Source organism: Alnus glutinosa, chromosome 8 (genome assembly GCF_958979055.1).
Source record: "Alnus glutinosa chromosome 8, dhAlnGlut1.1, whole genome shotgun sequence".
Lineage (NCBI taxonomy): Eukaryota > Viridiplantae > Streptophyta > Magnoliopsida > Fagales > Betulaceae > Alnus > Alnus glutinosa.
The window spans coordinates 5988957-6045914 of NC_084893.1; the positions used below are offsets into that span (position 1 = coordinate 5988957).

General features: G+C 40.1%; 1 protein-coding gene and 1 pseudogene across 1 annotated transcript; one reads left to right on the forward strand and one right to left on the reverse strand.

Annotated features, from left to right (window-relative positions):
- Positions 1 to 4454: 4454 nt before the first annotated feature.
- Positions 4455 to 56575, forward strand: LOC133876512 (protein MICRORCHIDIA 6-like). Its single transcript, XM_062314800.1, has 20 exons — positions 4455 to 4759; positions 30080 to 30451; positions 30766 to 30840; positions 30954 to 30988; positions 32419 to 32497; positions 32633 to 32722; positions 32802 to 32877; positions 33830 to 33908; positions 34355 to 34483; positions 34962 to 35060; positions 35150 to 35251; positions 35337 to 35483; positions 36004 to 36096; positions 37162 to 37213; positions 37321 to 37432; positions 54792 to 54997; positions 55080 to 55192; positions 55412 to 55491; positions 55956 to 55998; positions 56299 to 56575. The coding sequence occupies exons 2-20, from the start codon at positions 30088 to 30090 to the stop codon at positions 56407 to 56409; spliced, it is 2085 nt and encodes a 694-aa protein (XP_062170784.1). The 5' UTR covers positions 4455 to 4759; positions 30080 to 30087; the 3' UTR covers positions 56410 to 56575.
- On the reverse strand, positions 24146 to 24276 carry LOC133876601 (small nucleolar RNA Z247; annotated as a pseudogene).
- Positions 56576 to 56958: the final 383 nt, after the last annotated feature.

Consider the following 56958-nt stretch of genomic DNA (forward strand, 5'->3'; position numbering starts at 1 on the left):
CTTTAGAAATCCTAATACAAGTCAGGAACGGATTTCTAGGCAGCGGTGTCCGGACAGGTGATTACCGTGTCCAGACACAAAGCAGAAATAAAACTTTATGTAACTACGGTCCGGAAAGGGAAGCTATCTATCCAGTCACAATAAGAAAGTTTGTTCAGTAGAAGGGAAAATAGGAAATTTAGGAAAAATTTATTATGCAAAATATCTTCCAAATCATAATATGTCAATAGTCTCTTATTTCATTCTTGAACGGCATCTAGTAGTTGACCTTTTCTTTTCTTGATTAATATTCTGCAATAATCTCTTCACTCAGCTCTTTCCTTTTTTAATTAATATTCTGCAATAATCTCATCGCTTGGCTCTTTCCTTTATTGATAAATATTATGCAATAATCTCCTTACATAGTTTTTTCCTTTCTTGATAAAACTAAATAAGTTTTGACACCGAATTTGCCAACAGTAAAACATAACATTCTATGTGGTTGTTCATTTTGCTTTTTAAGCAGTATAGGAAACATGTTACAAGGAAACAAAATTCAACAGGGGTTTGCTTTCCAACAACAAGCTCGAACAAAAATACAGTACTTGAAAATAAAACAAATAAGAGTTGGGAAATTTGTCTTCAATATTTTGGGCAAAAAGTCAAGAACTGGGTCGTATGATGCGGTCTTTGAAGTTGGCCAAGAAGCTAGCCTACTTGATGTCTTTACAATAACAACCATAGGCAGCCATTAAAGGAGGAGGAGCATTGCACGTCGGTTTGGAATTGTCGAAGAGAAGAAACAAAACCCTTGAATAAAAAGGTCTCCACTTCAAGATATATGCACTAAACGACAGGGAGATAAAAGCCCAAGGAACTACGCAACAAAGCCACAAAAACAAGAACACAAAACCACAAGATAGCAGCTCCGGTGGAGAGGGGGGAAGATGTGAAGGTGTTGTGTCCCATGTGCGGGAAGAGCTACCCATTTCTCTTTCCACGGTTGGCACGTGGGATAGATTTGGGCAAATCCGAGCCAAATTTGGACAGATCTAGGCTAGATTCGGACATATCTGAGGTGGAGTGGCGAGGGCAACAAATTCAATGGAGATGACATAATGGCTAAGAGAGAAGATTGGATATGGAGGCAGGTCGAGCTTGAGCTGTTGATGTGGTAGAGAAACCAACAAACAACTAAAAGAGAAATATTGAGATGGGCGGAGAGAAAGGGCTAAAGACAAGAGTGGGGGGAAGGGAGGAGGGAGGGGAAAAGAACCATCGCTCTTCCCCTGGAGCACACACTGATGGCAGTGGAAGGCATTGATGTGGTTGTTTTGTGTACGGAAATATCAATAATAAAATTATCAATCGCAATAGTACGAATTCTTGTAGGACAGGGCTATATTGAGGGTGTCGAACCTCAATGACTGCGTATGTGTTATTATCAAGCTTTTCTAGATTAAATATAACTTAATTAAAAAGATGTTTGATTTGATTTTTGTTTTCTAAAATTAAATATATAAAAGTAAAAGACATAAATATAAAGAAAGTAGTGATGAGAGAAATAATAGGGAGTTGATTTCACCACTAACTGCAAAACAATGGCCAATCATAAATGAACAAGGAAAATTTATAAGTATAATCCATCTTCGGTTGGTACGGACCGTCCACCTAACTACTAAGATGCGATACGGCCCGTCTTCCTTAGGTATGGATTTGTTTCGTCTTTAATAGGATACACATAATTAATGGAATAGTATAACTCATCTTCGGTTGGTACGAAATGTCTACTTAAATTACACTAAACTAGGGTGTAGTACAATTTGTCTTCTATAGGTATGGCCTATTTAACTCTCTTGATCATATATCAATTAAAACCGTTGTACAACAATCATTCATATAATTACAAAAAATATGAAGGATAGAGTTCAATCAATATAAAAGACTTTCTAAGACAAGATAAGAAATTCATAATGATTGAATATAAATATTAAGATAAATTCTCACAGTTATACAACCATCATGCGTATAGAAAATTCGAAATTAAAATACATTTAAACAATTATTACTTGGAAAGGACTACATCAACACCCCATTACAAATTTAGCCGTTCATCGTGGTGCTGGAATGGCTTTCTGCCATGTTCTTATTTTCTTCTACTTGTCAAGCCTCCAAGAAGAATTTTCTGTTTAAAGCTCAGCACACATTCTCTTGAAGCTTATGAGTTTATTTATAGGGAGCAAACAAGCCCGAGAAGCCTTAGGAATTCCAGAAAAATCGTACTTGAGTCTTCTAATCAAATTAGGAAGCAATCCTAGTACAAATCGAAGTAGGATTCGTCCAAATTTGCGGTTATTTATTGCGGGGAGATTTTGGCATAGTAAATGTTCGAATTAGGAAAAACCTATTTCAGACCTATTTGTTTCATTTTTTATTAGCTTTCTAAAGCCATAAATTTAATTGCAATCCGAGATTTGAGCAGAAAGTTATGATCAAATCATTGAGAGGTGTGCATAATTCAGATTTGAATCCAATACGATTTTGACTCTTATTAGAGAATTTTTGATTTAATCATTTTCTTGATTTGATTAAACTTAACCACATCTTCTACGTTTTCTATTATGATTGGTTAAGCTTAACCATATCTTCTAGGTCTTATCAAAGTGTGCTTTAAGCTTAAAATCAATAGAATTAATTGCATGTTTATTTAAAACCTGAAAAAAAAAAATACAAAATCAAACAAATAGCAATGCTAATAAATTGACATATGCAAGTTAAAAGGCTTGAGTGTGCAACATTCAGCGCTTATCAGGCCTCACATGGAGGAGGAAAATCTAAGTGAGAGGTGAGACGTTCTCTCTCTAAAATAAAGAGAGAAGGTCGTTAAAAAAAAATAAAAATAAAGAGAGAAGCGGGCAACTTTCATGATTTTGTGGTTCATTTTGTTAATCCATGTACTTTGTAGCTTGGAATTATGATCTAATGACTAGTGTATTGGAGTTGTGAAGAGTTCTATGGATGCATTAAATGCCTTGTACTTATGACTGACTTGGCCTACATATCTCTTTTATTACGCATATGACAAGACTAAGGTTGAAAAACAAGAAATCATAAAAAAGAAGAGAAAAATCATAGGAATGAAACCAACAAAAAAAAAGCATGTGTGTTCTGCTCCATAAGTAGAAGTTACAACCTCGTGAGTATTGGTAGTAATAAAAAGTTGTTAGTATTATATAAAAAATTAAAAAAGTTAAGGGCTAGTTTGGCAACCCATTGTCATCTCCTTCTTAATTTTTTTTTTTACTTCTTTCAAAAATATCAAATAAAAAATATTCTAATTTTTTTACACTTTTTATATCACATCAATCATTTATTATTATTATTCAAATAAAAAAATTCACTACAAAATAAAATTTTTTCACTTTTCTATAAAACATTCCCAAATTTTATATCACATCAATTACTTTTTACTACACAACATACAAATACTCCACAACCCAATCACTTACCAAACAAGCCCTAAAATGTTTCGAAGTTAATATATTTTTTAGAGAAGCGAAAATAAGAGAATAAGAAGGAATGGGGTTGCCAAACGGAGACTATACCTTGATTTCCATTCAGGGAAAATGCAGGTGTAACAAGTGGAGGTATCAGAGTAGCAATTAGAAATGAGAAATGATTCTTACACTTATTTCTCACAACAGCCCCACAACAAGCTGATGTGGCTGGTAATATTTTATTATTTTTTTACAAAAAGAAAAGAAAACAAAACAAAAAAAATATTAAAATATTACCAGCCACATCAGCTTGTTGTGAGGTTATTGTGAGAAATGAGTGTAGGAATCATTTTTCATTAGAAATTTTTTCAACTGGCGGTTAAAGCTGCTTCAACATTTCAATAGAGATTTAATTTGAAAAATATGGTTGAGATTTGATGAGATTTAATTTGAAAAATATGGTTGAGATTTGATGAGATATATAGGGTTAAGATTCCATAATTCCTAGAATATTCTACATAATAAAGTTACTCATATCTCATTAAATTGTAGAGATTTTACAGATAAGCATTTATCATTTTATTATTTATAATATTTGATTTAAAAATAATAATTATTTTTTTAAAAAAATTATTGGATAAAATACGGTATAAATTTTTAATCAAAGTTCGTTGTACAAAATATCTTAAAAATTTTAGAGTGCACTAACAAAAATATCTAATTTCTTAATGGTTTTTATTTCTCTTTTAAATTCACGTATTGGGAAGCCTTTTCAACTCCAATTTCCCACACAACGTGTACTGTTGAGAGACATTTGATTTCACAGCTGTCCGAAATCAGTATACGGCTGTCATTTTCATTAAATGTGCCTTTTAATTCCAAATATAGATTACTTGTTCATAATCAGGCTCCTAGTTCACTCTTTTTACTCTTTTTGCACCTATATAAGTTGCCTAGGGTTTGTCCTTTATAAATTGCCTAAAGATTTTTGGCATGTCCTTAACACCCATTTCAAAAATAGAAAGAAAAAGAAGAAAAAAAAAAGAGGAAGTGGAGGAGGTGAAAGAGGAAGAGGAAGAGGAAGAGGAAGAGCAAGGGAGGAAGAGGAGAAGAAAGGTAGAAAAATCAAGAGATCTGAGCTGGTTTGAACATTTTGTGATAGTTTTGAAGATTTTGGGAAGATTTATATGCTTTCTAAGGCTTAAGTAGCTTTGATTTGAGTTGGGTGTGGAATCTGTTTACCATAAATAGGATTTGGTAACCTTGGGACCTGACTTGAAAAGGTAAAGCCCTGCATTTTCTTACTGTTCTCTAATTTTTTTCTCTGCTAGTGTGTTTTTTTGTATCTTCTTCACCAGCTTGTTTTCTCTGGGGCTTTCTCTCTGTCCAGTTCACTTGCTTTTGAGCGTCGTCTTTCTATTTCTGCTTTTTACTTTTGTTGCTTTGGATGTATCGGTGTCCAATTAAGCGATATGGCATGAAGCTGCATTGGGTGATAGTGGAAACTTAAGTTAACGCCATTTTGCTCACTGTCTGCTGATCTTAGCGACGCCATTGAAAGAAGTAATGGAAAGTGAAATAAATAAAGTTTCGATTGTTTCAAGAGAAAATATTTTATTTATTTTCTCTTTTTGGTCAAGACCCTTAAAAATATTTGGATTTGTGTTCATCAAAATTCTGAAAATAGATTCTACTTTTCAAGTGCTGAAAACTCTTTTCAAATATTAGTTATCCAAATGGATTTTTAGATATGCTTCACCACTATCATACTTTTTCAAAACAAACCATGGCTCTTTAAAAATGCAAGACGTTTTTCATAAAACACAACACAAAGCACTTTTTAAAAAAATAATGCTAAAAACTACATTTTTATTCCACAATTATCCTACAATGTTGACGTGTCAGTTTCAACTAACATTGGAATTAGTCATTGTTAAAAAAAAAACATAAATATTCGTGGTTGGTTGGGACTGCTGCATAAAAACATTGTAGGATAAAAATGTGATATATAATATTTCTCTTTAAAAAATAACTAATACATTTAGGGCTGTGCAGAACTTGCAAGACCCGACCCGACGAAACCGCACCAACCCGCCCCGCAAAAACATTTAACCCGCACATTATAACTGGTTTTCATTCCTAAATCCCGCAAACCGTGCGGTGCGGTGCAATTTGCGGGCCGGGATGTTAAAAAATACAGGGGACCCGACCCGCCCCGCCCGCCCCGCATCGCATGAAAAGAAAAGAAAAGAATAAAAATACCCTTAACCGGTTAACCACTTAACCCTAGCGTTCCCTTAACCCATCTTCATTTTTTCCTTTCTTTTCTTCTAGCGCCGCACTCCCCCTCTTCTCTTCATTTTTCATTTTTTCTTCCGGTAGTACTCCTTCCTCTGAATCGTCACGAACCTCTCAAGATCTCCGAGTCCATGGCGAGCATTGCGAACGTTGCGAGGTGGTCAAGGTTGCTGGAGGTCCACAGGTTCGCGAGGTGGTCAAGGTTTGAGTCAAACCGTCTCCTGCTTCCCTCAAATCTACTGCATTTCGCTTGAAAACAGTTGCTTATATTACTCTCACTCCCTCAGATCTACTTCAATTCAGTTCTTGTCAATCTTTGCTTTTTTCTTATTGCTCTCAGATCTGAAGATATTCAATCTCATTCTTGGTTTTCGTTGCTAATGGCAAACCCGCCCCGCCCCGCAAACCCGCGCCTCCCCGCCCTGCACGTCCCCTCCCCGCACATACCCGCACCACACGGGTATCACATATAAAATGAGGGTCACGGGTCCAATTTACACAACCTGCAGGAGTGTAGGGCAGGCCCAAAAAGGGCGAAAACCGCCCCGTGCCCACCCGTAAACACATTGACATTGAATTTTAGGTGTGGACTTTTGATGTTCATTTATTTTTTTGGTTACATGTAAAAAATAAAAAATTAGACGAATAGACTTTGGCATGGTGACCATTGATGCTCTTGAACTACAATGGTAGTTGCCACCTTGGTGGCTGCTAATATGTCTGGTGGACATTGCAGAGCCGTTGTACAGATCCATTAGGACTGTCTGGTGGCCCTGCATTGGCTGCTAGGACCATCTAGTGGCCTTGTGGTGGCTGCTAGGATTGTCTAGAAGCCTTGCGACCATCTGGCAGTCTTTTGTGGGCCCCATGGTCGTCTGGCGTGGTGGTCACTAATGGCTCTTGACCTATGATGCCAGTAGCCACCTTGGTGGCTGCTGATATGTTTGGTGGCCACTGTGGGGCCGTTGGACAGATCCATTAGGACTGTTTGGTGGCCTTGCACTGGCTACTAGGACCATCTGGCGGCCCTGTGGTGGCTGTTAGGATTGTCTAGAAGCCTTGAGCTGGCCATTAGGACCCTATGGCGGTCTTTTGTTGGTCCCATGGTCGTCTGGCAGCCCTGGACGCTGGCCGCATGACCATTTGGTGTCCTGACGTTTTCCATAGGACCATCTAGCACGACCACCACTGTAGAGTCTGACTAACGTTTTTTTAAATTATTATTATTATTATTATTTTGTGGAAACATTCTTTAGTTTTTGTTTTTCAATAACACTCAAAATTCTGTCAAACATATTTTTTTTTTGTTTGGACCCACATAAAACACTTTTTTTCAAATATGGCCTCTATCAAATCAATTATCAATTTTTACCTTTTCCATATAGAAGATCTGAATTTACAGCTTGTTTGCCTTTGCTTGAATAGAGCATAGGCTTATTTGCTTATATAGAAGAAGATTTACAAGTAGAATGAAATACAACTTCTCCATCATTGTAGCAGGAGATAGACGATGAAGATAGAGTTCAATTTAAACTTTTCTAGCTAACAAGAGATAATCGACTATGATCAGACTTATCTCTTAGTGTTTGAGTTTAAGTGTAAGTCTTGAAGATTAGGTTTACAAATTCTATCTTTATCCTTAGTTGAGTAGCCGTGAATCCTTGGGTGATTATCTTCAGTTGATGAGTCTCGAGTCTTTGAGTTGGAGTTAACCTTATCACTAAAACGCCCCTTCAAGCTAAACGAAGCTGGAGCCGGCGCTGGAGCTGCTGCCTCCGGTGACTTCGGTTGCTCCTCCGGCTCCGGCTAGATTGTTTGTGAGCTCTGGCTTTTCCGGTAGCTAGTGTGGTCATCAGCCTTCCGCCTTCACTCCTCCTCCCCTCTCAGGGGCTTCTGAGTTGGGGGAGAAGATTTGTTCTTCTCTCCCCTTGCTGCATAATTCCAAACTTTTTTAGCATTATTACCGGATGGCTAGAGAGCTTAGGGAAGGTCATTTTGTGAAGTGGAATGATGGGTTACTTTTAGATTCCCTGGAAGCCTCGAAGATGACTATCGGCTTTGCTGTTAATAAGGTTATGGTTGCAGAGCCTCTAGCGAAGAAGGTTGCAAAGTCTCCAGTGAAGTAGAGCGTACTTAGGAAGGGGTTTCTCAACCCTCACCCGGCTGTGTCAGGCTCTCCTGATTCGCCTCGGGAGGTCATTGATGTCGGGGTGGTAGGACCTTCCTCCCCTTTGAGTGGTTGCATTATTCCTTTATCCGTTGAGGGAGATGGATTCTCCCAATCTCGGGATTGGCCTGTCGGTTTTGATCAGAATGAGGAGTTTGTGGTTTGGGAGGAGGACGTTGATTTTTGGGATGGATTGCCCTTGGATTGGGCGTTGGATGGTGCTTTTTGAGGGAGGAGGTCTTGGCAATTGAGGATGCCATGGAAGAAGAATTTCAACGAGATAAGATGATAGCGCGCCAGAACTCCAAAAGCAAGACGGAGCTCCTGAAATTTGCAAAGCTCCATCAATTATGGCGATGTTAAAGCTTCCTCTAGGCGTAGGAAAGGCAAGGCTCACATGATGTAGGGTTGTGTGCCTTGGTGGGTTTTGTGGTTTGTATCTCTGGTCCTTGGGCTTTTTTCCTCGTGTTTTTGTTTAGGTTCTTTTGTGGATGTTTTTGTTTGGGTTCTTTTTGGGCGTCTTTTTTCGGCTTCTAGGGTTTAGGTTCTGTGGTTTTTGTTGGGTTTTTGCGAGTTAGTTTTGGATGCTTCTGTGTACTTAAGGGCCCCTTACGCTTTCTTTAATAAAATTTTGCTTACTTATCAAAAAAAGTAACGTTGAGCTTGCTCTTAAGTAGACTGAAGCTTGAGGATGAGAGTGATTTTGTGAAGATGTTTGCAAGTTGGTCTTTGTTGGAGATGAACTTGATGAAGAGGGACTTTTAACAACCATGTCGCGAACAAAATGAAAATCAATTTCTACATGTTTTGTTCGTGCATGAAGACTGGATTTGAAGATAAGTAAGTAGCTCCAATATTATCACACCATAGTGTTGGAGGCTGAGAGAACCGTATACCAATTTTTGAACATAGGGAGAGGAGCCATGATAATTCTGCAGTTATGTTTGCCAGGGCCTTGTACTCAGCTTCAGTGCTTGACCTAGCAACCGTTTGTTGTTTCCTGCAACTCAAAGAGATAAGGTTATCACCAAGAAAAATACAGTACCCACCTATGGAGCGACGATCGTCGGGACTTCCAGCCCAGTCAGCATTGGAGAAGGCTTGAATGCAATTTACAATGGATTTTTGAATACGAAGACCATGCTGAATTGTTTGCTTGAGATAGCGTAGAAGCCTTTTTACAGATTGCCAGTGGATATCAGTAGGTTTCTGCATAAATTGTGAAAGTTTGTTAACACAATAGGAGATGTCCGACCGAGTTATGCATAAGTATTGAAGAGCTCCAACTGTGCTTTTGTATAAGGTGGGATCCTCAAATAAGTCTCCTTCAAAGGCGGAGAGATGAGTAGAGGATGCCATATGTGAGTTTACTGGCTTTGCTTCAAGCATCTTGGTACGTTTGAGAATGTCCAAGATATATCTTTGTTGAGATAGTATGACGCCACGAGAGTGTGGCAAGACCTCAATTCCCAAAAAGAAATTAAAGGAGCCTATGTCTTTCACTGCAAAGTCACGGTGAAGAGCAGCAAGAAGATCACGAATAGCAGCATGATTAGAGCATGTAATAAGTATATCATCAACGTAAAATAGTACTAGCATGGTATAGCTAGCCATTCGAAGAATAAAGAGTGAGCTATCAGACCGAGAGATAATAAAACCAAGTTGGGTCAGGGTATTGCTTCTGGAATACCAAGCCCTAGGTGCTTGTTTCAAACTGTACAGAGCATTTTTCAGCTTGCAAGTATGAGACGGGTATTGAGGATGAGCAAACCAAGGTGGTTGTGCCATGTAAACGTCCTCAGATAAGTTTCCATGGAGGAATGCATTTTGAATGTCGATCTGATGGATAGGCCAGCTACTAAAAATTGCAAGTGAGAGAATTAAGCGGACCGTTGTGGTTTGATAAGCGGGTTGTAGGTCTCACCATAGTTAAGTCCTGGCTGTTGATGAAATCCCTTTTCTACGAGACGAGCCTTGTGACGATCAACGGACCCATTAGCTTTCTGTTTCAATAACATTCTGTGTGGAGGCTGGAGGAACAAGAGTCCAGGTTTGATTTTTTAGAAGTGCATCAAATTCCACATTCATGGCATGCCTCCAGTGTGGATCCTTCATGGTTGAAGTGTTACAGCTATGTTCCAAATCTTGTGTAGTCGATTCAACAAGAAGAGCACGGGGAATAGGATAACGGATTGTGCCATTTGTGAGTTGTCTCAGTTTAATAATATTGTTCTTGGCACGAGTTACCATTGGATGAGAAGAACTAGGTGGTTGCTGGATTTGTGGAGAACTAAGGGTTGATGCTTGAGATGTGGAAGGTGATAAGGGGCTTGTAGATGTGTTAGGAGGTGATACCTGTATGGCTGTTGTAGGTGTGCTAATATCAGGTAGGGGACTTGGAAGTTGCTGGCCGGATGCAGCTTGATGAGTTGAAGAGACCACGATCAGTGCTGGTGCTGTTGGAGGTCGAGTAACCAAAGTGTTAGAAATGCCATGTATTTGCAGAGGAATATGAGGCTGAACCGAGATTGTATTGGTCATAAGAGTGAGAGGAAAAACATTCTCATCAAAGACTACATCCCTTGAGATGTAGAAACGTTTTGTGAGCAGATTTATGCATTTATACCGTTTATGGTTAGGGCTGTACCCCAGAAATAAACATTGTAAGGAATGAGACTGAAGTTTATTCGAGTTGTATGGACGTAGATTGGGCCAACATGCGCATCCAAACGTACGTAAAAATTTGTAGTCAGGTTTGCATTTGAAAAGGACTTCGAAGGGTGAACGATTTTTAAGTAAGGGAGTGGGCATGCGATTTATTAAGTAGCAAGATGTGGAGAAGGCATCATCCCAATACTGAGAAGGTACGCTTGCATGGGATAGGATGGCAAGGCTCGTTTCGACAATATGGCTATGCTTGCGCTCAATCGCACCATTTTGTTGGTGCGTGTGAGGGCAAGATATGCGATGAGGGTGCCGAGGGACTACAATAATTTGTTGAGAGGACGATATTCACCTCCCCAATAAGACTGAATAGATTTAATTTTGCAATCAAAGAATCATTCAACGTAAACTTGAAATTTCATAAAAACACTAGTGACATCAGCTTTACGAGAAAGTGGATATAATCATGTGTAAAGACTAAAAGCATCTAGATATGAAACATAATACTTAGAACCATTGGAGGAATAAACAGGAGATGGACCCCATACATCCGTGTAAATGAGTTCTTTTTTTTTGATAAGTAAGAATTCATTAAAGAGCGCAGAGGGGCGCAACCCTAGTACACAGGGAGTATACAAAGGAGCCCCTAATTAGAGGACCGAAACGAACAAGAAAGTAAAAAATCAGCGTACGACATACTACCCATGCCATTCGCCGACACCCAAAAAAACAACATATTAAGCATATTTCTACAAAGAGCCCCAGCCTGAATCTCCACATCCTCAAAAAGCCTAGAATTTCTCTCCCGCCACAAGCCCCACAAAACACAAAGAAGAACCTGCTTCCAAACACGGTGAGCAGGACCACGACCCAGCAAAGTACCCCAAGCACTCAATAAGTCCAAGACGCTCCTAGGCATAACCCACTCCACCCCAAACAAACCATAAAAAAAACTCCAAACAACTCGAGCCACGTCACAATGGAGAAGAAGGTGATCAACGGATTCCCCATGCTTTTTACACATAACACACCACTCAACCACCATAATTCCACGCCTTCGTAAGTTGTCATGAGTTAAAATCTTCCCTAAAGCTGCTGTCCATACAAAGAACGCAACCCGCTTCGGAGTTTTAACACGCCATATACCCTTCCAAGGAAAAGAAGCCGTCTCGTGACAAACTAAAGCTTTATAGAAGGTCTTCACTTCAAAATTCCTCCTCTTGGAAAGAATCCACACCGCCCTATCAACCTCCCCATGCCGAACCCGAGTAGAGTATAACTGTTCGAAAAAGGACATCACCATCTCCAACTCCCAATCCTGAGCATTGCGTGTAAAGAGAACATTCCAATGAGCCACACCTCGAACCATAGACAAATTATCCACCACCCAAGCATCAGGAGAACGCGCAATGGTAAACAAAGTTGGAAAACAGAGCTTGAGAGGCCTGTCCCCACACCATAGATCATGCCAAAAGCGAATATGGGACCCATCACCCACCTCATAACGCAAAAACTTGGCAACATTATCCCACCCCTTACGAATAAACTTCCAAACACTGACACCATAAGGCCCTGTCACCGGTAAAGAACACCAACCTCCCCTCACACTCCCATACTTCACCTCAATAACCGATCTCCACAAAGCATCGCGTTCCTGAGAAAACCTCCAGATCCATTTCCCCAATGAGGCTTGATTGAAATTAATAACATTACGAACTCCTAGTCCACCAGCCTTAATTGGAAGACAAATACGATGCCAATTGACTAAATGAAATTTAGTCTCATCACCCATACCATTCCAGAGAAAATTCCTTTGAAGCTGCTCCAGCTTTTTAGCTACACTCACAGGAATAGGGAACAAAGATAAATAATAAGAAGGAATGCTAGAAAGAGTACTGTGAATCAATGTCATCCTACCTCCCTTGGATAAATAAAGTTTCTTCCAACTAGCCAACCTTCGTTCCACCTTCTCAATAACCCCATTCCAAATAGAAATAGATTTGAAAGACGCTCCCAACGGCATACCCAAATAGGTCATCGGCAAAGACCCAATTCTACACCCCAGAATATGTGCCAAAGACTCCACATCTTCCACCTCGCCAATAGGGACCAATTCGGATTTGGCAATAGGGACCAATTCCAACTAGCCAACCTTCGTTCCATCTTCCACCTCCCTTGGATATGAGTTCTAAGGGGCACTTGGCGTGAGACTGTTGAAGTTCTGATTATTTGGCTTTTCAAGCTTGCTAATCTAGTGAGCGTCTATTCAGTATATATAGATATTACACAGAATACAAGATAAGTCATTTGTTCTAGCTTTCTAATCTAACACTAACTCTTAGAGAACCTGATTACAAGTATCCTATTCTAATACAGAAACTGTAATCAGCAAACTAAATACAAGTAAAACTCTTCTACTTAATCTTATCCTTATCAACCGGTTTTGATCAACAGGGAGTCTTCTCACCACGCTCACTAGGAGTCTTAGTAGTTTGAGAACCACTGGGAGTGTGCTGTGCGTTAATACCTTCCCTCAAGTTTAATGGGAGTGATCGGATGTTGAGCTTGTAGGATGGATGAAACCGTTTTGAAACAAGCGGTTTAGTAAGCACATCCGCAAGCTGATCAACACTTGGAACAAAGAGAATCTCCAAGTCTTTGGAAGCAACTATTTCTCGGACAAAGTGGAAATCAATGGCCACATGTTTGGTGCGAGAATGAAATATTAGATTGACAGACAAGTAAGTTGCACCAATGTTGTCACACCAAAGTTTTGGTGGAGTAGGAAGTGGAATGCCAGGTTCTTGGAGAAGAGAGCATATCCAGATTAATTCAGCAGGCGTGATAGCAACGGACTTATATTCAGCTTCTGTTGAAGACCTAGAAACAGTTGGCTGCTTGCGAGAACTCCAAGAAATCAAGTTAGAACTAAGGAAAACACAAAATGCACCGGTGGAACGGCGGTCATCAGGGCATCCTGCCCAATCAGCATCCGAATAGGCTTGAAGAGAACGTGATGAAGTCTTGTGCAGTAACAAGCCATGAGTGATTGTATGCTTAAGGTATCTAAGAATTCGCTTGACAGCTTGTCAATGGAGCTTGGTTGAATGATGCATAAATTGACAAACCTGATTAATAGCAAACGCCAAATTTGGACAAGTAAGCGGCAAGTACTGAAGAGAACCAACCGTACTGCAATATAAAGTGGGCTCGTCCATAGGATCTCCTGTAAATGCTGATAAGGCCGAAGAGGAAGACATTGGAGAGGCTACTGGTTTGGCTTCGGTCATATTTGTTTTAGTGAGCAAGTCCCGAATATACCGTTGCTGTGAAAGTAAGAGACCATCCTTCACAGGTACCACTTCAACTCCAAGAAAACAGTGCAAAGTACCCAAGTCTTTCTGTTGGTTTTGTTGGTTGTTGCGGGTTAGCTTTGGGTGTTTCTGGCGTATACTTCTTGTGTACCTAGGGGCCTCTTTATGCTTTTTTAATAAATTTCTTCATACTTTAAAAAAAAAAAAGTACCCAAGTCTTTAACGGCAAAGTTGATGCTTAATAGCTGTAAAAGGTCATCAATGGCAGTAGGGACTGATGAAACAATAATAATATCATCAACATAAATAAGCAAATACATAGTGACTGCTGCTGTGCAGTAAATAAACAAAGAGGAATCTGCTTTGGAGCCAAGAAAACCAAGTTGAAGCCCACTGAGACGAGCAAACTAGGCTCGTGGTGCTTGTTTCAGGCCGTAAAGGGCCTTTTGTAACTTGCATTCATGATGGGGATAAGATGGATGAGTGAAACTCGGGGGTTGCTCCATATAGACATCTTCGAACAAGAGGCCATGCAGAAACGCATTTTCTATGTCTATTTGTTTCATAGTCCATCTTGCAGAGTAAGCAAGCGACAAAACAATACGAATAGTAGTTGGTTTTACCACAAGGCTAAAAGTCTCACCATAATCAATACTGGCATGTTGGTGAAAGCCGCCCTTAGCAACTAACCTTGCCTTGTGACGTTCTATAGAGCCATCAACCTTTCTCTTTAGTTTAAAAACCCATTTGCAGCCAACAACACTCTTGGCTACCGACGAAGGAACAAGAGTCCAAGTTTTATTCTTTAGCAAAGCATTAAACTCAACCTGCATGGCATTTCGCCATCACTAATCTTTACTGCATTGGAGAAGCAAGTAGGTTCGATAAGGGCAGCTTTAGAAAATAAGGCTCGAGGTAGAGGATATCTAACAGTACTGTCAGTGAGCTGCCTGATTGTGCAAACATTATTCTGAGATCGGGTCCGCATAGGATGGATACGAGTAGGTGTCTGTGCTTGAGACACATCCGGTTTTGCAGGAGAGGAAGAAGAACTAAGAGAAGGAGGAGGAAGGCTGGAATTAGTAGGTAATATGGAAGGAGTAGAGGGAGGAAAGGTAATTGGAGGAGAAGATTCTATACTACGTGGAATAGATAAGGGAAGAGAAACGAAGACAATGCTGGAAGAGGGAGGATTTGGTGAGGAGGGAGCTGGCTGAGAAGTATTGTAAGAAAAAGGAAATACTTCTTCATGAAAAATAACATCCCTAGAGATAAAAATGTGACCAATTTTGGGATGGTAGCACTTATAGCCTTTATGGTGTGTGCTATAGCCTAAGAAGACACAAGGTTGAATCAATTTACTTATCAAAAAAAAAAAAAAAAAAAGACACAAGGTTTGGACCGAAGGGAGAATTTTTGAGAATTGTAAGGTCTGAGATTTGGAAAAGAAGCACAGCCAAATACCTTGAGAAATTTATAATCTGGAACTTGAGAAAAAAGTTTTTCAAAGGGAGGAATATTTTTGAACAAAGGAGTTGGTAGTTTATTTATCAAATAATAGGAGGTTAAACAAGCATCATCCCAGAATTTCTTGGGAAGAGAATTGTCGGCTAGGAGAGTCAAAGTTGTATTAATGATATGTTGATGTTTCCTCTCAACACATCCTTATTGTTGATGAGTGTGAGGACATGATACACGATGAAGAATGCCAACAAATTGAAAATATTTGTTGAGGTTGCGATATTTGCTATTAAAGCACAACCCACTCCTAACTCTATTCAAACTAATAAGAGTCCTAGTGAGTGTGTTAAGGAGAAACCCGGTTGATCACAACTACCAGTGACAACCGGTTCCTAAAGAGATGGAGTCCTACTTGTATTTACTAAAAGAGTTTGAACTGTATTTTGTTTACTTTAGGCTGCTGATCACATTTTTTGTATTTAGATTAGGTTTATCTCTAAGAGATAGTATTAGACTAGGAAGCAAGTACTTTGATGTTATCTTGTATCATGTATAAACTCTATATAAATCAATAGATGCTCACGAGATGAGTAAGCTTGAAAAGCCAAATATTATTTGTTTCTACATGGTATCAGAGCCAGCCATAGACTAGCGTCTTTTTTTTTTTTTCCCTTCATCATGTCCGATTCTACAACTTCTTCAGGAGAAACAACTTTCCCCTTTGTTCCACCCGTATCTAATGTTGTTTTTACTATCCCCAACATGAACCACACCCTACAAATCAAACTCTCCAATGCAAACTTTCCCAGTTGGAGAACTCAGATCATGGCTTTTGTTAAAGCCCAAGATTCATATGGCTTCCTGGATGGTTCTACTCAGCCTCCAGCCCAGATAATCTCAAATCCGAGCACCACTCAAGGTGCTCCTGCCACCATAGCAAATCCAGAATTTCTAGCTTGGTGCCAACGTGATTAGATGCTCCTCAGTGTGTTAATCTCCACACTCTCCGAACCCCTTGTGGTTCATGTAGCCGGCTGTGCTACCGCTCACCAACTTTGGACTACCTTGGTGTCCATGTTTGCTTCCCAAGCACGATCCCGGGTCCTACAGATTCATTATCAACTTGCTACTTCCAAGAAGGGTAGCGCATTGATCACGGAATATTTTCAATCATTCAAGGCTCTTTGTGACAACCTTGCTGCTGCCGGCCAACATCTCAACGATTTTGAGCGCACCTCTTATTTTTTGGCTGGTCTCGGATCTGATTACGATCTGTTTGTTACCTCCATCACTTCTCGTCTGGATCCTTTATCACTAGATGAAATCTATGGACACCTTCTTGCTCATGAGATGCGGATTGAACATCATCTCACACCCGTGGAGCCTGTCTCGCCTGTTGCTAATTTTTCATCCTGAGGTGCACCATCACGAGGTCGGGGCTATCGCGGTCATGGCCGCAACACCAACAACTATCGAGGTCGGGGATCTGCCTCTCCTGGCCGTGGCAGAGGTACATATTTCTCATCTAATTCAGCACAGTCTTCACGTCCCATCTGTCAGCTTTGTGGGAAAATCGGGCACATTGCCCCCAGGTGCTATTAGCGCCCCGATCCAGCTCTTGCTGGACCACCAGCTGCTCCATATCAGCCTGCTCAAACCTATTATTCTTCTCCTAATCTTCCTCCAGAAGAAAATTGGTACCCGGATACTGGTGCAACCCACCACCTCACTAACAACCTGCAGAACCTGAATATTTCCTCTGAAGAATACTCTGGGCAAGATCAAATCCGCATAGGTAATGGTACAGGTTTGTCTATATCTCACTCCGGTTCTGCCACTCTTTCCCTTACTCGTCGTAAATTTCTTCTAAACCAATTACTTCATGTTCCTCAAATCTGCAAAAATCTTCTCTCTGTCCGTCTGTTTGCTTTTGACAATGATGTATTCTTTGAGTTTCACTCTTCTTTTTATCATTAAGGATTGCAAGACCAAACTGCCAGTTCATCACGGCCCACTTAAGGATGGTCTTTATCACCTCTTCCCTCCGCCAGTGCCTTCATCAACATCACAAGCACTCGTTGGTGAGAGGACTTCTTCGCAGAGTTGGCACCAACGTTTGGGTCATCCAGCCCTTCAGACTGTCAACTTTGTCCTATCCAAATTTCAGCTTCCTGTTTTGTCAAATAAGGACCGGCTCCCTGCAGTGTCTGTCCTCAGGCAAAGGGTCACCAATTGCCCTTTTCAGCTTCACAAACTTCTATTTGTAATTCATTAGATTTAATTTACTCCGATGTTTGGGGTCCTTCCCCCACTATTTCAATAAATGGCAATCGTTTTTATGTCTCTTTTGTGAATGCTTTTAGTCGTTTTACTTGGATTTATCCTATTCAATCCAAATCGAATGTCATGCAAGTTTTTCTCCATTTTCAATCCATGGTTGAACGTCTCCTCAATGCTAAGATAAAATCTGTTCAAACTGATTGGGGGGGCGATTACCGCAACCTTCACAAATATTTTCAATCCGTTGGCATTCTCCATGAGTTTCCTGCCCTCACACTCACCAACAACAAGGTTGTGTGGAAAGGAAGCATCGACATCTTATTGATACCACCTTAGCTTTACTAGCCGCAAGCTCCCTTCCAAAGAAATTTTGGGATGAAGCTTGTTTAACTTCCTGCTACTTAATAAACCGATTGCCAACTCCCTTACTCAAAAATCTTTCTCCCTTTGAAAAACATTTTTCTCAAGTTTCGGATTATAAGTTTCTCAAGGTCTTTGGCTGCGCTTGTTTTCCAAATCTTCGTGCGTATAACTCTCACAAATTCTCCCTTCGTTCCAAACCTTGTGTCTTCTTAGGCTATAGCACTCTTCATAAGGGCTATAAATGTTATCATAGTAAAACTGGCTGTATCTATGTATCTAGAGATGTCATCTTTCATGAAGATGTCTTTCCCTTCTCAAACACAACATCTTCTGCAAATCCGGCTCCTCCCTCTTCCATTCCTTCTTCTGTTTCCTTACCCTTATCCATCCCCCATTCATTGGCCATTTCAACTCCACCTACCGAGATTATTCCCACCTTAACTTCTTCACCTACTCGTGCCAGTCCTCCTAGCACTTCTATTTCTTCTTTTTCATCTCCTGCAAAACCGGATGTGGCTCCTGATCAGCAACCAACCCGTATACATCCTATGCGGACTCGATCTCAAAATAATGTCAGCACAATCAGGAAGCTCACTGATGGAACAGTGCGCTATCCTCTACCTCGGGCATTGCTCTCTGAAGCTGCTATTACAGAACCTACATGCTTCACCAATGCTGTCAAGGTTAGTGAATGGCGTACTGCCATGCAAACTGAATTTAATGCCTTGATGAAAAACAGCACTTGGACTCTTGTTCCAGCTTCGGTTGCTAAAAATGTGGTTGGCTGCAAATGGGTTTTTAAACTCAAAAGAAAGGCTGATGGGTCTATCGATCGTCACAAGGCCCGACTAGTTGCTAAGGGTTTTCACCAACATGTTGGAATTGATTATGGTGAGACTTTCAGCCCTATGGTAAAGCCAACTACTATACGTACTGTTCTATCACATGCTTACTCGGCTGGGTGGTCTATGAAACAAATAGACATCCAAAATGCTTTTCTGCATGGTTTATTGTCCGAGGATGTCTATATGGAGCAACCTCTGGGTTTTATTCATCCTTCTTACCCTCATCATATATGCAAGTTGAAGAAGGTACTATATGGACTAAAGCAGGCACCCCGGGCATGGTTTGCTCAACTTAGTGGGAAACTGATTGAACTCGGGTTTATTGGCTCCAAAGCCGATTCCTCTTTGTTTCTTTATCATACAGCAGCTGTCACTGTGTTCCTACTGATTTATGTTGATGATATTATTATTGTCTCTTCTATTCCCACTGCCATTGATGAACTCTTACAGCTTTTGGGTAGTGATTTTGCTGTTAAAGATCTCGGCTCATTACACTATTTCCTTGGCATTGAAGTTATACCAGTTGAGGATGGTCTCTTACTCTCTCAGCTGAGCTACATTCGAGATTTACTTTCCAAAACCAACATGACCGAAGCAAAACCAGTCTCATCTCCCATGGCATCCTCTTTGACATTATCTGCTTACACAGGTGATACTATGGAAGACCCCACATTATATCGAAGTGTTGTTGGTTCACTTCAGTACTTATCTCTTACACGCCCAGTCTTGGCGTTTGCTGTAAGTCGTGTATGCCAGTTTATGCATCGTCCAACCGCGCTCCATTGGCAAGCTGTTAAGCGTATTCTTTGGTATCTCAAGCATACCATCTCTCATGGTTTACTTTTGCACAAGACTTCATCTAATTCTCTACACGCCTACTCGGATGCTGACTGGGCCGGATGCTCTGATGATCGACGTTCCACCGGTGCCTATTGTGTGTATCTTGGTTCTAACTTAATTTCTTGGAGCTCTCGTAAGCAGCCTACTGTCTCCAGGTCTTCAACAGAGGCTGAGTATAAGTCTGTTGCTAACACGGCTGCAGAGTTGCTCTGGATTCGGTCTCTTCTTAAAGAACTTCGTCTTACATTGTCTGGTCCAGTGAAGATATGGTGTGACAATATTGGAGCAACTTACTTATCGGTCAATCCTGTTTTTCATGCTCGCACCAAGCATGTAGCTATTGATTTCTATTTTGTTCGAGAGTTGGTTGCATCCAAGGACCTAGAGATTCTATTTGTTCCAAGTGCTGATCAGATTGCAGATGTGCTAACTAAACCGCTTGCTTCTAAAAGATTTCAATGTTTGTCTTACAAGCTCAACGTCTGCTCACTCCCGTTGCACTTGCGGGAGGATATTAAAGCACAACCCACTCCTAAATCTATTCAAACTAATAAGAGTCCTAGTGAGTGTGTTAAGGAGAAACCCGGTTAATCACAACTACCAGTGACAACCGGTTCCTAAAGAGATGGAGTCCTACTTGTATTTACTAGAAGAGTTTGAACTGTATTTTGTTTACTTTAGGCTGTTGATCACAGTTTTTGTATTTAGATTAGGTTTATCTCTAAGAGATAGTATTAGACTAGGAAGCAAGTACTTTGATGTTATCTTGTATCATGTATAAACTCTATATAAATCAATAGATGCTCACGAGATGAGTAAGCTTGAAAAGCCAAATATTATTTGTTTCTACATTCGCCACCCCAATTAGTCTGGATAGACTTAATTTTGGCACTAAGGAGACGTTCAACCATTAATTGAAACTTGAGAAAAACAGGCATAACATGAGATTTAGATTGAATAGGATAAACCCAAGTAAATCTACTAAAAGCATCCACAAAAGAGACATAATAACGATTTTCATTTATTGAAAGAATTGGGGAAGGACCCCAAACATTCGAATAAAGAAAGTCTAAAGGATTACAAATAGTAGTAGTAGAAATTGAAAAGGGCAATTGATGACCCTTGGCCTGAGGACAAGCATTGTAGGGTGATGATGCCTTATTGGAAGAAATTGGAAGCTGAAATTTTGAAAGGACAAGGTTGACAATCTGAAGGGCTGGATGTCCCAAGCGTTTGTGACAACGATGTGATGTAGTCTTCTCACCAACGAGTGCTTGAGATGGAGATGAAGGCACTTGCGGAGGAAAGAGGTGATAGAGGCCATTATTAAGTTGGCTGTGATGAATTGGGATCCCGGTTTTGCAATCCTTGATGACAAAATGAGAAGAGTGAAATTCAAAGTAAACGACATTATCAAGAGCAAATTGGCGAATGGAAAGAAGGTTTTTGCATATGTTAGGAATATGAAGTAATTGCTTGAGGAGAAATTTACGACGAGAGAGAGATAGAGTAGCAAAACCAGAGTGAGAAATTGACAAACCTATACTGTTTCCTATGTGGATCTGGTCTTGGCCAGTGTATTCTTCAGAAGAGATGTTTAGATTCTACAAATTATTGGTAAGGTAATGAGTTGCACCGGTATCCGAGTACCAATTTTCTTCCGAAGGAATTGTAGGTGAGGAGTAATAAGCTTGAGTAGGCTGATATGGTGAAGAAGGCGGTGTAGCTAGAGCAGGATCTGGACGTTGATAACATCTGGGAGTAGTGTGCCCAATTTTGCCATAGAGTTGGCAGATGGGCCTTGAAGGTGTAGCTGAATCAGGTTGGGAGTAATTGCCTCTGCCACGGCCAATGGAGAAGGATCCTCTGCCTCGATAGTTGCGGCCACGACCACGATAACCTCGACCCCGTGACATTGGAGCTCGGGTAGAAAGATGAGCCGTTGGCAGGGAAGGCTTAGTGGGAGAAAGATTATGTTCAATCCGCATCTCATGGGTGAGAAGATGACTATAGATTTCATTTGCAGATAGAGGATCCAGCTGAGTAGTGATTGAGGTAACAAACAGATCATAATCGGATTCGAGGCCAGCAAGAAGACATGAGATGCTTTCAAAGTCATTGAGATGCTGGCCGGCAGCAGCAAGGTTGTCACACATGGCCTTGAACGATTGAAAGTATTCAGTGATGGACGAGCTACCCTTCTTAGCAGTTGCGAGTTGATAATGAATCTGCATAACACGAGATCGTGCTTAAGAGGCAAACATGGACACTAAAGTAGTCCAAAGTTGATGAGAAGTTGCACATCCTACGGCATGAACAAGAAGTTGTTCGATGAGCGTGGAGATCAACACGCTGAGCAACATCTGGTCACGTTGACATCAGGCAAGGTATTCTTGAATTGCTACGGTTGCAGGGGCATTTGGAGTAATGTTCGGATTTGGAATGATCTGGACTGGAGGCTTAGAAGTTCCATCCAGGAAGCCGTATGCGTCTTGGACTTTAAAATAAGCCATGATCTGAGTTCTCCAACTAGGAAAATTGGCATTGGAGAGTTTGATTTGCAAGGTATGATTCATGTTTGGGACAGTGAAAACAATATTGGAAGATGGCGGATTAATGGTGGGATATAACTTTGATCGAGCAAGAGATGAGGTAGAAGAAGAAGCCGTGGATTCAGTCATGATTTGGAAGAAAAAAAAAAAGACGTTAGTCTATGAGAGGCTCTGATACCATGTAGAAGTTCTGATTATTTGGCTTTTCAAGCTTGCTCATCTAGTGAGCGTCTATTCAGTGTATATAGAGATTACATAGAATGCAAGATAAGTTCTATCTTCTAGCTTTCTAATCTAACACTAACTCTTAGAGAACCTGATTACAAGTATCCTATTCTAATACAGAAACTGTAATCAGCAAACTAAATATAAGTAAAATTCTTCCACTTAATCTTATATCAACCAGTTGTGTTATCAACACTCACTAGGAGTTTGGTCAACCGGTAGTCTTCTCACCACACTCACTAGGAGTCTTAATAGTTTGAGAACCACTAGGAGTGTGCTGTGCGTTAATAGAGACTATGACAAAGTGAAGGATAGTTGCTTGCTTTTGGAGCTTAAGCAGGCATGACGTAGCTCAGAGTGCTTTGCAGAAAAGACTGGAAGATTAAAGGAAGACAATACTTGGCGAACTAGCTTAAAACAGGATGGCCGAGCTGAAAATGCCATTGAGGGAGAGAGACGCGCTCACCAACTAGAGCGGAAGGACACAATTTACTGGAGGTCGGAGGAAACTGGTAGAGACCATGGGTATTCGGGCCGCGAAGCAACACCTTCCCCGATCGACGATCCTTCAAGAAAAAATAGTGAGGATGAAGCTCAAAGAAAGTATTAGTATCCTTTGCAAATTTGTGGACAGATAATAGGTTTTTGGTTATCATAGGGACATGTAGAATATCATGAAGATCAAAACGGAGAGGAGGTGAAAAAAGACGGCCCTTGCTAATATGGTGAATCGGCAGCCCCTTATCATTGCCGATTTAGATGTGATCGGCTCCTGTGTAGTTTGCAGCCGAGATGTTGCTTCACTGCGACGTCGCCTAGGATCTTTGGAGCTACATTCTTATTTTATTTGGGGTAGAGTAGGTTATGCCACGAACGGTGTTGGAGTTGTTGAATAGTTGGGGGGCGGCGATTGGGTATGGTTGTGCTAAAGAAGCTTGGCGGTTAGCTCATCTGTGCTCATTGTGGTGTATTTGGCGGGAGCAAACTGCGCGGCTCCTTGAAGATGTAGAGACATTTATGGTGAAGCTAGGGAAGCGGTTGTTCAATATGTTATATAATTGGATAGTGTCCCATCATAGTTTGAATGTTTTTACTTATGTAGATTTTTTAAATTTATTCTTTGTTCGTCCCTTTTAGGGGCTTCCTTGTATACTTCCCGTGTATAAGGGTTGCGCCCCTCTGCGTTTATTTTGAATAAATTGCAATTACTTATAAAAAAAAAAAGTTTGCAGCCAAAATGTTGAGGTTGGCCAAGTCCGAGGTTAGGTGATGGGTAGCACTCAAGTCAGGGTACCAATTTGAATTTGAAGTGGATGCTGGAGCAGAGAGATAAGCCTGCATCTGGGAAGAGTTATCATTGGAATAGGTGTTATAAAACCTGGAGTAACAGTTGATGGCACGATGACCGAGTTTGTTGCATATCTGGCATAGTGGGTGATTACTGGAGAACCGATTGATGGAGGGGCCGTAGCCAGTGGAGGGAAAACCACGTCCCCTACTGCGGTTGAAGTGGGGTGGTTGCTGAGGAGGGGAGCCACGACCAGAGAAGGAGCCGTGTGACTGGCCACGGCCTCCACGGTATTGTCCTTGAGATGCAATGTTGGCACCTGAAAGAGAGAGATCAATGGAAGTGTTTTGATGGTCCGGCCACAATTCATGCGCTAATAAGTGGCCATAAAGTTCCTCAACGGGCAGAGGTTCAACTTGTGTTTGAACGGATGTGACAAACGGATCATATTCAGAACCAAGACCAGCTAGGAGAAAGGAGACCATTTCATAGTTGTTGAGTGGTTTATTCATTGCATCTAGCGAATCAGCAAGTTGCTGAAACTGTTGGTAATAATCCGTGACAGAGGAGTTGCCCTTCTTGAGGGTAACCAATTGAAAGTGCATGCTCAACGTTCGTGCTCGTGATTGGGAAGCAAATAAAGTTTACAGAGTTAGCCATGCGTCTCTGGAGGTGGCACAACGAGTGACATGAGAGAGCATATTCTCCGAGAGGGAGGAATTAATGGCGCCAAGGATCAACTAGTCATGCATCTGTCAGTGAAGAAAATTTGGATTGGGCTGACTAAAACAACCCCATCCGTAGAAGTAACTAGCGTTGGTGGTGGAGAACAATGTGTACCATCCACATATCCGAACAGATTTCCACCCTTGAGGTGTGGAACGATTTGAAGAAGCCAATAGTTGTAGTTGCCAGGTGTAAGCTTTAGAGGGTTGAAATGGTTGAAGGTAATGAGAGGTGGAGGTGCGGGTGGGTTAGCAACTGTGATTGGAATTCCGTTTGGGATGGCAGCCATTGGAGTGGTAGAAGCGGAAGGAATATTGACGTTAGTCGGTGTATTCTTTGATACCATATAGAAGATCTGAATTTACAGTTTGTTTGCCTTGCTTGAATAGAGCATAGGCTTGTTTGTATATATAGAAGAAGATTTACAAGTAGAATGAAATACAACTTCTGCATCATTGTAGCAGGAGATAGACGATAAAGATAGAGTACAATTTAAACTTATCTAGCTAACAAGAGATAATCGACTATTGTCTCTTAGTGTTTGAGTTCAAGTGTAAGTCTTGAAGATTAGGTTTACAAATTCTATCTTTATCCTTAGTTGAGCAGCCGTGAATCCTTTGGTGATTATCTTCAGTTGATGAGTCTTGAGTCGTTGAGTTGGAGTTAAAAACCTTATCACTAACATTCCAAAACCCAATTTCCAAAATAGTTCTCAAAACTTTAACTAACCTACCATCTATTATTTGGTTATACCAAAAATCTTTATGTAAGTTTCAACAAGAACTTGTAAAAAGTTGGCGCGAGGAGTGAGAGAGAGGAAGATAGTGATGGCAGCATGGATTAGTGGATCAGGGAAAGGCGAAGTAGGTAGATGGTCATTGCGACATGGATTAATGGCTCAAGGGAAGGCGAAGGAGAGAAAGTTGTGGCGGCAATAGAGGAAAGAGATGGACAACAGGACAAGATATTGATGGAGGTAGGCAATGCAAAAGAGTGGTGGCAGAGGTGGTGGTAATAGTACAAAGAAATTAGGGGATAGGTGGCTAGGAGGTAGAGGCTTGGTCCAGAAAAAAGCTTATATTTCAGCGAAGTGTGAACTGCTTTTTGTGCTCTTTGAATATAATTTTTTGTGGACTATGAAAACTTTTCAGTCGCACTAAATAGAAGAAAATACGAAAATATTTTTTGAGAAATATTTTACGTTAAAAGAAACATAATGTAAATGGGAAATGTTTTCCATATGAGTGTTTTGAGTGAGGTGGGATGTGGGTGATGTTAAGTGAAGTAGGAGAGAAAACTTCTTATGGCTTTGCTCTCCAACAACAAGCCCAAACAAAAATACAGTACTTGAAAATAAAACAAATAAGAACTGGGAAATGGGCAAAAAAAAGGCTTGGTCCTCTGTATTTTGGGCAAAAAATCAAGAAATGGGCCGTATGATGCAGTTTCTGAAGCTGTCCAAGAAGCTAGCCTGCTTGATGTCTTTGCAATAACAACCGTAGGCAGCCATTGAAGGAGGAGGAGCACTGCATGTTGGTCTGGAATTGTCGAAGAGAAGAAACAAAGCCCTTGAATAAAAAGGTCTCCACTTCAAGATGTATGCACCAAACGACAGGGAGACAAAAGCCCTAGGAACTACGCAACAAAGCCACAAAAATAACAACACAAAACAACAAAAAACCACAAGATAGCAGCTCCGGTGGAGTTTCTGGTTTTTTTCAGTGACATTTCAGTAGTTTGTGGGGTTTTTTTCCAGCGTTGTTTTGCCAAATCTGGTGTTCTCCATCCCATTCTCTATTTTCGGCGCTATTTTGCCAAATTTGTGTTTTTCTAGCCTGTCCTTTATGTTCTGAGGCGAGATTTGATCAACCTTGGTGTGTTGTGGCAAGATCGAACTGCCCTTTGTGTTTTCTAGTGATAGAACTAGGATAATATGGCTGTGAATCTGTGCTCTATAGCTGAGCATTCATTGAATATATATAGGAGAAGTACAAGAGTTCAGAATAATCAAAGACTCCTATACAGACTTGATCTAGGACTCTTTAGCTCTCATCTATTTAGCATACAATTGAACTTAGGACTCTAGCTTAGGACTAGGACTTCAAATGAGAGCGATCTTCTTATCAACAGCCTTTGGATGAAGTTGTGCCGCACAAGACTCATACTTGGATTTGGAGTCTTGTGTTGGAGTTGCATTAATACCCTCCTGTAAGATCAACGGAGGAGATCGCACGTTGAGCTTGTAACAAAAGTTATGAAACTTGGCGGAAACAAGTGGCTTAGTAAGAACATTAGCAATTTGATCCGAACGGGGAGCAATCCGAACAACCAAGGATTTATCAGCAACATGGTCACGTACAAAATGAAAGTCGATCTCCACATGTTTCGTACGTGCATAGAAGACTGGATTGACCGACATGTAGGTGGCTTCAATATTGTCACACCAAAGTATTGGTAGAGTAGAGTGGCCAATCTCGAGTTCTTGAAGAAGTGCTCGAATCCAAAGGAGTTCGGTTGTGGTATTGGCAATGGCTTTATATTCGGCCTTAGTGGATGATCTTGAAACAATCGGTTGTTTACGTGAGCTCCAAGAGATTGAATTAGAACCAAGATAAACACAATAGGCACCTGTAGAGCGGCGATCATCTGAACATTTGGCCCAGTCTGCATCGGAGTATGCTTGTAAAGTATTAGTAGAGTTGTGATGAAGAAGAAGACCATGAGAAACTGTATGCTTCAAGTACCGAAGTATTCTTTTAACAGCTTGCCAATGTGGCTTGAGCGGATGATGCATGAATTGACACACACGGTTAACTGTATAACTTAGGTCAGGCCGAGTGAGAGAAAGATACTGTAAGGATTCAACTGTACTACGGTAGAGAGATGGATCTTCCATTGGTTTACCTGTGAATACCGATAGAGCTGAGGAAGAAGCCATTGGAGAGGTGATCGGTTTTGCTTCATGCATATTAGTCTTCTTCAAAAGGTCGATGATATAGTGGCGCTGAGAAAGTAGCAAACCAGAATCTAGATTGAGTACTTCAACACCAAAGAAATAATGTAGATTGCCTAAGTCTTTAATAGCAAAATCTACACTAAGAAGCTGCAAAAGTTCAGTAATAGCAGCCTGATCTGAGGCTGTGATGATTATGTCATCAACATAGATAAGAAGCTACATGGTGATTGTCTTGGTGCAATAAAGAAAAAGAGAAGTATCAGCTTTAGAACCCACAAAGCCGAGCTGAAATAGCTTGTCACTAAGTCTTGAAAATCAGGCTCTTGGGGCCTGTTTGAGGCCGTAGATGGCCTTTTTAAGTCTACAAAGATGGTTAGGAAAACTAGGATGACAAAACTTGGTGGTTGCACCATATAAACATCTTCAGAAAGAAAACCATGGAGAAACGCATTCTGGATGTCAATTTGCTTCATGTGCCAGCCAGCGGAGTAGGCAAGAGATATAATCGTCCTGATTGTTGTAGGCTTGACAACTGGGCTGTAAGTCTCTCCATAATCCACCCCGGCCTGTTGGTGAAAACCTTTTGCTACAAGGCGAGCTTTGTGTCCTTCTATGGAACCATCAGCTTTTCTTTTGAGCTTAAACGCTCACTTGCATCCCACAATATGTTGAGAGGAGTGGGAAGGAACAAGGAGCCAAGTCTGATTTTGGAGAAGTGCATTGAACTGGGTTTGCATAGCATTGCGCCATTTTGGAATATGGACAGCATTGGAGTAGCATGTTGGTTCAAGAGTTGCTGAAGTAGGTGCTGCCACTAAAGCTTGAGGAACCTAATACCTAATTCTGCCATCTGTGAGTTGCCGTTGCTTGACAATGTTGTTTAGTGACCTGGTTCTCATAGGATGTACTTGAGCAGGAGGTGGATCTGCATAGGAACTGGAACAAGGCATGCTGGAAACTGCTGGAGAATGAGTTGAGGGACCAGTAGACGACCGGGAGTGAACAAGAGGAGAAGTCAATCTAGAAGGAGGATCTGGTGGAATTGTAGTGGAAGAAGAATGAGGAGGAAGGACATTAGGGTGAGATGATTGGGAAGACTCAAGACTAGTAGAGACAGTGGCAAAGGGGAACTGGTCTTCATGGAAGATGACATCTCTAGAGATGTACATTCGGCTGGATTCAAGATGGAGGCATATATAGCATTTGTGATGCTGGGTATACCCGAGAAAGACACGTTCCTTTGAACGAGGAGAAAATTTATGAGAATTATAAGGATGAAAATTTGGATAACAAGCACACTCGAAGATTTTTAGGAAGGTGTAGTCGGGTGTTGTGTGAAAAGTTTTTCAAAGGGGGATTGATTTTGTAACAAAGGAGTTGGCATGCGATTAATTTGGTAGCATGATGTAAGACAAGCTTCATCCCAAAATTTTTGGGGAAGATGACTGTCAATGAGTAATGTCAACGTGGTGTCAATGAGATGTCTGTGTTTACGTTCAACACATCCTTGTTGTTGATGCGTGTGAGGGCAAGAGAGGCGATGAGTAATACCAATGGATTGAAAGTATTTATGGACATTACGATACTCGCCACCCCAGTCAGATTGAACACTAATGATTTGTACTTATCAAAAAAATGATTTTATGATTAAGTAAACGTTCAACCATGACTTGAACATGAAGAAAAGTTTGCATGACATCAGACTTTGCTTGAATAGGGAAAAACCCATGTATATCTAGTGAAAACATCAATAAAAGATATATAATAACGATGTTCATTGACTGAAATAGTTGGGGATGGTCCCCATACATCAGAATGAATTAATTGTAAAGGTTGACAAACTTTAGAAATAGAAGGATAGAATGGCAATTGATGTCCCTTTGCTTGAGCACATGCTGAGCAAAAAGGAGATGCCTTATTGGAAATAACTGGAAGCTTAAATTGAGATAGGGCACATTGAACGGTGTGAAAAGCTGGATGACCTAAGCACTTGTGCCACGAGGCCGGAGTGGTGCTTTACCAACAAGAGCTTGATTTATTAACGACGAAGACGAACTAGATGAACATGGAAGCAGTTGATAGAGTTCATCTTTAAGGTGCCCGTGATGGAGGAGGATCCCGGTTTGATTGTCCTTGATAAAAAAAAAAAAAAAAGACTAAAAAGGTTAATTAGTGAATCTCTTAAGTAAGAAACAAATTTAAATTAATCTAATCTGTAGATCTTAATGTCTCCAAATGTCTGGAAAATGGGTGCCAACGGTGTCAATGGAGGTAAAGGCATTTCTACTAGTGGAGTTGGTTTGGCGGTTGTATTCTTAATTTTCTTTTCGTAGAAATGTACAAATATATTGAAGATTATCCTATATATAGGGTGGTAACCAACAGTTGACGGTATTTTTCTCTTGAAAACAGTGAAAATCCCAAAGCACTAGAAAATGGGGTTGGAATTTCCACTTATGATAACAAAATTTGGAGCATTTGTGGGATAAACCATGCTTTAGTATGTACTGTCCCATTGCTCTCTAAGCTGATTGATCTTTATATCATGCATACCTGATGGAGCTTTGTTTTCTTTACTTACTGTCACTGATTGTAACCAGTTGTGAATTTAATTTATTTTACAGTGCTCAAGATGAGCTTTATAGACGTTGTGGACTTATCTAGTGATGATGAATGCGGACATCTTAATGTGAAAGCTGTTAAGTTGGAGCCTGGTGTTGTTGGGGGCAGAATACAACAGAAAGAGAATAAGGTTCAACTAGTGAAGCGCCAAAAATATGAAACCCAATGTAGAAGGCAAGAATCTGAAGAGAATAGAAGCGCAAATGCTTTAAGTACCGGTAAAAGTAGCTCTAGAATATTGGATCAAGGGCAGTCTTCAGTGGATGATACAAGCCTTCCTTCCACATCACCTACGTGTTCTGCACCTCTTTGTAGGCAATTCTGGAAAGCTGGGAACTACGATGATGGGATTGGTTCTAAAGTCTCACTTCAAAGTAATCTCCTGTCAGATATAACATATTAATGTTTGCTGGACATGCATGTGGTGTTTTGCTGATTTTTGGTCTTTAAAATTGTATGCCATCTCATGATTGGGTCCTAATAAACTGTTAGTGGACCACTGAAATGCTGTGGTTGTAATGCAGCTCTATATGAATGTTCTGGTTTTAGATATTTCCTAGCTCGGGCTTTTCCATCGGATGATTGTGATAAACCCTCGTGCGCTGTGCACAGTAACATCTTCATCAGTGTTTATGAAAGCTTGATATATTGTTCTTTTACATTTTATGCTTTCTTTTTTGTAATACAGATGGCAAAAACTATCTACATGTCCATCCGTTGTTCCTTCATTCAAATGCCACTTCACATAAGTGGGCCTTTGGCGGTGTGTGCAGCTAATCAATTTTGTTTGTTTCAGTAATTGTGCTTATAACTATGATTGGTGGATTTATGGCACCTTGCATTACTGCCCTTTTTCTGGTTGCTTCCTGTTTGCAGCTGTAGCGGAACTGCTTGACAATGCAGTTGATGAGGTGAACTTTTTAACTTGAATTTGCGTACTTTACATTGTTGTTTTTGTTCCCTGTGGTGCTAGGGTGTGTAAGCCTTCTAGTGTTGCGATTTTTTTTTTAAAAGATAATAGTGTACTTGGATTTTCTTTTGGATGGTTTTTTGTTCATATTATGGTCAGACTTATAGGTTGAGATAATTACTTTCTTAGTCTTAAGCTTTTGCTCTCTTTTTAGTTCTTTTTAAAAAACAAAAAATAAAAGAGGCTGAGTAGATTATTTATTTCTGGTTTTTGTTAGGTACATCTTTGTGTGACATTAGAATTATTTTGCTGAGTATGTGACGCAGGACAAAAGGAGGACAACAGAAAATAAAGATATATAGCATGTTGAACAGAGTCTCACTGACCAACAATGAGTTGTAGTAGAGTCTTACTACTGAAAGGAAGAGGAATTACACCTCAAAAAGAGAAATCTCGTAGTTGATGCAACACGAAGAAGGACAACAGAAAATGAAGATAAATTCCATGTTGAAGAAAGTCTCACTAGTCAATAATGGGGTTTAGGTAGAGTCTCACCACCAAGGGAGAGATGAATCACACCTCAAAAAGAGAAATCTTATCTCTAAGAAAGCTCGGAAAAAGCTAGAATAATTCTCATTCATTCATTAAACTACAATGTGACTCTAACAACATAATCTGAATGCACAAGAATTCCCATTCCCCCATAGACTTCGTACAGCATCATACAATATCTTCCAGACTTCATATTTCTTAAAAAAACATCATCTGCATTGCTTGTTGATGATAATTCGAATTCTAGCAGACATGGAACTCCTTGATGAATGCAAATTCTCGTTGACACGGAACTGCTTGTGGTGGTTGAGCTAACACACTACTGGTGATGTAGGACACGACTCCGTCAATTTCTGCATCAGTATGCCTTGGACATCTATGTGAACAGCAGTAAAAAATAAAAATAAAAAATTAGGCAGTGGAAAATAAGAGTGAAGAAGGTTTATCTTTGATTTAGCAATGCTGCGGATGGGGCTGAAATATGGTGGTACTATCTAGGAGACATAAAAATCATCCTATCACACTACGCTAATGCCATGCATAATACCTATTTTGGTTACTTGTAGGGGTGTGGGGGAATGGAAGCCTCTAAGGTCATGAGCTTCTGCTTAAGCGTTTACTTGGCCAGTTTAAAATTTTATCTCTTTGATGTTTTGTATGAGATTTTATTATAAAAGTGAACACTGCTACATTAAAAGACAAGATATTTTCAGTTATGTTCATTTTTATCACATACAATGGTATTTGTTATGGCTGTTGCAGGATTGTGTATGCTCTAGATTTTAGTTGCCTGTGGTGTGATTTTGTTTTTGCTTTATGTCTCAAACTATGATATCCTTGTTATGCATTTGACTGTTCCTTCTTTTCTTAAATGGATAGATCCAAAATGGAGCTTCTTTTGTCCTTGTAGATAAAACCACAAATCCAAAGGATGGAAGTCCAGCACTGTTAATCCAAGGTATCATGTGTTTGAAATTTTTTTATCAATCAGAATATAATTGTTACTGTGATCTTGTAGTCCTCACCAGTAAATTCTGTACTGGAATATTTTTGCTAACTCTTCGGTATCTAAAATCTGTTTTCTTGTCATTAGATGATGGTGGTGGAATGGATCCTGTAGCAATGAGGCGTTGTATGAGTTTTGGGTTTTCAGACAAGAAATCTAAATCAGCCATTGGACAATGTATGAATAGTAGCAATCACTCTACAGTTTCTTGTGATTATCTTCTTTCATATTTATTGGTTTACTTGTAGCCTTCCAGATGGAAATGGCTTCAAGACTAGTACGATGAGACTTGGCGCAGATGTTATTGTCTTCAGCCGTCACCTGAGTAACAGGTTTCTATTCGAAAGTGACTCTTTTCAACATTATGCATTGAACTTTTTGTGTTTAGTGACTTCATGGTGACCCGGATATGAGCCATATTGCCTTACTTATAAACACACACACACGTGTGTATATATATATATATTTCAAAAAAAAAAGCGCAGAGGGGAGCATATGTATACTTTAAAATATAAACCAGCTTCTTAAGTTTGCCAGGGGATGGGTCTTTGTCTCTTATTTCCCATGAAACCTTTATCAATTTATAACCATATTTATAAGGGAATATTATGTGAATAAATAAAACAATTTTCCTGAAATATTTCTTCAGGTCTCTCTCTCTCACCATACTCTAGTTTTAATGAATTGAAACGCATTTAATTGATCAAAATATTATTAGAAACCTGTGGCCTGTATGGTTTAGATTTTTTTATTCCATCTTTTAAGTGATTAATGAGTTTATGGATACACTAAGGTGGAGTTCAAAATGGCAACTGTGTGCCAGAAAATCCAGGGATTTTTTTGCTTTGGTGCCATGTTAAATGTGAGATAAGATTAATCCTTTTCATTTTTTTTCCTTTTTTTTTCGTGGAAACAATGAAAGAAAGAATCAGAAGTCTCTCAAGCACACAAAACAGTGTACTCTTTTAACTCTAGATTATTCAGTAAATTTGACCTTCAAGAAAATATAATTCTTTTAGTCCCTTGGTGTCCATCTTATTTTTCACACATTCAATGATTCTATGACTTTCAGATCTCTTGCTTTTTTTGTTTGTTTATATTTCCATGTAATTCAAACTGTAAAATATCCATTTTTATACCCTTTTAAAAAATGATGAGTGAAATTATACATGCCAAAAGTCACAATATTTATATATGATATAGATTTTTTTTTTCTTTTTTCTTTTTAATGTTGCTGGTAGTTCGAAATTCTTGTCAGCTAATATCAGTGTATTCCATAATCAGGACATTGACTCAAAGCATTGGTCTCCTCTCTTATACATTTTTGACACGAACAGGCCATGACAGAATAGTAGTACCCATGGTGAGTTTCATTGCTCTATAATAAGATTTTAGTTGGGTCATTGTTTTACAACTACGGAGGGACACCCTGCCGAACCTCCCATTCCTTTAAACCTTTTCCTTTTGTGCCCTATATAAATGGGAGTATGAGCAATAGATGTGTTTATTTGATGTGTGGTTATGCAATGTGCCTTAGAATGCCATAAGTTTATTCAGGTAACACAATCTGCTGTACTTGATTTTCACAACGGAATGAGGTTATCTTTTAACATTTGATTGGCCTGGGGGAGTATCCTGTTGGATGCTAGTAAATATTAGATCTCAAAGTCTTAGTAGATGTCAATTATTGTCTGGTTTCTGGTTTTGTGGACTGTTATGGTGCAGCTTGTTCTAGTATCCTATCTATGCTGTGGTTTCTCTTACTTTGTAACCCACCTCTTACTTTGTAACCCGCCTTGTCGATTGCAGGTGGATTATGAATTTAATACATCTACTGGCACACTGGAAATATTACATGGCAAAGAACATTCTATGTCTAACCTTTCCATGCTGTTGCAGTGGTCTCCATTTTTGACAGAAGCAGAGCTTTTAAAGCAAGTAAGCTCATTCAGAGTTTTCTTCTGTTGCAACTTGATCTTTTCCACACTTCATCTGTATGCTGTCACTGATTGACAATATAAAATGTAAATATTTTAATAGGTTTATTTGGTAGATTACACTGGTTTTACTCAAGCCACCTATTGGATTCATAATGGTGAATTCTACTTTTTTTTTAGTAGTAACTTTTATCTTTAAGTTATTTGCACACCTAGTGAGTCTTGATCTCCCTCCACCCAATTCTTATTGGATGAAGTATGGTTTGACACTAAGCTCGCTGGCCATAATGGTGAATTTTACTAAAATATAATTTATGTCTAAGAAGATGGGGCTTGTTCTGTGAAGTTGTTTAATTACCAAATTTTCCCACTTGTCACATAATGTAGTTGAAAGCAATTGCATTGATGTTTCTTGTAGTTTTCCTAGCTTTTAGAGTCCTTGTCAAGCTTTATTTCACGTTTACCTCAATTGATGGCAGTTTGATGACATTGGGGCTCATGGAACAAAGGTTATTATCTACAATTTATGGTTCAATGATGATGGGGATGTGGAACTTGACTTTGTATCAGATCCTGAGGTTGATATTTCTTTTGCCTTTTTTGTTGGTACCCCACTTCCTTGGCATCTTTTCTGATGAGGGGGCATCCTTTGACTTGGTGCTTGCAGGATATTCGTGTTAGTGGGGAGACCAAGAAAATTGACACAGTCCCTGCTTGGAAGACAATGAATGAACAGCACATTGCCAACCAATTCCATTACTCTCTCCGTGTAAACCTATTACAAAAGTTATATACCTAAATCAAATGTACAAGAAATCAATTTTTGCTTAGTATAGTTTCCTCATGTTCCACAGGTGTACCTGTCCATCTTGTACTTGCGAGTACCTGAAACATTCAACATTATATTGCGAGGGCGAGTTGTTGAGCATCATAATATTGCCAATGATCTCAAATTTCCAGAATGCATCTTGTACAAACCTCATTGTGGTGGATGTGTGGAGGTTGTATTAAATTTTTGTCAGCTACTTTCTTATCTGCTTACTCTTCTTGGTCTTCATTTAAAATATTGAGTTTTGTGAATTTTATATGTTGAGATCATATCTCTTGTCAAGTGCCGACAATGTGCATGGTATCCTCATCAACTGCTTCTACCAATAGTCGAACAGAACTGGATGAGCCATTCCTTTCCCTGGCCTTGCTGTAGGTCTAAACAGTTTCTTAGTTGTTAAAATCCATATTTGCTTAAAAGGTCTATTTGTACTTGAAGGAAATCATTTTTTATATAACTCCTGGTAGATAGTTTGTTTATACTTTTTTTACTTTAGGCGAATGGGACACACACACCCCTGTGGAATTGACGTGTGACCTTTCTTTCCATCTCCCTTTTTTTTCTAATTTTAATTTGGTCAATGCATGCATTGACCTACATGTGACGCACTTTCATATTGGCTTTCGCTTTTTGGTGGTTGACATATGCAGTGGCTATCATTTACATTGCATCTCTATTGTGTGATTGTGCAGGGTCAAGTTATAACTTCAATTGGATTTCTTAAAGAAGCTCCACATGTGGGTTTTCACGGATTCAATGTCTACCATAAGAATCGTCTAATTCTGGTAGTAACCTTTTAAGAAAATGAGTTTCACTTTCCATTAGTGTCTCGCTTTGTTAATGCAATAGTGAAACTGTTATGATATTAAAATTCCCTACCACTCGGTTACATTCAGAAAAATGTAATAGACTATTTACATTATTGTTGTTATTATTATCGTTGTCGTTGTTGTCATCGTCATTATTATTATTATTATTATTGTTAGTTTGAATAAGATAGGCAAATGAAGCTTAGGCTGTAGTAACCCAGGGAAAAACGTTAGCCACATCTGCTCTATCACCCCAAAAAGACTAGTCAATTCGGAGCTTCCTTAAAATTCTTTATGAAGTCCAGTTCCATCTAGTAATAAAGCAATGTGGGACTTAGTACTAATGACTATCTTTATAAACTACCCACTTTATGTGGGCTACTCCTCATCTTCCCAATATGAGACATGAGTGTTACAAACTCTCCCCCCTTAAATCCTTGACGTTCTTGTCAGGGCCACGTCTTGTAGTGCTCCAATATCACATGGCGCAACGTTACTAGGTGGTTCTGATACTATTTGTAACGACCCAAGGAAAAGTGCTGGTCACATTTGCGCTATCATTCCAAAGGACTTGTAAATTTGGAGCTTCCTTAAAATCCTTTATAAATCCCAGTTCCACCTAGTAACTAAGCAATGCGGGACTTAACACTCATGACTATCTTTATAAACCACAAATTCTATGTAGGTTACCTCTCACTTTCCAATATGGAACAAGGGTGTTGCACAGACACTCATTCAGGATCAAACCTTTGACTTCACCCTATGTCCCTGTTGAGAGGAGTTGCTATTCAGTGGAAAGACATTGGTTGTTGTTGTTGTTGTTGTTGTGATCATGGTTACGCTCTACTGATTATTGTCGTAATTAGACAGTGAGAATGTTCAACTTTCTGTCCTCCTCCCAATATCCAAGTGTGTGGCTGTTTCATACTTTTGTCGGGTGAATGTTCAACTTTCTGTCCTCCCAAAAAAATCCTTTACCATGCCATATTTTCCAGTTGTAATGGTGCACTTAAATCTTTTCCTTTTTCTCTTTTCTTGCAGCCATTTTGGCAGGTTGTGAGCTATCAAGACAGTCGGGGTAGAGGGGTTGTTGGTAAAGGCTGCAAGAGCCCTCTTTATATCAAATTTTTTCTGTTTGGAGGTTTATTATGTTTAAGATTGGAGTTTTGAGGTGTCTAATGATCAATAATGTTATTTTAGGTGTATTGGAAGCAAATTTCATTGAACCGACTCATAACAAGCAAGATTTTGAGAGAACTTCCCTTTTCCAGAAGCTTGAAGCACGATTGAAGGACATGACATGGGAATACTGGTAAACTATTTCTAACATTTTTAAAAAATACTTCTTCCGTACCATGTTGCTGGTCCTCTATTTTATTTGAATATCTTAAAATATTGTTCACTTTAAAAGGTAGATGGACATAATTTTAAGACTTTCCTCACTTATCTTTTCCTTTATTTGAAAAAATAATACAATTTTTTCATTTCTTTATCTGAGTTTAGGTTAAGCAGGATAGTTTTAAAAATGTATACCTTTTAGTTGAATGACAATGTATTAAAAAATTATAGAAAGTGATTCCTTGGACTTGCAAATCGCATCTATTGTCAGAGATATCCCCCACCACCTCAGCAAAATTTCATCTTGGACTGTCTTGAATCCACCGTAGTATCAACTCCTCTGTGCACAATCTTGCCAAATGGGTTGCTTCCAAGCTTTTATGCGGATTTTTTTTTAAAAAATAATAATAAAAAAAAAAATTGTACTATATGATCACCACAAAATATAGAAGTACCAGAGCACAATAAACATGAATACACGTTAACTCATGAAACCACAAACTCACATTTTAAAAGTAACATGGTACTATAACTTCATGAATCATAACACCATTTTATTTGACACAAGTGTCATAAAATATATAACTTTAATATGACACATGCCATATCATTTTTCTCTACAATATAGGAGCCACAAATCCAACTACTGCATGTCTTACACAGGAGAATCCAACAATAATACTAAAAGCTTAAGTCTCCGAGCCTTCTACTTCTTTTCCTTTGTTGTACCACATGGACTCTTGGTCCTTCCTTGAACATTCCATTTCCTTGAGCACTTTCTTTTCTTTGCCGTGTACACTGCACTTTTTGTAAATACAAATTATATTTGCAAGTGGAATGGGTTAGTCCTCGGCTTAGAAAGGTTATACAGTGTGCTTGTGAGCCTATCTGTGTACCTTTAAAAATAAGCTTGCTTTTAGAATAATATCCTTTAATTAACAACTCTTGATCATGTAAAAGAATGTGAGTACCTTTTTAAAAAGCTCCTCATTGCCCAAAAGGTCGTTCTTTCAATAAAATAGCCCTCAAAGGAGCTTTAGTCCGCCAAATATTCTTCCAAGGGAAAAGAAAGCCGTCACTGTAACCCAAGATACTGTAGAAGGTCCAACATCGAAACACCCTCTTTTAGAGGGGGCCTGCCAAAGTTTATCTACACCTTCCCATCTCACTCTAACTGAATCCAACAAACTGTAGAACAAGTCGAAGACAATTACCTCTTAGTCATGAGCCACTCTAGCAAAGCTTACGTTCCACTACTTGGAGCCACCAGAAATCCCCAAATGAGTCGCTACAGATGCATCATTCGCGCAAGCAATACCACATAAAACTGGCAAGCCTTTAGGACCTTGTCTCCACACGAAAGATCATGCCAGAGATTGGCCTTGGAGCCATCTCCCTCATCAAATCTTGTATGAGTTGAAAACTTCTCCAAACCCTTCCTAATATTCTTCCACAACCCCACTCCATGCACCCCAAGAGGCTCATTAGAACACTATCCACCCCACAAATTACCAAATTTGGAGTCCACCTCAATTTTCCATCAAGCCTTTTTCTCATGCCCATAATACCCATTTCTCTAAGAGAGCACGATTGAACATCAACAAGTTTTGAACCCCCAAACCTCCCTCAATGATCAGAAAGCAAACCTTGGACCAACTTACCAGATGAAATTTGAATTCTTCGGCTAGCCCACCCCATAAGAAATCTCGTTGGATCATCTCAACACGGTTTGCAACATCCACAGGGAGAGGGAAAAGGGACATGAAGTATGTAGGCAAGTTGGAAAGTGTGCTCTTAATAAGGGTAACCCTACCACATTTAGACAAATACATCATTTTCAACTTGACAAGGGACATTGATGTAAGATACGTTATGGAATAAACACATGTATATGTGATATAAGATATTTATTTGTTATATATGAACTAGAGATATATCTAATTAATATCTAATACTGTGAATTTAGATAAGGATTCTAATAGAAGCCCTTCCCTTTGGTTTGTAATTGTGAATTGAATATTAATTAAATGAATAAAGTAAAAATTGAATTAATAAAGAGAGATACATCAATCCCTTTAACAAAAAAGCCAGTCAACAGACTCCCACTCACTGTTGCAGAAATCATCCTACCCAAAGCCATCATCACAATGACAAACAATAAAGGAGAGGGTCCCTTTGTCTCAAGCCAGGGGAACTACTAAAAAAGCCCGATGGGAGTGCCATTCGCCAAAACCAAAAAACGCATCGAGGAGATACAATGAGCTATCCATGAACACCATTTCCCCCCTTTAACCACTCATCCTCAGCTTGTACAACAGGAAATCCCAATTAACATGATCATAGGCTTTTCTAAGCCCATCTTGTAGAGTACACTTAGACTCCCCAAATTTAATTACACTATCAAGGCATCCAAAGGCAATAAGAACATGATCTAGTATCTACTTTCCTCACTTGAATGCATTTTGCGACTTAGAAAATCTTCTCCAACACAATCTTAAGCCTGTTAGTAAGAATCTTAGCAATAATTTTGTAAATACTATTCACTAGGCTAGTCGGGCAGAATTCCTTTGGGTCAACAACCCCCGAAATCTTTGGAATGAGGGCGATGAATGTGGCATTAAGGCTCCTTCCAAACTTACTTTTGGCATGGAAATCACGAATCATGAAAGACCATAATGTCCTCTTAAAAGACACATCCCAACAAGCTTGGAAGAAAGCCATAGAGTATTTGTCAGGTCCCGGTGCCTTTGACTACCTCCAACACCTCCCCTTCCTCTTATAAAACCGAACAATGTGCTCATTGATCTCGTGTCGTTTGGTAGAGAAAGTGCCATCAATCAACAAAGAGTCAATGGAGTTTTTTCTTTTGTTAGAGTTGTCCGTTTTTTCAAGAAACTTTGTTAACTTTAAATCATCCAAGCAATGGTTAACTTTAGACCATACCCGACTTCCTTTAAACCTTTTAGATCATCCCATGAATGGTTAAGTTTAGACCATTCCATGGGTGATTAACTTTAGATCGTCTGTGAACTTTGTGCAACGATATTGATGCATAGAAAGTACATTATTGCAAGCAAAAACTACATATCAATTTTTACTTGCATAACACTAATGACAATATGTAATGGCGCAAGAAAAAGCGATAGTCACATCTGCACTATCACCCCAAAAATACTAGTTAATTTGGAACTTCCCTAAAATTTCTTATAAAGCCCAATTTCACCTAGTAACTAGGTAATGTGAGACTTAGTACTATGATTATCTTTATAAATCTCCCACTCTATATTGACTACTTCTTATCTTCCCAATGCGGGACATTGGTGTTACAAACTCTCCCTCTTAAACCTATGACGTCCTCATTATGGTCACATCATGCGGTGCTCCAGTACCCAATGGCCTGGCGTTACTAGGTGGCTCTGATACCATTTGTAATGGACCAGGAAAAAGCGCTAGCCACATCTGCGTTATCACCTTAAAATGATTAGTCAATTTGGAGCTTCTTTAGAATCCCTAATGAAGCTCAGTTTCATCTAGTAACTAGGTAATGTAGGATTTAACATTCATGACTATTTTTTTAAACCACCCACTCTATGTAGGCTACTCATCTTCTTCCTAATCTGGGACGAAGATGTTACACAATAACTACGAAATTTCTCTTTATACTTTTCATGAGATAGGAACTTTACTGTTTACTTTTCCCTTTAGCCTTTTTCGTACTATTTTCCCTTGTATGAGGTAGGGTTGGCATGTCCTAGGACATTTAGCCACAGGATGGGCTAACTATTTAGGAAAAACCTTTCTTGATCAACCATGGATGGTTAACTTTAGACCAATCCAAAGGTGGCACACTCAAAAGGCACCTACTGATAGCCCACTTGGTCCAGCTGCAACTTGTAAAAATATTATACTTTATCTTTCACAAAAATTGCTTTAACTTTTCCTTTCATAAAAGGAATACATAAAGAAACTCTGATTGTAAAATGTTCAGAGACAAATTCTGCTTTCGAAAAATGACCTTTACTTTTTACATATTCACATAAAACTTACTTTATCATTTCTATAAAATAAACTTCTAAGATTCATAACAAACCTTTGTAAAAACAACTTACCTTCGATTTTGTAAAAATAGAGCTCACCGCACACAAAGTAAAATCATTACTTTATTTAAGCAAATATCTTTACAAAAAATACTATAATAGATTTAAACTGGCTTTTTGAGAAAATATCTCTTTACTCAGTTACATACTTACCTAGCATAACACATCTTTGCAGTTGACTCCGAAAATCCAATACATAGTTCCCCTACAACGAAGATAAAGAATTTCTTAATAAAATTCAACTATGATTTAATTTTAATTATTAAAGACCAAAGTCCTGGGTTCTATTAAAGGAACTCAAGTCAATGACTCAAATCCTTTATCTTAAAAATGATGTCCTTTACTTACCTCGGTCTTTATAAATTCAATTTTTTTTTTTTTTTGGCAACTAACCCTTTTTTATTTATGGTCGAGTTTTGCATTCTTAAGCTCAATTTATCCTTTATTTAGATATGCTTATTTGTCCCATAACAATAATTGTCATGTCCAAATCATCCTTGTATTGTAATGGTAAAATTGTCCTTTGTCCTTTATCTAATTAGCACTGGTCCAGATCCAGGTAAAATGTCCTATGTCCAGGTCCAGGGTAAAATCGATATTTATCAAGGTCCAGGTAAAATTGTCCAGTCCAGGTCCAGGTAAAAAATGTCCAATATCCAAGTAAAAATATCCTTTGTCCAACTAGCACCAGTCTAGATGAAGTTATGAGGGTCCTAGTTAATGTTTTCCGTACGAACTCGCTCTTAGTTTTTTGTCAACATTCTCCTCAATGTGTTTGTTCTCATAAGCAGCAAAAATCTATTTATTTTAAAATAAAAAATAAAAATAAAAAATAAAAAATAAAAAATCAGTACACTAGCTTAGCTGGAAATCATTATGGTTCTAGCTTAAAAAATATTCACTTCTATCTTAATCATCATAATTGGCCGCGAAACTAACTCTAAATCTTAATATTAATGTAACAAATAATTGATTTCAATATGAACATAAAACAGCTAATTCAAATGGTAAATTTCTCTCCTTTGCTTTTTTTATTTTTATTTTTTGATAAGTAAGAAAAGTTTTATTAAAAAGCGTAAGGCGCTCCTAAGTACACCAGTAGTATACACAGAAGCAACCAAAAGCTAGCCAAAAGAAGAGCCCAAACAAACCCAAAAAAAAAAACCCAAAGGAGCCCAAACAAACCCTACAAACTGAACAACCCAAGACCACAAAACCCACCAAAGAGAACACAACCCTACATCATGGGATCCTTTCCTTTTCGACCTCTTGAGGGAGCGCTCACATCTCCATAGTTAACGGAGCTTTTTGCGAGCTACCAATTGATCTAGATAAAAATCCTCTATAATAGCATCAAGAATAGTGAACGACTCCACCTCAAGACCATCATCCATCTCCCAATCCGAAGGCACCCCATCCTAAAACTCTTAATCTTGCTCCCACACCATGACCTCCCTAGAAGGACTGAAACCAATAGGCCACTGTTGAGACTGGGTAATGCCGTTGTCCCTCACAACACCAACTTCCTTGTCCTCCGAAGTCGAAGACAAGGCCAACTCAGAGGGCAAGGAGAGAGAGGTAGAAGGGGCTAACACAGCCGGCCTCAGGTTGAGAAATCCTTTCCGAAGGAAGCCTGTTTTCCCATTGCTCGCTTCCTTCTTCTCATTGCTCGTCGTACCTGCAGAAGACTTCAAAGGGGGCACTGTAGAATCTTCTTTAGAATTAGGCTTTGCAACTTAAGCCTTATTACATAAGCTGCCAGACTTCTTCAAACCTTCTATGCAATTTGCAAGTAGCCTATCGTTCCACTTCACTTGACCTTCCCTGAGATCCCTAGCCTTCTGGTAGTAACGCTGGAAGGACTTAGAAGGCTGCAACACAGGGGGAGAAGAGCGAATATTCTCACCCATCTCGGCCGCCCCTGTGAGAGGAGGGATGAACCCAGAGCTGCAAGGCACGGTGGCAGCATCAAGTCCATGTCCACCGAAAAAACCAGACCCAACAAGGAGAATCGCCTGAACCCAAAGCTGCAAGGCACGAGAGCAGCATCAAGTCCATGTCCACCAAAAAAACCAAACCCAACAAGGGGAATCACCTGAAACATCTGTGTAACGAGCGAATGAGGGAAGGAGAAAGGAAGGGACAGCTCGATAGGCCTTCTGAGATAAAGCGGCAGGATTGGAGCAACTAGGCAGAGGGGCCGGAACAGGAGACAAGCCCAGAACCAACCCAGAAACTGACAGCAATGAGAGCTCCGGCTGAGAAGACCGCCCAAGATCGGCCGTCAACGCGCCGTTTTGTCCCTAACGGCCTGGAACCTGCAAACTACTAGACCCACTCCCTGAAGAAAAGAAGCCTAGAACCAACCCAGATGCTGTAGACGACAAGCACTCCGGCTGAGAAGATCGCCCAAGATTGGCCGTCGACACCGAACCTGCATCCTCAGAGGCAACCGACTGAAAATGGATTCTGAGTTTGGGTCTTAGAATGGGATTCACCAAAAGCCGACCCAGACGGAACCCCTTGCACTTAGGGCCCAAACTGAACCCACCAATACGGCCTAGAAGCTTCTGAATAACCCGGCCCAAAGCCCAGTTAGAGCTGACAAGCTTGCGGATCAACCCAAACAAATTCAAACGAGAAGACGACACGCCTCGTGCAGAGTGAGAAACGTGGGTCTTCTTCTTACCCAGTAGACGAAGAATCAATCCCTTATCCAATGGATCAAACGGCGTGCCACGTGAAAAGGATTTCACCGGCCACCCGTGCGGTTGTTCCTCCAGGTCAAAGCAATTCACTGGCCTTTTTCCATCATCGACCACCCTAGAGCACGACCCCAGAAGCAAATCCAACTCACGCAGCTCATCAACCGAATGTTTGCTTCCCTACATGCTTGACGTGAGATGTAGCTACCCCCTGAACTACAGCTGCATAGGAAGGAGACCCACCCTGCCGACTGGATGATCCACCCAGCCGATTCGAAGTGTACGACTCAAAACCCATCAACTGATCCTTAGAGTCAAGAAAAGATGTCATCTTCCGTAGCTCACACGCAACCTGAGCCCAGCCTCAACCAAATTGCCCCTTTCCGACCACCCTCAGTGAAAACCATCACCTCTAGGTAGCGGCCAGACTTGTTCTCTCCCCCTCGAACCATCAAAACCTTAACATCCTCCTGGAAGTACTTGACAAAGTCCTTCACTAAAACCTTCAAAGCCTCTTCGACGATAGCCAGCAACCAAACAGAACTTTGACAACCCAAAAAAATGATCCCGCAGAACCCCTTTCTCCTCTCCTTCAAGCATAAATCCGACACTTTAGACTTCGCCAAAAAGGAGAAGCTTTTGGCTATCTTCACCCAAAAGACAACACTCTCCTTCACTCACAGAGTCAAACTTGCTACCCCAACACCCAAACAACCAAATCTAGTTCAGCTCACTTTTCTTCACGCACCAGCAGCTCACCTTGTTTTAGCTCGGCTCCCTGTTTTTTCTGTCACACAGTACTCTCACACCTCCCCCCTTTCACTCTCACTCTCACTCTCACTGTCACTTGGACTGCACTACTCCATCTCATCTCATCACAACACAACACGCATTCGTCCAACTATCAAAACTTAAAAATCATCCCTTCTCTTTCGGTCAAATACAAGAAATTCTAGCCACCAAAAATCCTAAACCTCCAACAACAAACTAAAAAATACCTAACCCACAATAATTCCCAAGAATCCGTTTTTATTAAACTAACCCAAAACCAACAACTTAAATCAACCGATTTTTACTGCTTAATGCAAAAATCTAGCTTCAGATTGAGTGGGTATTCCCAAGAATTTTAAGAAAAGCCAAAAAATCAATTCATACTTGACCCTTTCCAAAAGTCATCCCAATATACCCTTTTTGCACTTTGATTGTTGCACAAGAGGAAAAACTTTTGTTTTTGCTAAGGGGGGAGAGGGGTTCGGTTTAGGTGGAGGGTCTACAATTATTTGTCTCAATTTGAGAGAATTCGAGCAGGTAATTGTGAGAAACCACTTATGGGACCCAAAGTATCTAAAATCAAGAATTTTTTTTTTGATAAGTAATAAACTGACTTTATTAAAAGCGTCAGGCGCCCCTTAGTACACCGGCAGTATACAAGAGAAAACGCAAAGCTGGAAATCGAAAAAAAAACAGCCCAAAAAAAGAAAGAAAGAAGCCCACCAAACAAACCTACGAGAACCTAAACCTACAAGAACAAAGAACCCCAACCCAACCCTCAAGGAACACACAAGAAACCCACCCAAAAACCCACAGGAACCAACACCCTAAAACACAATACCCGTAGCCCACAAACAACCCACAAACTACAGAACCTGAGCCTTTCCTCTTCTACTCCTAGAAGGCACACTCACACCGTCGTAGTTTATGGAGCTCTTCAGATTCTGCAGTTCTCTCCTTCCTTTGATCTTATACCGCTTCCCCATACTACCCCGATGAAAATCTTCCTCAATGGCATCCAACAAAGCCAGGGCCGAATCTTCATCCTTAGCACCATCCGACTCCCACTCCAAAAATAAGTCGGGAGGAATAACGCCCAATGGTTGAGGAAAGTCACCTTCCTCTCCTTTATCCCACAAAACAATCTCCCCAGATGGGCTAAACCCTACCGTCCACTCCTGAGATTGGATCAACCCATTTGAGTTGGGAGTCTCACCCTTGTCAATGGTCATCAATTTGCAGCCGCTCAAGGGGGATGGAACTCTCGGGAAAAGGAACCCGCACCGTAGCCCCACTCCCCCACTTGGCATCAGCAGGTTCTGAACCACAGACCCGTCCAAAGCCTGAGAAGAAGTACCCAAACACTGCGTCATTGGCGAACTCAAAGCTGTCACTGCCTCATCAATCAGGGAAATATCCAACTTACTCGCTTTGGCCTTCGATTTCCGTTGATACCTCATGACTGATTTTGTTTCGGACGGGTAAATGGGAGCCCCACTGTCCACCATCATCGGAAGAGACAAACGAATCCTCTCTCCCAACGCATCCGCCCCCAAAGAGGGAAACTCAAATCCTTTAGAGTCCAAATCCAGCCCCCCAAGCAGAAACGGGGTTAAGTCACAAACAGACACTTCCGATCACAGGTTGGGCTTCAACGCACACACTGAGGCAAAAGGATCTTCAACCACCGCCGTGCACAAGCTAGGACTTGTGCTGGAGAACTCGCCAGTATCCGACAACCCTCCACCCATGCCAGTAGTCGTCTACACCTCCGACCTAGACCCATCTTGCCGGGCCAAAACAGGTTGAGCGGAGAAAGTCGGATTCTCCACCGGAGAAGAACCCCTCATCCACGACGAGCCTGACTTGAACACCGGAAGAGTAGAAGTTGACCCGTCCAAGGCTTCCGGCGCCGAAAAGCCCAAACCCGACATTCCGGAGTCCAACCTCGCTTCGTCGAGACCACAAACCTAATTCGGGAAAAACCTCTTAGCCTTCTTGGGGTTGGCTTAAAGCCCAACTTCCTAGAACCATCCCTACAGCGTGGCCTTCTAAGCACAGCTGAAGAGATCCTGCACCGGCCCAGTTTCAGCCCAACAGAAGAAATCTTGCTCCAGCCCACGTTAGACCCACTCACCCAATCCAGCCAAACTCCAACCTATTCGAGGATCTTTCTGCAGACTGAGATGTCGCAGTCCCATGTACTGCACTCTCTGCCTTTTCGAACATTGGAGCCATCACCACTGTGGTCTTTACCCACCGGATCCAAAAGGCTTTTCTCCTAGGCGGATCAGTCCACCGCCTGTCGAACAATCGCGCAAGACCGCTCCTTTATCGGGAACTACTCCTCCTCACACCAGGCCACCTCCTCCTGCGAGACTAGATTCCGGCCACCAAAAGCAGGGATGGTTGGCGTCGAGCGAACCGCCTCCGCGAAAGACAGTGGTCCCGCTGCCTTTCCCAAACAAACCCCCACCTTTTTCCCCCTTAACTTCTCCTCAGGCGAGGAAACACCGAACCCGCACCCTACCGAAGAACTAAAAAATTTTAAAGCCTTATGCAACTCACTAATAAACTTGAGCCAACCCCATCCACCCCGCCCCTCAGGAATACGAAGAAACCATCTCTGAACGCCCACCCCATAGAACGCTGCCTCCACAAACCAGCCATTAGTGTTACCTCCAATACGAACTATCGTCACCTTCGCCCCCTCCCTGAAAGATTTGACAAAATCAGACAGACCATGACCACCCATCAGCACCTCCATAGTCGAAACCAGCCATTTGATGCACTAGTTGCTAAGGAGTACCGCACTGGAATAAAATTTTCGCTTTTCTTCCACCCTTAGCACTGACGCCCCTTCAATAACCGAGAAGACAAACGCTTTTGCCTCGACCAGAAATCGTCTATCCATCCCTCAAAGCCCTAGCGTAACGCGCCTCCACGCGCCACCACTAGGGAATGAGCAGTGTTCTAAGCCGAGAGAGAAGAGAGTTCCTTGGGAATTTGACCTAAAATCAAGAATTTAAAGATAGGTAAAGCTTTAACCTTGATTACCTTCAATTTTCCAATGAGCTGACCAGAGAAGATGGCCGCCAGAAAGTTTCGGTAGCTAGAAGCGATGACCAGCCATGTGAGCGGAATTTTCGGTCAAGGGAGTATAGAGAAACGCAATGAGCTTGGATGTGTGAGAGAGAGAGAGAGAGAGAGAGAGAGAGAGAGAGAGAGAGAGAGAGAGAGAGAGAGAGTTTCTGCACTTTGATCGTTGCACAGGAGGAAAATTTTTTGTTTTTGCTAGGGGGGGAGAGGGGTTCAGTTTGGGTGGAGGGTCTACAATTATGTCCCAATTTGAGAGTATTTGGGCAGGTAATTGTGAGAGACCACTTATGAGACCAACCTAATCGGATAAGTGGTTAGACAGTCCAATTTTTATTTGGTTAGATGGGTCTCATAAGTGGTCTTTCATAATCACTTGCCTAAATTCTCTTAAATTTAGGTAAATAATTGTAGACGATCCTGATCCGGGAGAAAGGTTGTGATGAAAAAAAATCAAGCACCCTTCCCCCCCCCTTTTTATTGGTTAGGTGGCCTTTTAATTTAGAGATATGATATGTTTACAACTCTTGTACAAATCCAACAACTTTTTTTAAAAATCAACCGTTGAATATGTAGGACCCACATGTAGGAAAATAGATCCAATGGTTAGTTTGAAAAAAAAAATTTGTTAGAGTTATACATAAGTTGTGTCAAGAGTTGTACAACAATCATTTCTGTTTAATTTAACATGTGTTGTTTAGGTTTGCGCCCCTCTATGCTTTTAATGAATTGATTTGAAATTACTTGTCAAAAAAAAAAAGGTGTTGTTACCTTTGGTGACAACACATGCCATGTTCCCTTTTTTCTTTTTTAGTTAAATCCATCATGTTGTTATTTAAAATATTCCTATACTGTCCCTCTTGGAAATTTAAATCCACCAATCAACCCATTCAAAATTAGTCCATTCCCTAACCTCAAAATCAAACCATTTATTTTATTCAAGCTTGACCCCTAAATTAATCAAATCTCTTATTGCTCCTGTATTTTTTTTTTTCCTTAAACTTTTGTAACACTTCTTAAAATCTTCCTCATGGAAATTAAAGCCTATTCAAAATCCTTGATCAATTATTCCAATAGACCCTTACTGTTAGTGATAAGGTTAACTCCAACTCAAAGTTTCAAGACTTATCAACTGAAGATAAACGCCCAAGGGTTCACGGCAGCTCAACTAATGATATAGATAGAATTTGTAAAACTAATCCTCAAGACTTACACTTGAACTCAATCACTTGAGATAAGTCTAATACACTTGAGATAAGTCCTATTGAAGTCGACTATCTTCTTTTAGCTAGATAAGTCTAAACTGTAGTCTATTATCACCGTCTATCTTCTGCTACATGATACAGAAGTTGTATTTCATTTTGTCTGTAACTCTTCTCCTATATATACGAACAAGCCTATGCTCTATTTTACAAAGGCAAACAACCTGCAATTTATATCTTCTATATGGTATCAAAGCAAACACTGACTAACGTCAATATCTCTTCCGCTTCTCCCACTCAAATGGTTACCTTCAATCATTTCAACCCTTTAAAGGTTACATCCGGCAACTACAACCATTGGATTCCTCAAATTGTTCCCCATCTCAAGGTTGGAAATTTGTTCGGATATGTGGATGGTACTCACTATTCTCCACCTCCGACGCTGGTTACTACTTTGGATGGAGTTGTTTTAGTTAGCCCCAATCCTTATTTCCTTCACTGGCAGATGCAGGACCAGTTGATCCTCGGCGCTATTAATTCCTCCCTCTCGGAGAAGATGCTATCCCATGTCACTCGCTATACCACCTCCAGAGAAGCATGGCTGACTCTAGAAACTTTATTTGCTTCCCAGTCACGGGCACGAACGATGAACGTTCATTTTCAATTGGCTACCCTCAAGAAGGGCAACTCCTTTATCACGAAGTATTATCAAAAATTTCAGCAACTTGCTGATGCGCTGGCTGCAGTGAACAAACCACTCAACCACTTTGAAGTGGTTTCTTTTCTCCTCGCTGGTCTCGGGTCTGAATATGATCTGTTTGTGACATTTGTTCAAACACGAGTTGAACCTTTGCCCATTGAGGAACTTTATGGCCACTTACTAACGCATGAATTGAGCTTGGACTACCATAATACTGCCATTGATCTTTCTGTTTTAGGTGTTGACGTTGCATCTCGAGGACCATCCTCCTTTAGGAGCTACCGTGGAGGCCGTGGCCACTCACACGGCTCCTCTGGTCGTGGCTCCCCTCCTCGCCAATCACCCCGTTTCAACCGCAGCAAGGGACGTGGTTTTCCCTCCACTGGCCGTGGCTCATCCAGCAATCGACTACCGTGCCAGATATGCAACAAAATCGGTCATCTAGCCATTAACTGCTACTCAAGGTTTGATAACACCTATTCAAGTGACACCTCTTCTCAGATGCAGGCCTATCTCTCTACTCCAGCAATCACTTCCGATTCCAACTAGTACCCTGACTTTGGTGCTACCCCTTACCTAACCTCGGACTTGGCAAACCTCAACATATCTGCTGTAGATTACACAGGAATCGATCGTATCCAAATCGGCAACGGTAAGGGGCTGCCTATTCACCATATCGGCAAAGGCCGTCTCTTTTCCCCTCCTCTCCATTTTGATCTTCATGATATTCTGCATGTCCCTATGATAACCAAGAATTTATTATCTGTCCACAAATTTGCAAAAGATACTAATACTTTCTTTGAGTTTCATCCACACTATTTTTCCTTGAAGGTTCATCGATCGGGGAAGGTGTTGCTTCACTGCCCGAATAACCATGGTCTCTACCAGTTTCCACTGACCTCCAATAAATCATGCCCCTCTGCTCTAGTTGGTGAGCGTGTCTCTATCCCTCAATGGCACTTTCAGCTAGGCCATCCAGCTTTTAAGCTAGTTCGCCAAGTTCAGTCTTCCTTTAATCTACCAATAGTTTCCACAAAGCACTTTGAGCTGTGTCACGCCTGCTTAAGCTCCAAAAGCAAGCAACTATCCTTCTCCTTGTCATAGTCTCACACCGAGTGTCCTTTAGAACTCATTTATACAGATGTATGGGGTCCATCTCCAATTTTTCCACAAATGGTTCTAAGTACTATGTTTCATTTCTAGATGCTTTTAGTTGTTACACGTGGTTATATCTACTTTCTTGTAAAGTTGATGTCACTAATGTTTTTATAAAATTTCAAGTTTATGTTGAACGGTTCTTTGATTCCAGAATTAAATCTGTTCAGTCTGATTGGGGAGGCGAATATCATCCCTCTTAACAAATTATTGCAATCCCTCGGCATCTCTCATCTCATATATTGCCCTCACATGCACCAACAAAATGGTGCGATTGAGCGCAAGCATTGCCATATTTTCGAAGCTGGTCTTGCCATCCTATCCCATGCAAGCGTACCTTTTCAGTATTGGGATGATGCCTTCTCCACAACATGCTACTTAATAAATCGCATGCCCACTCCGTTACTAAAAAATCATCCACCCTTTGAAATCCTTTCCAAATGCAAACTCGACTACAAATTTTTACGTACGTTTGGATGCGCATGTTGGCCTAATCTACGCCCTTACAACTCAAACAAGCTTTAGCCCCGTTCCTTACAATGTATATTTTTGGGGTACAACCCTAACCATAAAGGGTACAAATGCTTAAATCTCTCCACCAAACGTCTCTACATCTCAAGGGATGTAGTCTTTGATGAGGGTGTTTTTCCCCTCACTCTTATGTCTAACAAAACCTTGGATCAACCTCATATCCCTTTGCAGGTACACGGCATTTCTCCCACTTTGGTTGCTCGGCCTCCAGCAACACTACAACCGATCATGGTCCCTTCAACTTATCAATTTGCATCCGGCTCTCAGTTTCCATGTCCCCAACCTGAAATTAACACCGACATATAGGTATCACCTCCAATCCCATCTACAGTAAATTTATCACCTTCCCCTTCTCAAGCATCAAGTCCTAGTCCTTGCCCAATCCCGCAACCTCCTGTTTCTACTCATCCAATGGTAACTCATGCCAAGAATAATATTACCAAACTAAGACAACTCACTGATGGCACAGTCCGTTTCCCCATTCCCCATGCTCTTCTTGCTGAATCTACTACACAAGAATTGGAACCTACTTGTTACACTTCAGCCATGAACGATCCACATTAGAGGCGTGCCATGAATGTGGAATTTGATGCACTTTTACAAAATCAGACCTAGACCTTTGTTCCTCCATCATTCGCATAGAATGTTATTGGCTGCAAGTGGGTATTTCAGTTGAAGAGGAATGCTGATGGGTCTCTTGACCGTCACAAGGCACGTCTCGTAGCTAAGGGATTTCATCAACAGCCGGGTATTGATTATGGTGAGACCTACAGCTCGGTTATCAAACCTACAACGGTACGCTTAATTCTCTCACTTGCGATTTCTAATGGCTGGCCTATCCATCAAATCAACATCCAAAATGCATTCCTCCATGGGAACCTATCTAAGGACGTTTACATGGCCCAACCACCCGGGTTTGCTCATCCTCAATACCCATCTCATACTTGTAAACTGAAAAAGGCTTTGTACAGTTTGAAATGGGCACTCAGGGCTTGGTATTCCAAATTAAGCAATACCTTGATCCAATTTGGTTTTATTATCTCTCGGTCTGATAGCTCATTCTTTATTCTTCAAGTGGCTAGCTATACCACGCTAGTACTAATCTACGTTGATGGTATACTTACTACATGCTCTAATCATACTGCTATTCTTAATCTTCTTGTTGCTCTTCACTGTGACTTTGCAGTGAAAGACTTAGGCTCCTTTAATTTCTTTTTGGGAATAGAGGTCCTGCCATACTCTCGTGGAGTTATACTATCTCAACAAAGATATGTCTTGGACATTCTCAAAGGTAACAAGATGCTTGAAGCAAAGCTAGTAAACTCGCCTATGGCATTCTCCACTCATCTCTCCACCTTTGAAGGGGACTTATTTGATGATCCCACCTTATACAAAAGCACAGTTGGAGCCCTTTAATACTTATGCATCACTCGGCCGGACATCTCCTATTGTGTTAACAAACTCTCATATCCACTGGCAATCTGTAAAAAGGCTTATGCGCTATCTCAAGCAAACAATTCAGCATGGTCTTTGTTTTCAAAAATCCACTATCAATTGCATTCAAGCCTTCTCCGATGATGATTGGGCTGGAAGTCATGACGATCGTCGCTCCACAGGTGGCTACTGCATTTTTCTTAGTGATAACCTTATCTTTTGGAGTTGCAGGAAACAACAAACGGTTGCCAGGTCAAGCATTGAAGCTGAGTGCAAGGCACTGGCAAACATGGCTGCAAAATTATTCTAGCTCCTCTCACTGTGTTCCGAAATTGGTATACGATTCTCTCAACCTCCAACACTATGGTGTGATAACATTGAAGCTACTTACTTATCTTCAAATCCGGTCTTCCATGCACAAACAAAATAAATAGAAATTGATTTTCATTTTGTTCGCGACATGGTTGCCAAGAACTCACTATTCATCAAGTTCATCTCCAGCAAAGACCAATCTGCAGACATCTTCACAAAACCTCTCTCATCCTCACGCTTCAATATACTTCGGAGCCAACTCAACGTTACTACTGTACCGTTTAGCTTGAGGGGACGTGTTAGTGAGAAGGGTTAACTCCAACTCAAAGACTCGGGACTTATCAACTGAAGATAAACACCAAGGGTTCACGGCAGCTCAACTAATGATAAAGATAGAATTTGTAAAACTAATCCTCAAGAGATACACTTGAACTCAATCACTTGAGATAAGTCTTAGTGAAGTCGACTATCTTTTGTTAGCTAGATAAGTATAAACTATAGTCTATCATCACCGTCTATCTTTTGCTACATGGCATAGAAGTTGTATTTCATTCTGTATGTAACTCTTCTCCTATATATTCGAACAAGCCTATGCTCCATTTTAGCAAGGCAAACAACCTGCAATTTATATCTTCTATACTTACAATAAGGCCAAAAATCCTTAATGCTTGAAATTGAAACAAAAATTATTTTACCTAAACATAAAGCCACCATAACCTTTAAAACGTGTTTGTTTTCTCAAAAAGGGTCACAAGTCCTACTTATCCAACCAACAATTATTAGTCTGTCTTTACCCAAAATTTTTAAAATTTAAAGAATAATTCCTTAAAATTTAAGCTGGGGTATCACAAGTATCTTGTCGTGGTTATGGAAAATTTCCCTAAATTGTCTCACTGTCCTGCTTTTTTCCCCTTCTCCTAATCCTGCTGGAGCTATAAAGTTTGTAATTTTTTTTTTCAAAAGTTATCTACGTGATTTTCATCCGCCAAATAGAAGGTAATTACAAAATTTTCAGTTTTATGTAGTGTTTGGATGGAGTTTTTACAGCATCTAAATTATATTTTATTTTCTTTAAATTGATGTATGGGATCATTTTCATTATTATTGAAATAAGTTACTTTTCTTCAACTCGTGTGACCTTGTCATCAGTTTCTTTGTTGAACTTGTTTTGGTCAAATGCGAACAAAAGACAAATCCACTTTGAAGTATGGAATTGTGCCTTTTAAGTACTGTGTTATTTCTGTGTGGTGGAGTAATGCTCCAATTTTAGGTTAAGGTATCATAGCAGATTTGTAACACCTCCCTGATGCACATTAATGAACTTTGGCAGGGATTATCATTGTGGACTAATTGGCTATCAGCCCAAAAAAATCCCTCGAGCACCAGTGACCCCACAGGTTTCATCCCATAGTATGCCACACAATGGCAAACAACTTGTCATGCCTAAGAAAAGTTCCCCTGCTATTAGTGGTACAAAAGCAGCACTTGGAAGAGCAGAGCAATCAATATCCAAGTCCCAAAGCATATCTGAAATTGGTACTTTTTAAGTTAAAATCAATTTTCATAATTTCTAACCTTAATAAACGTTAGCCAACATACGATTCCCTGTATGGTATAGGATTACGTGTGAAGAGGAAGGAACATGGTGATATAATAGAGGTAGAAAAAGCAAAACGGCAAGCAGTGGAAGTTGCCAATGTAACTGATGACGGGCATTGTCAGGATATACAGGTCTGGACGGGCAACTTGCAATTTAATTTTCCCTGATATTGAATGCCAATACTGCACCCACCCACTCTAGGTCAAAGAGTATAGACCCCTTTCTCTATTTACATTGATTTAATTTGAATTTATTGGCTATGCAGAGACTACCAATGGATATTTTGTTTGTTTCCGTATTGATGATCTAGTGGGGAACTGTTGCTAACGGTTTTCATGCATTTTATGTAGCCGCTGGATATGACTGGTAATTGGCCAAAAGATCAAGAGGCTGTAAACTTGTTGCAAGAAAACAGGAAGCTACGTGCAAAGTAAGTATGTTAGGTGTTTAGCCCTCCATGGTTAGCTGCACTTGCACTTAAACCAAATAATAATAGATTAAATGGAATTTTGTTTTCGCTTTTCCCCTCTTTAATTGGTAACATATACATGTATCCCGTCAGTTTTGATCTCATGACCTCATCCTCTACTTTCCTCTTATGGGAGGAGGTGCCATATGAGATAGAGCTCATTGACTAGATTGAATGGAGAATCCAGATATCAAGGATTGACGTTTTGGTCATAATTTGGGAGATTTACTTCTTAGTATCATTTTTCTTGGCTATTTATACAAAGCACTGGCTGATGCTTGTATAGCAAAGACCCCTTTTTGGCGTGAAAATATCTTTGATTAAATCAACAGCTGCACTCCAAATTATGAGGAACTATGATCACATCAGGCATCAATTCATGCTCACAAAAGGCACTTATTTATTTGTTTGTTTTATGCTTTCAGATGTTTGGAGTATGGAAAGAGGGAAGAAGAACATAATCTCAAGGTACTTTGGATGCACCAATAGTCACTACTTGTGTTGTAGATTTCTGTCTTCATATGTTTGATTCCTATACGATTTCTGTACTTGGGTCATAATTTTTTTTTTTTTTTTTTAATCTGTGTCTTAATGCTAAAAACATTTGGCATTTCATTGAAAAGAAACTAAAGATGCCTTGCTTTTCATAGACTTTGAAATGAGCCTATTTTTACATGATTTATTGATGGCAAATTCCTTCCCTTTTCAACAGTTTATAAGGCCATCTTTTCACCCGTTAAATGAGAGTCATTCTCTTTGTATGTGCAGGTGACACAGCTCAAAACTGAAATTGAGGAGGTTCAACGTGAATATGAACGGATGTTGGCTGAATTAGAATCCCTGAGCACAGTCAAGGACGAAAATAATGTGTTAATATAGATTCTGTTTGTTCTTTTTCTACCATTCCTTCCTTTGTATCATAGTGTTGTAGTGATAGGTCTGCGTAGCCTAGGGCTCGTTTGGGTGTGCGATTTTTTTGTATTGTATTCTACTATTCTTTACTATATTTAAAATTATGAATACCGAAAAAATTTGTTTTTTAAAATTATGTTTTGATCGTTTAGAGAACTTGGGATGAAATTAGAAAAATTTGAATAAAACTAGAGTAGAATTTGAATTTCAAAAATCAACCCAATACATGTTTTTCAAAAATAATAAAATATAATAAAAAAAACATGAGTTATTTTAAAAGAAAAAAAATTTTAAAAGAAAAACCACTCTTGGTAGTCAGCCACCATCAAATTTTACTATGGAATAAAAAGTTTTGTAAGTACTCGTAAAACTTTTTTAGACTCAAAGCTAGGCTTGTAATTTTACGAGTGAGGCAAACTCGAGTTTGAATGCCAACTTGATTGGAGGTCCAGGTGTAACTACGTGAGGTTCGGATGGCTGAAGAAAAGGAATAGGTTTCTCTCTATCTATGGGGGG

What these genes read in the sequence shown, in the direction of transcription:
- LOC133876512 (XM_062314800.1), top strand. Translation starts at nt 30,088, where the DNA reads ATGAGCTTTATAGACGTTGTGGACTTATCTAGTGATGATGAATGCGGA. An exon ending in AGCCGTCACCTGAGTAACAG is followed by an intron (nt 32,878 to 33,829) that starts GTTTCTATTCGA and finishes TTCCATAATCAG; the next exon opens with GACATTGACTCAAAGCATTG. An exon ending in GACATGACATGGGAATACTG is followed by an intron (nt 37,433 to 54,791) that starts GTAAACTATTTC and finishes GAACTTTGGCAG; the next exon opens with GGATTATCATTGTGGACTAA.